This window comes from Macadamia integrifolia, chromosome 2, assembly GCF_013358625.1.
Source record: "Macadamia integrifolia cultivar HAES 741 chromosome 2, SCU_Mint_v3, whole genome shotgun sequence".
Classification (NCBI taxonomy): domain Eukaryota; kingdom Viridiplantae; phylum Streptophyta; class Magnoliopsida; order Proteales; family Proteaceae; genus Macadamia; species Macadamia integrifolia.
Window position 1 is genome coordinate 24,881,777 of NC_056558.1, and position 62,690 is coordinate 24,944,466.

General features: G+C 38.3%; 1 protein-coding gene across 2 annotated transcripts; it reads left to right on the plus strand.

The window, feature by feature from the left end:
- The first annotated feature begins 24,321 nt into the window (after positions 1 to 24,321).
- Positions 24,322 to 60,309, plus strand: LOC122069031 (centromere protein O). 2 transcript variants are annotated; one of them, XM_042632968.1, is made up of 13 exons: positions 24,322 to 24,589; positions 25,907 to 25,957; positions 27,462 to 27,510; positions 27,616 to 27,664; positions 28,550 to 28,620; positions 30,481 to 30,539; positions 30,759 to 30,857; positions 36,172 to 36,229; positions 39,754 to 39,890; positions 40,057 to 40,113; positions 47,121 to 47,218; positions 59,317 to 59,567; positions 59,883 to 60,309. In XM_042632968.1, the coding sequence occupies exons 1-13, from the start codon at positions 24,512 to 24,514 to the stop codon at positions 59,951 to 59,953; spliced, it is 1,128 nt and encodes a 375-aa protein (XP_042488902.1). In that variant the 5' UTR covers positions 24,322 to 24,511; the 3' UTR covers positions 59,954 to 60,309. The 2 variants fall into 2 exon arrangements, with proteins under 2 accessions (XP_042488902.1, XP_042488900.1); XM_042632966.1 differs by having other exon boundaries at positions 24,323 to 24,589; positions 59,314 to 59,567.
- Positions 60,310 to 62,690: the final 2,381 nt, after the last annotated feature.

The window sequence follows — 62,690 nt, forward strand, 5'->3', positions numbered from 1 at the left end:
CGAGGTTAGATAACTAGTCACTAGGTTAAATGAATTGGGTAGTGCGTGTGGGTATTAATATAGTGTAGAAAGTGGATATCGATTGATCTTAGAATGCCATAATGTGCATGGACCTCCCCGAGGGTGCTGGCACAACAATAAACATCCTCGCTGCATGATTTCACTTCGAGCACTCTTGCACAAAAAGTGGTTATCATATGATCTTAGAGTACTTAGTATGACGTGTGCAGACTTCTAGCGGGTGTTGGCACAAGCATAACGGGGAGTACCGTCGTTAGATGATTTCAATTCAAGCATGATACATAATGTAGTCAGTACAAACATTTACAAACATAGGTTTGCCAAACATGTTTTCATACAAGCGATTGTAAGAGGAGAATGTTCTTGCATTTATCTACAGCATCTAGTGTTGGAAGTTTGACATGTTTCCCCATTAGAGTCTCCACTATAAGGGTAACTACCATGGGATCCGACCCTCTCTTCTATGCACGTTCATGGGCCTCAGACTATCACATCTCCGCAAAGAGACACGTGGAGAGTTTTTTCCTTTAAGGATTCTGAATAGAAATTTTAATGGTTGAAAAATATTGGGGATTGGAAAACATCATGCTTGGAGTTGCCACGTAGGATTAGAGCCTCGAACCCGATTGGTGAGCCGATACATAGGAAAGGGCTCGAAAGTTGGTATGGTCCAAGTAAGGGTAAATGTCAAGTTGTAAATTTAGAAGGTGTTATGCACTCATTCTACTCAGTTGAACCGGTCTTTTTACTAAACGCTTAAGAACGGATATTCATCCCTATTAATCCCATACCTTATGCATGGGTCAGTTATTATTACTATGCTATGTACACTATCACATGTAAAAATTAAAAGTCTACATGGTGTTTACAAGGTTGGGAGATTATACTTGTGTTCGACCCATATTTCGGGTCGAGAGAGGTGAGACCCTTTTGATGTGGACTTCGGTTATGGTCCCCTGGCTCAATTGTAGGTGGATTCAACCTTTAGTTTTTCTTCTTTGGAGAACTCAACATTCTGATGACCTTTTGCAGCAACAGAGAATCTTTGAGATTTGGAGAGGATCTAAAAGTCTCAGGGACTTCCAGATAATGTGATGAATTTTTTTTTTAGGACTTATATATAATTAGGGAATCTTCAGATTTATTTTTGTAGAGTTTTGGTACACAATCAAGGTAATCTGTATTAAGAATAATCTTTTGGATTTTTTTAGAATTTTTTATTTTAGGGTTTTGGTACGCAGCTAGATGTAGTGAGACCATTAGGCATTTTGATGGAATTTTGGCTTGGGAGAGTTTAGGCTAGGAAAAGATAAATATAGGAGTTGGGAGAGAATTTCTCTAACCATTGAACACCCTTTGGAAAGGTTAGTGAGTGAAAACAAGAGTGGTAGGTAGAAAGAGGGGTTGATGTGTGTTGGGAATGGGAAAAGTGTCACTTTTCATAGGCATTCGGGCCCAACAAGGTGAAATATGGATAAAAAATCTTTTCTTGGTGGGCCCATCACTTGGGAATATACCTATTTGGCAGTCCCACAAAAAAAGGGCAAAAAAGACCTTTAGAAATTTGAATGTTTGGTGCTTTTCGGGGTTTGTTTGCCCTATTCAAGTTTTTCAACTTCCCAGCACGATTTTGGGAGATCCGGTGGTCCATTTTTTATGCACTATATATTGTCAGAATTGTCTTTCCAAGCAATATCCAATGGTTTGGTGTTGAGCTCCTTTTTTGCTCAGTTCGGGATTAACAATGAAGGACTCTTGCCTTATTACAAATTGGGGGATTCTGACAATCATTTTCTATGTCGTTCCCGCACCATTAGAGATTACTTAGAATCAATTCGTTAATATATGTCGTGTTAATATTAGTTTCCATGAGGTCGGGCATGATTTGAGTGTGTAAGGGTACCAGACTGGATTAGGATTTCGAGTCATATTAGGGGGTGTTTGGTTCGGTAAATCTTTGGGATGACATTCCTTAGAATGATAATTCTTAATTTTTTGAGTTGTTTGGTTCCACTAGGATGACCCTCAAAACTGAGCATCCCACTTCCCATGAATGACCATATTACAAAGGATGTGTTCCAAATTTGAGTTCACCTCAATATTTAAACTCAGATTTGAGCAACCTTTTTATCACCTAGTATAAAAGGAGAAAGCGGAAAGATGTTCTCTACGGAAGCCAATATCTCAACCCGTGAGAAACATGCACTAGCCTTAAGGCAACCAAACATTTTTTTAGAAAGAAACATAATTCAGAAGGATGACTATCAAAAGATTGACATTCATATCTGATACATACACCATTTGATTTACCGAACCAAACACCCCCTTAGGGTTTCAAACTGGACTAAGGTTTCAAGTTGGGTTAAGGGTTCAGACTAGGTTAAGGCCAAGTTCCAAGTTGTTTCGAAATATCAAGTCCTCCTCCTAAACAAAGCGTAGATCTCACCAACATCCTGTGAATCATCATTGTTGGTGGAAAGTGACAAAATTGGATGCCTACAATGATCAAGAAAAACGTTTATCAACTTCCCTGTATATTGCATTGGGAGACTTTCTTCCATAACTCCATTGATGCCTTAGGAAACTGTCAGATGAGTGCATACTCGCACAGATGTCTTCGATCATCCAAAATATTAGAGAAGAGTACTATGTTGTCCAAATAATCACGGACAACAAGTCTTCGTACAAAGCAACAAGGAGAATTTTGGAGCGTAGGTATCATCACCTATTCTAGGCATCATATACCACCCATTGCTTAGATTTGTTTCCACATAATCATAGTAAATTTTTAGAGATCAAAGAGTTGTAGTCGATGGGCCGTTGTATCACTACATATATAGAATCTTTAGTTTTTGTTAACCAGTTTTTGATTTTAGTGTTGGCAACGACTTGTTGGAACTTGACTTTATGAGGCTTTCCATTTGAGTGTGTATTGTTGGAGAACTAATTGGACAAGGAGGAAGCACTCTGACTGATCTTTATAGGTGAGACATTGTAAAGGTCCTTTGGTATCCATGGCAGGCAGAAGAAATCTATAGTTGAGTATACACAGTCAAATATGCTAGGTACTTGGTTATAGGAAAAGAGGTTGAAGAGTGTTTTGGTAATCATGAGACCCATCATGTTAGTATAGAAAGTGGTTAATACTAACCACTACACTACTAGGACATCTATTAATGATGCTATGTTCTGGACTAAGACTGCTTAAGGAACAAGATGCACAAGGTGGAGCGAGATCAAATGCATACATGCTTGACTCATGGCTGCGCATTACTGAAGGGGTTGAGATGACCCCACATGTTCGTGAATTGTGTACCTATCTAACTAGAGGGGATTTATACCTTTCGATCCCAGACGGTAAGTGATCCCGCTCCCCACACTTGAATTCTGGCATGCATAAAAAATTGTCGAATAGCCCTGAGCATGTCCGAGGGCAACCACCCATGTGAGACCAGCCATGGGACAGTAAGCTGTTATGACCACCAGAAACAAGCCATCGGAAGCAGCCTAGGCTTAGATCTGATGCTTGTTTCCTGTGGGTTGACAGGTTGTTGTTGGGGTTCCGATACCCGTGGTTCCCGCCACTCGCATCGTAAATGGTTCCAGATGATCCCAAATCATCCTCCACACCTTCCTTATGGAGTGAGCACTTTACGAACCTAAATAGTTGGGTCCTCGTGCCCCAAAATTCATTTTAACCCAATTGGTCCAAAAGGGGTCCAACCCAAATAGACCCTATGGTCCACTTAAGTTATAAATTGGGAAATGAGAATTCATTTCCTTATTTCCCTTATACTCAATGTAGGAGAGGAGAGAAAGAGGAGAAGAAGGAAGAAGAAGAGGAAGAAGGAGACGGTTGGAGGCCTACCTTGGTGTCGATTGCCACCTTGTTATCGGAATCGTTGCCGTAGGTAAGTACAACCTCCTATACCACTCTTTCTCTTCATTTTGACCTAAAAAAATCTAGGTATGGGTGGAATCTTAGTGTATAAACCATGTTAAGGTCGTAGAATGCGTGTCCTACCTCCCAGTGTTGTTGTCGAGCTCGAACCAAGCCCGGTGAGCTCCGATAACATGTATTACCAGAATACCAACTAGGGTTACGATCGTTCGATCGATGTATCTCCCAAACGGTTCAGTGGAACTGGAATTTTCTTGACTTAGAATGATGTTAGGAACGTCCCCTACAAACTCTATAGAACAAATCCTGGCGATCTGGCCCAAGCCAAAAAGCCCCAAAATGGATGGACTGTCCTGAATCACCACCAAAAATAGCCTACCGGATCCACTGGGTCTGCTTCTAGTGGCATATTTCTGGTGGACATATGAGCCTTATGTGCTCTTTAACTTCTCCACCGAAAACAGGACTGATATTTTCGGTGGAAATGCCCTATTTTCGGTGGGTATTTCCAGTGACAGTATTGTCACTTGGGGACAGTGTCTATACTCTTTGGGGGTGACCTGTGTGGGTCCCTCCCAATGTTCCCGATGCGTATTGATGTATGATTCCCTTTGTGTCTAGGATAGTGACGTGTACGTGCCCCGAAGCTAGAATTGAATTGATCATCGGTGGTCGTACTTAAACCCAAACACACTCGATCAAAAACCAGGTGAGGGATGGACTATGTTTATTTTTAATAAATTACTCACATGCTTAGAATTATATGTTTAATTGTAATTGCTCAAATACGATGATGATATGTTACATTTGTCATTTTATGATCATGATATGAACTGTATGGAGACATATGACGGGATGCAGTGTGGCCGAAGTGGTACCGATACTGTGATCACCGTGTATTTGGTTGTGTGTGTGAGATAGAATTTGGTGGTGCTGTGTTTATCGTATGTATGTTACATTTATGCATTGATTATGTACATTAGATTTAGTTGTAGTCACGGGTTACACTTTGTGGCCAAGGTCTCGCTGGTATCGTGTACCCGGGACTGCATTTGGAAATGGATGCGCTTCGTGGCCGATGATTGGTATCAGTGTCGCGTAGTCCATACTCAACTGTGATATGTATGCTAGATTAGGTAAACGGTCTCGGGTTTTACTTTGTGGCCAAGGTCTCACTAGTATCGTGTACCCGAGACTGTATTTGGAGATGGGTTACACTTTATGACCGAGGTCTTGCCAGTATCGTCTAATTTATACTAACTGTATCACTATGAAGGCATGTAGCATAATTGTGTTTAGGTATCACTCCCTATGCTACGACCCCTTGCCAACAAGGGTTGAGGTGTTGGATAACCTATTGTGGTATATTCAATGTGTCTTTCCAGAATGCCACACCCCTGGTACGATGCGATTGTTACCAGAGGTGGGAACCTGTTCTGTGTGGTCGATAATGTACCAGTGTTGTGATTTCTAGGAGGGGGTTATCAAGGATTTGTTGGGTAACCCATGGACGCATATGGGGATTGGCAGACTTCTATTCACGGTTAGGGTTTGTATCCTTGCATAGTCGATGGCGGTTCTGAGACGAAGGATACAGCCTAATGCGCTGTAGTAGCATTTACCAGACTTATTTTGTATTGTTAGGTGGATAATAAATAAATGAACTGCATCACGAGCATCATGGACTATGTGATTAATTTTCACAATCGTGCATTATAAATTATTACTGCTTTTGTCTTGCATGGATGTGCTTGACCCCACCCTTCACTGAGCGAGTTGGAAAGCTCACCTCATGTATACACACTTTTTAGATGATGATGTAGGTACGGTCGTGCTTGTGGCTGGTGACTCTTTTTCCTCTGGACCTGAGTACGGAGTGAGCAACTTGTGGATGTTGGAAGCGGAGGAGCATGGCCAGGACTGTGCTTGTGATTTTTGTGCATACGCGGTGCCATGAGGTGTTTAGCGTATTTTTATTATGTTGATATAGGTCTGTAAATGTTATGTTTTAAACTTGATATATGTGAGTCTTGAAGGATTGTAAACAGAATAACTTGGTTAATGATACTATGTTTATCATTAGATGTTTCCTCATTTTATTTATGATTCCGCTATTATAATCTGATTCCGCTGCTTATGTTGGTTTGTGATGTGAGATTGTGAAAATATCAAAGTACTACTATCAGAGATCCTGGTAAGTTTTTAACATAGGTACATGTCTTACTAACACCGCTGGTATTCCTAATGGTATGTTGGGTCTAGGGAGGCCACTCTATTGTCCATAAGATAATAGGTCATGTCGATGCAGTTGAGGCGGCCATCTATACTCCTCATCAGAGATGTGGTGGTGTTTAGGCGGGCCATAACATCATTGAGACTGTAAGGCCTCGCACCCTAGTGCCCCGAGAAGTAGAAGCAACCATGGAACCCATAGCCTGGGGATAAGGTGGTGGAGCCCCACCAACCCCAACAACTTCTCCTCCTACACCACCAACACCTCCACCAATATCACCGGCATCGCCGCTTACATTACTGACACCACCACCCTTTACCTCCATAGGCTGCTGACCCTCTCCTGGAATAGGATTCACCTCCCTTAGATCTATGGTCATCTTCCTCAAAAAATCTTGGTTGAAGTTTGTGAACTCTTCACCCAAGCGTGCCTCTCCCTCCAAGTCCACCCAAAAGCGGCGGAAGATGTTAGTAAGTATTCTTCTATAGCATAGGCTTCTCGCTCGGCAGTCCACTCCTTCCGACCGAAGTACTATGGGCCATATAAGGAGGTAAGGAAGACGTATCTGCACCCCCATGTACACGGAGTAGGTCACATAGGCTTACAGTGTGGATACCTCATCATAGTGTCCGTAAGTGGGGAGGACATTCAACTAAATCGTACAGCAGATGACCTTTGGAGTAGCAAAATAGTTGAATAAATGGTTCCATCCCTTGGCCTCCTTAGTCAGCATATTGTTTATCTCCTGAAAGGTATCGAGACTCTAGAATTCATATACTGGAGTCCGAGGTGGGCAGTACACTAGGTCACCGGCATTGTTGACCATCAGGATATTGGCCAACTACCCCATGTCAAAGGAGATCTCCACCCTTCACATAGGAGGTGATCTGCATCTCTTTAGTACCCGGGTTCACACATTGCAAGTTGGAGTAGAACAACCTGACCAATGTGGGGTAGTAGTACTTGCTAGGTTTTAAGATACGGTACCACCCAACCTTGTCAAATCGTTGACAGAGACAGAATGCACGGAAGTCATTGGTCCTCACATAGAATCCCAGGTCCACATTGCGGCAATCAAAAAGTTCGCAATGGTCTCACTCAGCCACAGAGCAGAACAATATGGGGTTGAACTGAGCGGCGACATCTTGCTCCTCTTGTTCAATGGCACGTCGGGTACGTACATGGCATCCAGACATCATTGCAATATGATTCCTAAGGATTTAGGATGAAAAAAAAAATAGATTCAATGGCTGAATGTAAAGCTCATAGAGAAGAAAACCACAAAACTAGATTACAGAGAAGAGGAACATACCTTTGGTGTGAATGCGGTGCCGATTGATCGCAAAATAGCGAGAGGAAGGTAGGGAATGGGTTGCAAAGTCCTCCTTGGCCATTTTCACACCTTTTCCACAAGTGAAAATAGGGTTTTGTACAATGAAACCCCAACCCGAGCCTATTTATAGCCGTTTTGGTGCCACCGGAAACACTGGGCATGCTTCCGGTGCCTGTTTCCGATGAAGTGAAAATTTCATATTGGCTCTCTGTTTTGCCCACTGGAAATAACACTGATATTTTCGGTGGATTAGACCATATTTTCGGTAATAAGTCTCCCTATTTCCAGTGGACTAATTTGGAAAATAAATTATTTTGTTTTCTTAAATCTAATTTTTATTTTGTTACTTTAATGGTGTGCCCCTTTGGTACACTTGCACGATCGGATCTTAATATGTGTGGACCCCACTTATGCATGCCCTAACCCTAATTTTGACTATCGAATACGTGTGGGACCCACTATGCATGTATGTGATCCAGTTACATGCAACCTAGTATATGCATGTGCACTAATCGGATTCCTCCACAGGAGTCATGTCATGCCAAAACACCGAATTCCGATCCCAATCATGCCTGTCGCCTCCTGCTTCCCCTACATGGAATCGGGGTAGACCCCACAATGCACCTCCTACTCCGCCTGTACTTACAACCCAGGATGTAGCATCTATCATGAATAATATGATGCGAGTTGAAGAAAGGCAAAACCATTTTATGGTCGGGATCGATAATAGAATCCAAGCAGCAATGGAAGCCCATAATGCACTGCACGCACCTCCTACTCCACCGGCACCTGTTCCAATACCTGCTGGATTGGCTACCCTTCAAACATCTGATGGGGCACAAGTGCATGGGCAGGTGCAAGACCCGATGCCAGATCAAGCCCAAGCCCATGTAGAGGGATGGACAGACTTAACGAAAATGATGGAGAAGTTTCAACGGCTTAGGCCCCCATGCTTATCCAATATGGGCCAAGACCCGTTGTATCCATCAAGATGGATTGGTGGAATGGAGAAGGTTTTTAGACTGAAGGACTACACTAATGAGCAGAAAATTTTGTGTGCAGGCTATTAGTTACAGAATGAAACAGATGATTGGTGGAGTGCCACTGAGCCTATTCTAAGGGCTAGGAGACTTCAAAGTGGCCATCTTTAAGAACTATTTTTCAAAAAGTTTTCGGGATAGGAGAGAGAGTGAGTTCTCTCAGTTGGTTCAAGATTCTCGGTTTGTGCTCGAGTATCAGCAACACTTCAAGGAGCTATTCCATTTTGCTCTTGAGCATCTCATAGGTGGTAGAGCTAAAGCAAAGAAGTTTGAGAAAGGGTTAAGGCCAAGTATTGTGTCAACCATTGTGGGGTTGAAACTACAGACCTATGCTGAGGTGGTCCAAGTGGCCAAATCTATTGAAGATCGGCATATAGACAACTTCACGGCCCAACAAGGGACTGGAAAGAAGCCAAAGGGATCTACTGATTCTAGGGGAGGAACCAAACCTTTTCAAGTGCCCTATGTCAACCCAACTTTAGTGCAATTTAGGAGGCCTGATGTTAGTCAGACTTCTCAGTCCTCCCAATCTAGTGTTGTATCTCAGTCTTCGAGATCGAGCATGAGATGCTTTCATTGTGATAAGTTAGGCGTGGACATACCCCCATCGAAGGCCAGGTGATGCACCTTACACTATGCTACCTAGGCCCCAGCAGACATATTCAACCCCTAGACTAGCGCACCCCCTACAGGGCCAGAGACCACAGGGCAGAGTGTTTGCTATGACTGCAGAAGATGCCGAGACTGCACCCGGTGTAGTGATAGGTACATTGTTGATATCATTATTGCCTGCACATGTGTTGTTTAACTCAGGAGCCTCACATTCATTCGTGTCACAGGTATTTACGAAGAAGATGAGCATTCCACCCAAGGAATTGACTCAATGTTTGACTGTGAGCACCCCTATAGGAAGTGTAGTGGGCTTGAACTATATTTATAAGCTTTGTCCAGTGACCATAGGTGATCATGAGTTGAATGCTCACTTGATCTAGTTGGATATGACCGACTTCGATGTGATTTTAGGAATGGACTAGTTATCCGCATACAGAGCCAATGTGCTATGTGCGGAGAAGACTATCATTTTTAGACCTCGTGATAATGATGTGTTTGTGTTCCAAGGGGATAAGCCCAAGAAACCTAAGAAAGTTATCATATCCACGCTCTAGATGAAGAAGCTACTGGATAAGGGATGTCAAGGTTACTTAGCATCTGTGATGGATACTAAAATAGAGATTAGGCTATTGACTGAGCTAGATGTGATGAGGGAATTTCTCAATGTATTCCTGGATGACTTGACAGGTTTGCCTCCGAACCAAGAGACAGAATTTTCTATAGACCTAGTCCCCGGCTCGACACCATTGTCAAAGGCCCCTTATTGCATGGCCCCCACAGGGTTGAAGGAATTATAGGTGCAATTTCAAGACCTTCTGAAGAAGGGATTCATTAGACCTGGTGTGTCTCCATAGGGAGCACCGATATTGTTCATCAAGAAGAAAGACGGAAGTATGAGATTGTGCATTGATTACTGGGAGCTTAATAAGCTAAACATCAAGAACCTATCCTTTGCCAAGGATAGATGATTTATTTGATCAGTTGTAGGGTGCCAAGGTGTTCTCCAAGATTGACCTTAGATCGGGCTACCACCAGCTCAGGATAAAAGATAGTGATGTCAGTAAGACAACCTTTAGATCAAGGTACGGACATTATGAATTCTTGGTAATGTCAATTGGGTTAACCAATGCACCTGCGACATTTATAGATTTGATGAACCAGGTATTCCATGATGTCCTAGATAAGTTTGTGATAATATTCATTGATGACATTTTGGTCTATTCCAATAGTGCAGAGGAATATGCCTTTCACTTGAGGTTAGTACTGCAACAGCTTAGGGAGAAGCAACTCTACGCCAAATTCAACAAGTGTGAATTTTAGCTATCACAAGTGGCATTCCTAGGCCACATTGTTTCATACAAGGGTATAGAGGTTGACCTAAGCATGGTGAAGGCAATTCTAGAATGGGAGACTCCCAAGAGTGTAGCAGACATACGTAGTTTTCTAGGATTGGTCGAATACTATAGGAGGTTTATCAAGAACTTCTCTCACCTTATTACTCCGGTGACCCAACTCACACAAAAGGGTGTAAAATTTAAGTGGTCTGAGGCTTGTGAGAAGAGCTTTAAGGAGCTAAGGCAAATGTTAGTATCAGCTCCAGTTTTGACTATTTTGATCGGTACAGGTGGTATGGTTGTGTATAGTGATGCCTCCAAGCTAGGATTGGATTGTGTATTGATACACCACGGGAAGGTCATTGCTTATGCATCCCATCAGTGGAAGGACTATGAGAAGAACTACCCCATCTATGATTTGGAGTTGGCAGCTGTGATTTTTGCACTGAAAAACACTACCCGTATGGTGAGAAGAGTGAGATCTTCAGTGACCATAAGAGCCTCAAGTACTTCTTCACCCAAAAAGAGCTTAACATGAGACAGAGACATTGGTTAGAGCTAATGAAGGATTATGATTGTATTATCCACTATCACCCAGGAAATGCCAATGTGGTAGCTGATGCACTTAGTCAAAAATCCCAGTCACTGACTCTTGCAACACTGACCACCAATGAGTATCTCCTAGAGGAGGCCAGGAAACTAGACTTGGAACTATTAGTAGGGGGTGTCACTATTGGCATTGGTGGTGCAACCTAGTTTGGTGGATAGGATCACTGCAGCTCAGGTTACTAATGCAGAGTTGCAGAAGCTGATAGCATAATGCCAGGGAGGAACCCATAAGGACCTGGATTTCTGTATAACTGAAAGAAAAATTCTCAAGTTCAAAGGGAGGTTGTGTGTGCCCAGTGATGATGATTTGAGAGACAGTTTTGAGAGAGGCACATAGCTCTCCATACTCCATTTACCCTGGCAGCACTAAAATGTACAAGGATCTCAAAGGCTCCTACTGGTAGAAAGGAATGAAGAATGATGTGGACACGCATGTGTCTAAATGCCTCACATGCCAGCAAGTCAAGGCTGATAGACAGAGGCCCCATGGGTTATTACAGTCCCTACCTATTCCAGAGTGGAAATGGGTGAATATTACCATAGACTTTGTCACAGGCCTACCCCATACATAGAATGGTATGGATGCCATTTGGGTGGCTGGGGACTGCTTGATCAAGGCAACTCACTTTATCCAAATCAAGATCACATTTTCTATAGACAAGTTGGCCAAGTTGTATGTCGATAATATCATCAGGTTGCATGGTGTGCCAGTTAGTATCATCTCTGATCGAGATCTCAGGTTCACTTCCAAGTTCTGTACATGTGTGCAAAAGGCTATGGGCACACAGTTGGCTTTTGGTGCTGCCTTTCACCCTTAGATAGATGGTTAATCGGAGAGGACCATTCAGACATTGGAGGACCTACTTCGAGCACGTGCCTTGGATATGAGTTATAGTTGGGATGAGCACATTTCCCTTATTGAGTTCTCCTACAATAACAATTATCAGGCTACCATCGGAATGTCCCCATTCGAGGCACAGTATGGCAGGAAGTGCCAAACTCCACTATATTGGGATGAGGTTGGTGAGTGGCATATTTTGGATCCAAACTTGATACAGGCTACTAGTGAGAAGGTGAATGTGGTCAGAGAAAGGATCAAGGTAGCTCAGTCCAGGCAAAAAAGCTACGCGGATGTTAGAAGGAAACATCTGGAGTTTGATGTTGGAGACAAAGTTTTCTTATGGATCTCCCCAGTTAAAGGGGTGATGTGGTTCGGCATGAAGGGAAAGCTTAGTCCAAGGTTTATGGGACCGTATGATGTACTAGAGAGGATCGGACTTGAAGCTTACCGGATAGCTTTACCGCCAGAGTTGGAAGGTACACATGATGTCTTCCATGTTCCTATGCTGAGAAAGTACATTCCCAACCCCACTCACATCTTGGCTTACATACCCTGTGAGTTGGATGAGGATTTTGCCTACGTGGAGTATCCGGAGAAGATTGTTGTTTGGAAGGACTATGTTATTCGCAACCGCACTGTTTCCTTCGTCAAAGTGAAATGGATGAACCACCCTGAATATGAAGCATCCTGGGAGCGAGAAGATAAAATGATGAAGCAGTATCCTGGATTATTTGATTTGCCAAGTATGTTCAATTTCAAGGAGAAAATTCTTGTAAAGTGGGGGGAATGTTACACCAGTGCCCTAATCCGGTCTAATTTGAACTATTGTGAAAGGCCTCGGATCGGAGATCAAAAGTACAACCAGGTTTTGGCTTGTGCTGCACATTGCCAAAGGGGTAGAGATGACCCCACATGTTCATGCATTGTGTGCCTATCTAACTGAAGGAGATTCATACCTTTCGATCCCAGATGGTAAGTGACTTGACTCCCCACACTTGAATTCTGGCACACATAAAAAATTATCGAATAGCCTTGAGCATGTCCAAGGGCAACCACCCATCCGAGACCAACCATGGGACAGTAAGCTGGTCAAGACAGCATAAGAAACAAGCCATCGGAAGCAGCCTAGGCCTAGATCCGGTGCTTATTTTCAGTGGGTGGATAGGCTGCTGTCAGGATTTCGATGCCCGTGGTTCTCGCCACTCGCATTGTAAATGGTTCTGGATGATCCCAAATCATCCTCCACACATTCCTCGTGGTGTGAGTACTTTACGAACCTAAATAGTCAGGTCCTCGGGCCCCAAAATTCATTTTAACCCGATTGGTCCAAACAACACCGGAAATAAGACTGATATTTCCATTGGAAATGCCCTATTTCTGGTGGGTGTTTCCGGTGACAGTACTGTCACTTGGGGACATTGTCTGTACCCTTTGGGGTTAACCTATGTGGGTCCCTCCCGATGTTCCCGACGCGTACTGATGTACTATTCCCTTTATGTCTAGGACAGTGATGCGCACGTGCCCCGAAGCCAAAATTGAATTGATCGATCGGTGGTCGTACTTAAACCCAAACACACTCAATCGTAAACCAGGTGAGGGATGGACTGTGTTTATTTTTGGAATGTTTATTATTTTTAAATTACTCACATGCTTAGAATTATAAGTTTAATTGTACTTGCTCAAATACGATGATGATATGTTACATTTGTCATTTTACGATCATGATATGAACTGTATGGAGATGTATGACCAGATCCGGTGTGGCCAAGGTGGTACCGATACCATGATTACCTTGTGTTTGGTTGTGTGTGTGAGGCGGAATTCAACGTGGTCGAGGTGGTACTGGTGCTATTATTACCATATGTATGTTGCATTCATGCATTAATTATGTACATTAGAGTTAGTTGTAGTTGCGGCCAAGGTCTCGTTAGTATCGTGTACCTCATGACTACTTTTGAAAATGGATGCGCTTCATGGCCGATGGTATCGGTGTCGCGTAGTCTATAATATCAACTGTGATATGTATGCTAGATTAGATATAGTCGCGAGTTACTTTTTGGATGATGATGTAGGTATGGTCATGCCTGTGGCTAGTGACTCTTTTTCCTCCGAACCTAAGTACAGAGTGTACAACTGGTGGATGCTGAAAGCGGAGGAGCATGGCCAGGACTGTGCTTGTGACTTTTGTGCATACACGGCGCCATGAGGTGTTTGGTGTATTTTGATTATGTTGTTACAGGTCTATGAATATTATGTTTTAAACTTGATATATGCAAGTCTTGAAGGATTGTAAACAGAATAACATAGTTAATGATATTATGTTTATTATTAGATATTTCCCCATTTTATTTATGATTCCGCTACTATACTTTGATTCCGCTGCTTATGTTGGTTTGAGATGTGCAATTGTAAAAATATTAAGGTACTGCTATCAGAGATCCTTATATGTTTGTAAGATAGGTACGTGTCTTACTCACACCGTCGGTATTCCTAATGGTAAGTTGGGTCTACTGGAATTGGGGTGTGACATATTGAATATAGGTCATTGCTGCCCTAAGTAAGGCAGCGATGTTTTGCATAGTAATATACATTTGATTCTAAACGTTCATACCACGTTCTGCCCCATGCCTTAGTACTCAAAATTGATTTTACATAAATTTTTATTATTTATTTCAATTTTTTATCGTTGCATTCTTTCTTTGCTTATATGTTTTTTACGCAATATCATTGGCTTTCATTATATAAGCTATTTTCTATAGGTTCCCATGATGATTTTCCTATATGTTTTGTCCTTATAAATTGTATCTTTTGTTTTCTTATTTTACAATGAAATTTTCTTATTTTTAAACTATTTTTATACTATTTCATTCGAATTTTATCGCAATAGGTATTGTATTCAATTTTCAACCGATGTTTTTCACTTATTTTGATCTAGATTTTCATAAAACTTCCTTCTTAAGAATTATAGATTTATATTTTTCTTCTTAATATGATTTTATAGAAATTTTTACGACTTTATTACTATTATTACTAGAGTTTATGGTGCGTCTAGTCGAGATTCTAACAAATTGCTTACCCCTTTTGAACCGATGTTTCTAATCTATGCAAGATCAGTTCATGTTACTTTCCTTTAATTTCCAAGATGGTTCATAGCTTCGACAACCATCATACATGGTACCGATTCTTATTTTGTTTATCATAGGATCATCTCCATTCCTAGTTTTCATGTTTCTTATTTTTCAGTGCATGTCTAGCCTTAGGGTATTTTGATAAATTAATTATACACGAATTTTCTTACATATTGTTTTGTTCTTTTTTTTTTATCATCACATTTTTTTGATGTCCAATAACTCATTCGTGTTTTGCATTACTCAAATTTCAAATTAAGGTTTTTTCCCTTACTGTTGGTATTTTTCATTTTTTAGGTTTTTTGAAGGTATAAGGGTATTTTTAACATTTCTTTCCTACATGATTCTCGAGAATTTTATCTCTGACAAAGTACATCTATATATTATATTCAATTCTCATGGCCCTAATGCCCATGTTTTGCATATTTTCTACGCATGTATGTTATCACATGTACACTAGGGGTATTTTCATCTTTTCTTTTGTACTTAAATTTTGAATACTTTACTTTCACTTTCTCTGATTTAATATCAATTATCATTTTGTGTCTCTACTATCTCAATATCCATGTCTATATGTCTTCAATGCTTCTTCATGCTTGTCTATCATGCACTTGTATATTCAATCGCAAATTCGTAATTCTTCGCATGTTTGCATCAGTTTGTTGTAACACTTATGATGCTATGTCTTTCTGTCATTATCATATTTCTAGTACATCACATCTTAATTTCTCGTTCTTTATACTTTTAATTTTTTACATCTTATGATATGATGCATGCATGCTATGAACGAAAGTTCTGTAATTTTCACCATGTGCATATGGTAGGCTAGGGTTTCACCATAATCATTTATATGATACTAGCATGACTGCTTTGCATTATGTATACTAACAATATATCACAAACTGAATAGAGTAATGTCGATTCCACCCCTTTTTTCTTTTTATTCTACCCTGCATATTGTTTTTAACATGTTAAATTCTAGGCTTTAAGGTTTTACCATGTGTATTCCATGTTATATCAACATATTTGCCTCACATTCAGAATATTAATTGTGCATAGCAACTCGATATAGATATGTGGATTTAATCCCTCTTTTCTATTTCATGTGGCCATGTTTCTTTCAATTGTGTGGGATAGTGATGTATGAAAGGTCAAACCTAGTTAACCAATTCAATAATTATCTATGTTTACCTAGGGTTGAAGTCTGACTTTTACTGGGTAGACTGAGGTGACCAAACCCTTCCTCGGACTGCTACCTGACACGAACCCTAACATGTAATTAGATAGTTCGGATGGAGCCATTTTAATTTTAATTTCAATTAGTGATGGGTCCTAGACCCTAATCAGGTGCAACTCCCCAGTCAATAGAGATCATTGGACCCATACTGCTCTTTCATAAGGAAAGGTCCATGAAACCTTGCTAGTCCGCATACTTCCATTTGCCTACTTGTTGTGCATTGAGTAATACATATTTTATATTGCATTACTTTTGCATATGTATATTATTAGTGGGAGATATACGGAGAGTCAGCCCAAAAAAAACTAAAGAATCTTGTAATAAAAAGACTGCTCAAGGGATACAACTTATTAGGATGCGAACAGAATTGCATCACATTCAACCTTATTCACACTAAGTCACAAAATCAATTGAATATGAAGTCTTTACACCTATTGATACTAGATTTCGTTCTTCATACAAGGGAGCGTATATATACATTACTAATTAAAAATACAAAAAAAATGCTAAAGCACCTTAATAGTTGAACCAATTTTACCGACAAAAAAATGCTTCTCTCTAATAAAAACCATCTTTTTGCTGGCAAATTGTACTATGGTCGCCAACCAAAATAGAAAAAAAAAAAGGGAGGAGAAAAATATAAGATGAATCCAGGAATGAATTTATGAAAGGACAATGTAGAAATATATATATATATATATATAAATAAAGAGAAGGATTTGGAGGATTACTTCTCAAAAAAAAGGGAAGATTCTAAAAAGTCAAATTCCCTACGGGAATGCCAGAGAAGTGCCAAAGTGCTACAAGATCTAGCCCAGTATTAGAGGGTCCAAATATGTATATCTATCTTTGCCTATTTAAATTACTCTACCTTGATATTGATATGTAGTTTTTTTACATGGATTATGGCATTCTTTCTTTAATCTAAGATATTTGTTATTAGACCCTTATAGTTTATAATATGTATGTGTGTGTGTGTGTGTGTGTGTCAAAGCAAACATTAAGAAACATAAAAAAAAAACCCTCGAAGAGATTAAAGCAAAGATGACACAAAATTTAGTGTGGTTCATACACCATTATGATGTGCTACATCTACAGTGAAGCTGAAGATGATTAACTATATGATGGAAGAAAGATTACAATAGAGATCTCTCAAGAACACATAAATTTGCTCACTTAGAAACCCAAACTAAAAAAAATCCTCAAATCACTTTTATTTCTCTTACGTCCACAATAAGATACTAAAAAAATGTATAATCCTCTAAATTGGTCAAATCCGATCTGGTTATGTCGTATCATGGTATATTTTATAATGCCCCCACCCCATTAACCTTGCACAATATTGTCCTATTTGGCTCATGAACCTCAAGGCTTTAAAACCGGTTGTGCTATGTTAAGGAGGCTAGAGGTTATTAACTAACTCAATAATCTTCCCCTATACGATGTGAACCTAAAGTTTGCACATCCTCACTGATCTCCCAAATCCCCTGGTACTAGCCGTATTCTTAGTGGAGACACCTCACCGATCTCCTAGATGGGTTTAGTACTTGTAACGACCCAAGATTACGGCAATACCAAACCCGCCTGGGAGATCGGTGAGGTGTCCATACTAAGAATGCGGCTAGTATTAGGGGTTTTAGGAGATCGATGAGAGTGTGTAAACTTTAGTCCCACATCGCCTAGGGAGAGATTCCTACACGAGTTAATAATCTCCAGTTTCCTTAACATAGCACAACGTGTTTTAAAGTTTTGAGACCCACGGACCAAAGAGGATAATATTGTGCAATGTTAATGGGGCTGGGACGTTACAAATGGTATCAGAGCGGACCTCGACAGCGTGTGGAGCCACAACAGAGATGCTGTGCCGAAAGGGGGGGAGTGTAACGACCTAAGAATATGGCAAGTACCAGATTCGCCTGGGAGATCGATGATGTGTCCCCCCAAGAATATGGCTAGTACCAAGGGGTTTGGGAGATCGGTGAGGGTGTGTAAACTTTAGTCTCACATCGCCTAGGGAGAGATTCCTAAACTAGTTAATAACCTTCAGTTTCCTTAATATGGCACCACGTTTTAAAGTCTTGAAGCCCACGGGCCAAAGAGGACAATATTGTGTAATGTTAAAGGGCCAGGGCGTTACAGTACTTGTTGTATTCTTAGGTGTCCCAACTTTCTCCTTTCGGCACTGCGTCCCCATTGTGGCCCCACATGTTGTCGAGATCTATTCTGATACCAATTATAACGCCCCCGCCCCATTAACCTTGCACAATATTGTCTTCTTTGGCCATGGGCCTTAAGGCTTTAAAACATGTTATGCCATGTTAAGGTGGCTATAGATTATTAACTAGCCCAATAATCTTCCTCTAGACGATATGGGACTAAAGTTTACACACCTTCATTGATCTTCCAAATCTCCTGGTACTTATCGTATTCTAAGTGGGGACACCTCACCAATCTCCCAGGTAGGTCTGGTACTTGTCGTATTTTTGGGTGTCACATATTTGCCCTTGCACCCCCCAAATTAAAAAAAAAAATCCCATTCATATTGCCATTACAAAAATTTCAAAGTGGGGTAATCTTCAAAACTGGTAAGATGTTTGAGACACGTATAAAAAATATATAATTCCTTAAAATCCCTGACATGCCATTATAATGTTAGTACTTCAAAATATACCTTTTCCTATGCCATTATAGTGTATGATTTCCCAAAATATCTCCGTGTTATATATATACATATATATATATATATTTGAGAGAATTTGCTTTCATGCAATTATAATGTCAATTTCTCCAAATATACATTTAGGCACGCCATAAAATTGCTAAAATATATTAAATAAGATTCTTTTTTTCAAAATAAATGCATGTGTATGCCCATGTAGAACTACAAGTTGGTTTGATCCTAATGAGGTTTTGTAGGTCGTTTGGGCAATTTTACATTCTAGTTTGATCATAATTATATAAATATATTATATTTACTCGATAATTACTCATCATGTTTTCCTTTTATTTACTACGTACAACATTCACATCATATATATCCCTCATACATGTCATAAATTTATCATCTACAATTTAAATACTTAAACTATACCAAATATATAGCTTTTCATACACACTTACTAATTAGTAAGCTTTATATTTCAAACAATATATACTGGTCAATGCTAGAAAATACTGACCTCTTGTCGAGTGAGATTGGGTGCCTAACACCTTTTCATCCCATAACTTAACTTACCCATAAACTAGGCAAAGCTTACTTATCCATTATCGACTCACACTTTACTTTCCACCATAGGAGGAGAAAGACAATAATGGATACTAAACCTTTATCTAGGTGGCAACTCCTTAAAGTTTAAACATAATCACTCTCACACCCGATAATTTTTCATTAATTTTCTAAACATTCCCCAAAGCAAGAATGAAAAGTAAGTGATGGGACAGAGGTGTTAAAAACTTAACCCTTTATACCTACAACACCAATATTTGCACAAGAGATTGAGTATACTCCACTAGATTTAACGCACATTTATGATTTTGATGATCCTATAGATTTATGGATGTGTGAAGGTGTATATATTGTGTATGATACTATTAAACCACTACTTGATGGTGGTACTTCGTGGTTGGATATGGAGTTTATAGGTGAACCAAAAGAGTATAAGCTTACACTGAATAAGCTCGATAAAGTTTATTAGCAGATCCACTAAGATTACTACTGTGGCATTGATGATGCTCCTATTTAATTGGTCTTAGACATTTGAATCGATGGTTCTTTATTTATATCAATGAAGTGGATGTGGTGGCCAACATGGTGGTAGTAGTGGTGGAGAGATGGTCGTCCAGTGATATTACACGCGAAGGATAATGGGTTAATTGTGGTGGGGTGGAAGAACTTACAAAGAGTGGTTGAAAAATAGACCTTCCGGGTATGAGTGGTGGACTCGTGGCACCTATTGGTGATAGATGTGACGCCCAAGAATACGGTAAGTAGATCCACCTGGGAGATCGGTGATGTGTCCCCACAAAAAATACGGCAAGTACCAAGGGGTTTGGGAGAACGGTGAGGGTGTGCAAACTTTAGTCACACATTGCCCTGGGAGAGATTACTGAGCTAGTTAATAACCTCTAATCTCCTTAACATGGCACAATGCGTTTTAAAGCCTTGAGGCCCATGAGCCAAAGAGGATAATATTGTGCAAGGTTAATGGGGTTGAGGCATTACAATAGACATATTAGTCATCCAAGTTGTGATAGTGGAAGCAGTTGTGGTCAACATGGGCATCAACAATCAACTTAAAGGATCCTTCTAAAGTTACTAATAGAGGAGGAAGATATTGAAGCTAATGAGATACCTACAGATCATTATGATCATGACGATGGAGATTTGCATGAGGTTGCAGTGGAGACCATTGCCTATACTTTAGAGGTACATACATGGTTTTCCTGGCCTACAAGAATGACATGTGATGTAGAGACCCAATGTATAAATGATGAAGTGCATAAATGGTATGTTTAACAATAAAGGTAGGGACATATTCCATATACTGGACAGTACTCTTAAGTATGAGACTAAGCCACCAGACCTTGCACAGAGCCAACGTTATGGGTTTTGTTTTAGCATCCACCTTTGGCTATCTATCCACCTCATCTTACTTATCCACCTAAGCCCCACTATTGACTATAGTTTGCTTACCCTCCATATGAATCGAGCCACCTTTCATATGTAGATAGTAGTCAAACCATTCATTAATTTTGGGAGTTCACTCTAGTAGATCTCCAACGGCAGTACCCACGCGGATGAGATGATGATGACATTGGCAGTAGACCTTATGATGGACCACAAAATCCAGTGTACTAGGGATAGTGTGGTATTTATGATTTTAAATTTATTTTCATTAATGTTTTATTTTATTTTATTTTATGGTGCACTTTTGTTAGGTTTCACACTAGGTGACAAAAAAAAAAAAAAATCATATTCTAATTGTTGTTGCAAGCAAAAAAGTGATGGTTGATTATGATAATGTGAGGCAATTGGTGCTCGTGTGATGGTAAACAATGGTTTGTAATGTCATTATTTTTCTATTTGTAAGATGAATTTGGTATTTGCGAGTTGAATGATTGATATTTTATCATATTTTTGTTGGCTTTAAGGTACCAATACTTGATCCTTGATTCTCAAGGTAGATGATCTAAAGATTTTCCATTGAGACAACCAAAGGTATTGGTAATATCATGTTGATTGCAACATTTGTTAACTTTTTTTTTTTGCTATTTCCATTACTTTTTCAAGTTCACCGTATGAGTACATAATATATTGTATGCAAGTAGATAACTTTAGGCACTACTTTTTATATATTTAAAATTTCAGTAACATCTTAAAGATTTTCTGCATTTTTATTGTATATTTTCTTGTATTTGTTTAAAAATTCAAAAAAAAATATTTTACTTTTTCTAATGCATTTGACTTATAAAACATCAAATTGCATGAGTTTTCATACATTCTATTAATCTAAAATAAAATATTTCCAGGATTTTTTCATTTTGATTGTAGTTTTCTTTATTTTTTGTAGAACAATTATATTATTTTTCATTTGTATTTGATTTATAAAACTCAGACTTTATGAAGGTTTTTCTACCCAAACTAAATTGTATGAGTTGTTAAATTATCTGCTGATTAATTTAGTTTTATATTTTAAAATATTTTAAAAAACGTTAATCATAATTATACTTTTTTATTTTATCCATTATTTTACTGAAAATTATAAGTTTTTACCTTATCCCCTATCATTTTGATGGGTTTATTTATTTATTCATTATATTTTATTAAATTTTGTGCCCATCCAAACGTACATGGGAATTGATCCCATAAAAAGTGCCATTTTCCTCATTTATCGATATTGGCTAAGACCGAGATTGATACCATATGTGATATAGATCACTGAAATCCATGGTTCCTACTGGTGCAACATTGGAGATTTCTTCGCACTCTGAAGTAAGAATTCTTCCTTTATAAAATTGAAATAATTTCCCAGATCTATTAGACTAAAACAACAATTACATATATATAAAAAAAAAGCAATATGAGGATGTTTCTTGTGAGGGGAATGTGGCCCTTGCGTGTGTGCAAGAGCTAATGGGAGAGCATGTATAAGCATCATGCAGGGGGTCATTATCGCATTTTATGGGGAGCTGGCGGTTATCTTGCCCCCATTTGTCTAGGTGCAACCCTTACACTCCCCCCCACATAAACCATTTTTTCAAACAATAATTACAAAACAAGCATTTTTACAAGAAAAACGAGTGTAGAACATAGTCAACTTCTTATTTTAATTTATTTTACTACCTAAGTAGGCAATTTTTCCTATAAATTTTGAGGCATCCGATTTGCCATGATATGGAAGAACTAGGTTTTTTGGGCAACGTCTTTGTTTAAAAAACTATAACTTAGAAACAATTTTTCTTTCACTGGATTTTTGGAGTAATTATGTACTAACATAAGTTGTATGGTAAAACTGAAAAAAATTGTTTCAGCTACTGCATAAAAATATAAAGATGTATGAAATATCATATTAACAGAAACAAGTTTTCTTTTGTCTTTTACCAAATTACATAAAAATAATTTGCCTTATAAGTTTCTACCATGCCTTATAAGTTGCATTGGAGGTTGTGGTGATGTTGGCGACGGCGGAGGCAGTGGTGTGAAGGTGCCGATGCTAGTGGTGGCTATGACATTAGTAGTGGTGAGACCTGTCAGATCGAGAAGCCTTTCGATTTGTTTCATTTTAATCTGTTAAAATCGTGGACATTATTTTTAACATTTTTGAGCACAACTTTTTGGTGTTTCTCATGAGTGCTATAATAGGTGTTTATGCTTATCTCCTTGCTCTCATTGGTGGTGGTTTCCTTAGAAACAAAAAATCCATCCAAAATTTAAGTTGTTCTTTTGGAGACTGGCTCTTGAGGGATTCCTACAAAAGACTTATTGCATAAATGGGTGGACCTAGATCCGGTTTGTGATCTATGTCTCTGTGATTAGGAAAACATTCAATTTTTTTTCCTCAACTGTGAATTCTCAAGAAGAATTTGGGCTGCGAGACCTTTGGGTTTGCGTACTGAATATTTGCATTTTTCATCTTTTTCAAACTTAATAATGTATATTTTCCACTTTTATAAGATGAGGTTGGATGAGCTGGATCACTTTTTCAATATTTTCATTATTATTTCATTTGGATGCATAGAAATATGGTGACATTTGGTTCTTCTAAGCCTAATCCTCATTTCATTATAAATCAAGTTCAATTTTGGCTTAACAATGGAACTCGGGTGAGGCCACTACAGACCCAACCTGTAGTTGACTCGAAGCAAATTTTTGAACCAATTCCTTTCCCCACCCAAAATATATTTATTCCCTTCTTTAAAATTGTACTAGTTGTTTCAAATGTGTCATCTAAGAATCAAAATATATTAAGATGGGCAACTGCCATTTTTTCACAAAATAAATGCTTATTTATTTTTGCCACTTATGTGATGATAGGAGAGGATATTGCAGCGGTAGAGCAGGGAATTCTTTGTGGGTTAGAAGTCGCGACCAAGCGAGGGTGGGATTTACAAGAAATTTGGAGTGATGTGCAGGGTGACGATAAACTTATGGATCCTAACAATTTCTTGATGTTGCCATGATCCACTTTTGCTCTACTTATGGAACTAGATGATTTTTTGTTCAAACTTAACTTTTTTGTAAAAGATGTACAGGTCTACTCCATTTGCATAGTTAGGAATGTTGCCCAGAAGGCTTTAACCAAGGTTTAACCAAGAGGACCTTGATTCATAACAGTAATATTTTGACCAGTGATGTAGATAATATGTAATTTTTGTTTTTTTATTCCAATAAAAAAAAAAAAAGGGGAGGGGGGAAATGTATTTCTCTAGCTTCGTTCGTTAAAAAAAAAAGAAAAAAATAAAAATAAAAAAGGGGATTTGTTCCGTTTCTACCCAAAAAATACAATAAATACCATAATCGTTTATCGTTTTTTTGGAACGTTACCATACAAAACCTAACCTGTCCGTGCACGGAGATTTTGCCCCGTCGAGATTTTAGTCATTTAGATAACTTTTAAATTCGTCAATCTGTCTCCGTGGCGGAGTTAATGATTTTCAGGGTTTCAGGTTCCAGACTATGCTAGGGTTTCCTCTGTAAATATTGTCTTTCTCGGCAGAGAGATATGGACAGCGACATGGATGAGTCTTCCATGAAGAAGATCTCCAGAAAAAGACCAGTTCCTGGAGAATCTGTCCGCAAGGTTCGTTAATCCCTTCTCCTGTAAAAGCTTCACAATTCCAACAAAGCACAAATCCTAACTTCTCTATTCGTGAGACTTGAATGAAATCTCACGGTTTGAGTTGTATAATGCTCATGGAATGAAATTTCCTTTGTGGCCAAAGAATTAACATCTACTACTTGTTTTGTTGACAAATTTGAATTTTGAATTGCGAACAAAGATACTCGAATTCACATGACCTCTTGTTCATCGATGTTGAGAAATGAGATTGTCCCCGACGAACTGAAATAGATTTTACTATGAGAGTTGATTTTTAGTGTTGAATATCATTAAGTAAGAGCTTACATTTTTTTCTCTGCCATTCAGAAACCCTAAATTTCTAATTTGTACTCATTCTACCTATGTCTAATAAAAGGGAGAGGCATATAATTTATTTGAATGAGCTTTCTATATGAGATATTGATAATTTCAAGGGATGGCTCTCTCGTTAATATGTAAGCAATGCATGCTGGCTCGTTTCATGTAATTAGTCGTTCTTGTGGATGATTTTACGGTAACATCGCCTGTGGCATTAAACTTTCCTGCGTATGAGTGCCACGGGGATAGCATAGCAGTGGCAGAACTTTCTTCAAGTGGCTTTACAGTCTTCCAAATGTTTGGCTAATGGTTGGTTCTCAGTTTATGTCTGTTATTTATATGGCGTTTTAGATGGCATACATTGCGGAAGCACACCTCCGTTGGTTTTTTTTTTTTGTTGGGGGCGGGGGGGACAGAGATAGAGAGAGATTCACCTTTGATTGTTAGAATCTTGATTTGAGTTCAATGCATTTAATCTGAGTCACTTTGTCTGTTGATTCTGATTTACCTGCTTTGAGATAAGAACTCAACACTGAAGAATCAGAAAGCTATGCGGGATTGTGGGTTTTAAAGATTTAAATGTTGCTTGTTAATTTGTCACTTTTCTCTATTTTTCTTCCCACTCCTTGATCCGCTTACCTCGTTAGGAGGTTCTTGATCAGTAATCCCTGTTACTTGGTTCAATTAAGCTAATATATTTGTCCAGAAACATTAGAATTTCTAAAAGGCCAAACACTTTACTTGTGCTTTCATGCATCCTAGCCTATGCATAAGATTTCAGAGCAGATTGCTTGTATTCATTGCTTCATCTGAATATGAATAGTCTTAAATGTTGACACTTTGATGCTGTGGATTTAATCTGGCCGTCTCCTTTTGTTGTTGTTGTTGTTGTTTTTGTCATTGTTGTCTTCTGTTTCCAGTTTCTTTTTCCTAGAATGTCAGTTTCTCTTTGCTAAAATTGTAATGTATGTGATCCTACAGCAAGTGGAACTATTCAAGGGACGTCCATTTTCAGTAAAAGGAGGAGAAGTTGTAAGGGATTCTATACCCTCTTGAATTCTATTTGATAGATAAACTTGACTTATTTCATCTTAATTTTCTTTTTATAACAATAACAACAACAACAGCAACAACAACAAACTCATCCTTAACCCGACTTAATAGGGTCGGCTACATGGATCCTTGCAAAAACAAAAAAGTAAAAGTGAGAGAAGAGAAAAAAATGCACAACACCAGAAGTTAGGAAAATCCCAGCTAAATGGGGTCGGCTACATGGATCTTTACCCTGCAAACAGACCTAGACTATACATGTCATTCCTCACTATTTCTCCTATGGTCATTTTAGTCCTACCATTAGCTCTTTTAGCTCATTTAATTTGAATCAGATCACCCTCATTATTGAAGCATCCTTAGACTGCCCTTGAACATGGCTATACCAGCTCAAATGACTTTCTCAGAGCTTATCATTGATTGGGGCAACTCCCAAATCAGCTCTAGTATGTTCATTTCTTACTTTATCCTTTCGAGTTTTGCCACACATCCATCGTAACATCCTTATCTCTATTATACATAACTTATCTATATGACACTTCTTAATTGCCTAACATTCTGCCCCATACATTATAACCGGTCGTACAATAGTCCTATAGAATTTTCATTTAAGCTTTAAAGGAATACGTTCGTCATATAACACTCTGGTTGCACCTCTCCATTTCATCCATCCCACTTTAAATTAAGGGAATTTTTTTCCCATGCAGCTAATCTACCATTCACCCTCTCACAATGAGTTTTTGTATTAATTATTCTCTCCTATGTTGACCATGTGGGCCCCATGTAGATGAAACTGTTTCCTACACTGCCATTGGTGTGCCTCTTCCATAAATAAACGATGCTGATTTGCTGACTACCATATCAAATGGTGCATTTAACCTAAGAGATTTCATAGCAGGAGGATTTGAACCATTGAGTTGGAATCCCTGTATAGGAGTTACTAGAGCCGAAAAATGGTTCCATCTGGAGGTTTTACCCATAACGAATATTTATTTTTTAAAACCCTTTGCGTCAGTAGGTGGGTCTTGCAAAGAATCCCTTTGTTTGGTGGTTGTCTTGTACCGTCCAGTCTGGTTGATTTGTCTATGGAGAAGATCCCCCATGTGCGTCTCAATTCTCAAGGTGGAAGGATGAAGTTTCAGAAAGAGTTAAAATCTCAAATAGTCCATATTTATAAGTTGAGCTGCCAGAGTTTTCATTCAGAATTATTTTCATGAAACGTAATTGCTTTCAATTGTTTGTCACATCCTATACTGATAATGGCATGTAAACGTTTATTATTTGGAAGTAAAAAAGTTGGTGGACTTCTGTTCTGTTCTCTCTCTCTCTCTCCCCTTGGTGCTCACCATAGTTTGGTAGTACTTTCTTCGTTTCATTCTCATGATAAAATCTGTATGAAAGAAGCAACGTAAGTTTTAATTTTAATCTTTTATGTTGGACTCCACTCCCGCTGATGATCGTAACTTTGCTTCTTGTTGTGCTGTAGAACTTTATACAAGAGGAAGATATACGGTTGGAGAGTACACGGGCTAGATGTACATTGCCTCTGATTATTCTTTTGGTCTCTAATTTAAATGAAATTGTATTTTTCATTGAGGTTCTTTTTGAGACTTAAGAACTACCTTGTTTTTTCCTACCAGTGGCAAATGTCCTCAAAAGGCATGAAGAACTGAAGGAGCGTCTTTCTAGGTAGCCCTTTTCTGTGAAATTGCTAACACTCAAATTTGAATTAGTGGCTTTACAAGAAAATATTGTTTACCATTTGAAATTATTAATTACTTGTTTTGGGAATTCTGGTTACCCTAAGAGTGGTTCATCTTAATTCAGTACCAGCTATTGCCAATAAGCTTTCGATTGGCTAATAGATTTGTTATGTGCTTATTTGCAAACATGAAGAGGAAAGTTGAGTTTACATGTTTATCCATTGCTCTGTCTACGGTGGTTTGGAGTTACTTTTTGCACCATTTAAGTTTTCTGTAGCCAAATCCTAGAGATTCTTTGGGTCTTTGGTTTCATGGCCATCCATTTCTTTAGAGTAGGTGGATATTGGACTGTCTTCCCCGATCTGTTGGGGTCTTTGGATGGAGACATCGAAAAGAACTTGATAATAATTCCCATGAGGGACCACTGTTCATGTTAGATATGGGCCTTTGCTGTTGGACTTTCCTTAATACTTGAAGAATTTGAGTTTGGTTGTGGATTCCCCAAGCCAACACAGGCATTTGACAATTATCTAGAACCAAAAATTGTACTGGCATGATTGTGGAAAGTAGTGTCCACTATCTACGAACAAGGAAATAGCCTTTCCCACATGAATGTTCATCTTTATGTGTAGATGCAAAAAACATAAGTACATATAAGCAATCGATTGCAAATTTCACCAAAGAATCAATCTTTAACCATTCAGAGTTAGAATTCAGTATTTGAGTTTATTTTGGTATGTGTTGAAAACAACATACGTATGAGGGTCAGTTTCAGTGTGTGTTGGGTACACAATAGAAGAATAGATAGGGGCTCTTTGAATGAAGAAGTTTTACATGGCTTCTGACATGGAACTATTAATCATTTCCGCAGGGATTCTGACAAGATGATATTTGAGCGTTTACAGAAAGAATTTGAAGCTGCACGAGCTGCCCAAACTGAAGGTACCTTCAATGCTTACCTTGGTGCTTGGAATCTGTTGTGTGTGTAAATAGTGCTTCAAAGATATATATATATATATATATATATTTTGCACTTTTTTGCTTATTGTTTCATTACTGTTTTGATGCTTTTAGGCCTGATTTGGTATGATTTCTATATCAATTTCATGGGGTGATGGAAATTATTTGTTTTGTTTTTTGCACCTTATTTCTGTAAAATAGAACTTCTGAAATAGCTGAGGAGCTGTTTCAATTTTGAAATTGAAATTGATTTCACTCTTGCTCTTTAATGAGCACACGTTTAATTTGATGGTGCAAGGCAGTTATTTCATGTTAAAAATAAAACATCACCCGTCTTCTCCTCCTAATAGTCACACCCCCACCCCCACCTTCCTGGCCACCAGCCCCTCCACCCTTTCCCAAAGAAATATGGAGAATATATTCTCAGAAATTAAACTATCAAATGGATCACTTATTCTTGAAACATTTTTGATTCTTGCGAGACCAAAGCAATATCTATTTCTTGACAAAAAATATATTTGTTAACTATTTCATGAAATCAAGCCGAAATTGAAATAGAAATCATACCAAATCTGGCCTTACCTCACTGATGTTCCCTTTTTTTTTTTGTTTATTGGCTTGCTAATTCCTCAGTGGTGTCAACTTAATGAATCTGCCATGTTTAGTTCTTTCTCATTTCTCTTTCTTGCTTTAGTAACTCCTTTTTTGTTACAAGGCATATCCTTCCCAAGTCATGGTAGGTTTAACTAGTAACTCTAACCATGAGAGATCAGTCACAGGTGACACAAATATTCAACAAATCCTTGGAGGTCAACTAGACATCAGTTGGTACTATCTGCATGTAACATTTGAAGATCATGTGGTTCTCGTCCCACCCCCCTCTTTTTTCCCCTGACCGCAACAAATATATGATAAACTAAAAAATCGTTACGAGAGTTCTGCATTTTGAGTGGACCTGGAACAGTGTGAGGAGAAAAGAAACAGCAAAATAGCGAGTAGAAACAAGGGGAGAGAAAGACCCTTAAAGGATTAGAACTATAAATCCTATTGGATAAGATTAAATGTGGGTTTGATGAAAGAATTGATGTCACAACAATAGTTGTTTGAAGTGGTGGGGGATCATATGCCAAGTTGCCAACTTTATGGTGAGGTGGATGTTTTTAGGTCTGGTTAATGGGTTTATTACTACTTCACCCAATAAAAAAAGAAGGGTTTAGTACTAGACAAAGCGAAGTTTTGTCAGTCCACTTGAATTCGTACAACTGGATAATATTGGGGTTATTAATTTATGTTAATTTCGGAATGCGGCTTCTACCTAACTTAAGGGTTGAAATGAAAAAGCGAAACACTAATGTTAATTTTTGCCAAAATAAAAAAGAATAATTTACAATTGTGAAGTTTCTCCTGTTAAAAAAAATAAAAAAATAAAAAAAAAAGTCTGGGAAAATGGTTTCTGTGGGTGGAGTTACAGGGCAAAATGACTGCTGTGCCCCACATGAAATGCGATAATGACCCCCTGCCTGATGCTTCTGCACACTCTCCCATTGGTTCCTGAGCACGTGTAGGGGCCACACTCCCCCACAGGAAACACTTCCCCTAAAAATTTCTACCTTATGGGAAAAGGAACAAAAAATCTTAACAGAGGTTCATAGTAGCTGCAAGGGTACTTTCTGCAGATGCATTTATCAGATTAAGGTTCCACTGCTCCAGCTTTGTTTTATGCAACGGTAGATGTCTGTTATCTTTGTTCTTTTGGATTTTTATGTGGGTGCCTTTATTTATTTATTTTTTGGTATCTTTTGACCAAGTCATTGCATTCCTAAATACGGACTTATTTCACAGAGATCTGCTTGGATGGTGAACAATGGAATGATGGGCTCTTAGCCACAATTAGGGAGCGGGTATAGCGCTTTTCATTACCTTATATTTAATTTATTTATACCTTTCGTTAATTTTTTCCACCCAAACTTCAATGAATGTGATGGTTGATATAACAAGTTCGGGTGATTCTATTTTTTTTCTGAGTTGTAGCAATTAATTTTTTCTTCAGAAAATTATATATTTTTTATTATATTTTGATTGCACATTCATGTTATGTGGTAGTAAATCTGGTGTATCAGGTTCACATGGAGGCAGACAGAAAGGCTATGCCAGGGGAAACAAGCATGTTGTTAGATCCTCACTTTCATGGGAAAACTACTTATAGAGTTGGAACTAAGGTATTGACTTGTCTATGTGGTAGTGTTTTTTTTTTTTTTAATTCTTTTGGGTTTGTGCCTTTTTGTATATCTCAAAATTCTTAGATGCCGTAAGTGAATCAATGTGTACCATATAATCTGCCTTTAAATAGAGAAAATTTCTCTAGAATATAATCTGAATAAATATCTGGGGAGTGTTTACGCTTATAGATGGTTATCTAATTTCATTTGACTCGCCATTCACCTTGTTTCCTGACTGTATATCTCATTCCAGTAGAAGTGGGGGTCAGCAAATGACATAGGCGATGATCTAGCAAAGCAAGGAGTAGTGGACTTGAATAAAACTCAATTGTGATTTGGAATCCTGACATGTTTCAGAAACTCAAATTTGGTTAGGAGTCAAATATACTTAGCTTTGGACTTCAGCAATACGACTCCTGCCATGTGTCTGAACTTTGAAACTCAAACTTTATTAGGACTCAAAACACTTAGCTTTGGACTTAAGCAATACCCAATTGTGGTTTGGACTCCTAACATGTTTCTGAAACTCAAAAATTTATTAGGACTCAAAAGCTGAGCTTCCAGTTAATTTAGGACTCAAAAATAGAAATTCACTGAAAATAATAAAATCAGATTTGCTATAAATAGTACGTTGTTGAACTTCTTTTAATTTTAATACCAGTATTATGGTTTCTGTGAATGATTAATTTCCAGTAAGAGTTAAATTCGTGCTTAATAAAAATACTGAAATATAAGTTTAAACAGGGTTCTGGCTCTGCCTCTAGGGCTCTATAATATCTGATTTGGAAGTTGGTGAGAGTTTCCTATTTTGGTATCTTTTGTCAAATTTTTTGGATATGGGTCTTGTATCAGTGGGAAGACGTGGTGGGACACAGTAATTAACTTTGAAGAGGAGGGATGAATCTGGTATTTCATCAAAGGCAGGGTAATAATAGACACCACTTAAAGAGATGGGGCCTTTTAGTAATTATTATGAAATCAGGCGTTATATGCAAATTACCCAAATTCTTCCTTATTTCACAGACCAGCGGCACACGTAACCCGATTCAAGGTGCGAAATAACCCAAAATGAATCCAATCAACTTGAAATCCAAGGGTTAGGATTCTCACTGTTTAACCTGATTCAAGGTGAGAAATCTAACCCCAAGGCCTTACCTGCTGGAGTGGCTGTTGTTGTGAGAACTGACTGACAGCGCCTCATCTTACTTCTTCCGCCAGATCAAGTTTCAGAATATTTGTTCTACCTCTGCAGTTGGGTTTTGGGTCTGCAATTGGTTGCTTTCAAGAGGACCTTGGGTTAGGATTAAACTGCTAAGGTTTCAGCTCCATCGAATTCCTCTCTTAAGGAGTTCTTCCACTCGTAACCAGCTCTAGTCTCCACTGATTTCAGGATGTCTATAGTGTCTTCCTTGCTGGTTTGGTCTAGAGAGGTTGAAGACAACCTCTCCTCTTCCCCTTCCGTTTTTACTATATAATTTCTTTTAAGTTTATTGCCTTTTTGCCCTCCCTTCTACCTTTAGTCTCTTTCATCCTTATTTTTGTGTTACTTTCTAGTTTACCCCCACTCAATAATTCGAAACTCCTTTATTTCCTTTCTCCTTTACTTATAAAGTAAACCCTTGGGAAATCTGGTTAATTATCAGATTGCCACTCCCCCTATTCAACCGTTGTTATATTTACCAGAACTTCCATTTTTCTCTACTTCGGCTAATATACATTTAGGCGGGCCAATAGTGAACCCAAATAGGGTTTTCAACCCTGAGTTCGCATTAGTTACCCTAGGGGAAACAGCAATGAAAAAGGAAAAATTACAAGATTCTTACCAAACCGATACTAATACCATAAGGCTTAATTTCTATAACATCATGAATGAAGTTGTTTGCAGCCTTTATATATAGTGTTATAGACTACCTTCCCTAAAATGATACCAAACTTAAACTCTAAGAAAGAATCTTAAAATAACTATCAATATGATTCTCTTTACTAATAAAGGCACCTTATACATACAATATAGCAACTCCATGAGTTCTCAACCCCTTTTTTAATCAAGTAAGATTGCTAATAATAGAAATATACTTAAAGTAGAACTTTGAATATAATTAGTCTAAAATAGAATCCCATCATAGATCAGCAGCCCATCATTAAAGTGATATCATTCTTTCGATACATACAACGTGGTATTGCAACATTGTAGTCTTGTTGGTTAGGTAACTCGATACCCTATCAAACAACACAAGTATCATGCATATTAGAGAAGTATGTAACGTCCAAAAGTATTCCTGAAGAATAGGGATGGAAATAATCAAATTTCCCATAATATGATACTCCCAAGCACCAAGACATCAATTTCCCATGGTTGGAAAAAACTCGTTGAAGCCCTTCTTCAGCACCAGCTGTTGTGTACTCTGATCCAATGAAGATTCCAAGCTTGCCACGAACAATCGGATTAGCGAGGGTAGTTCTTTCACAAAGCAAGGTCAAGGAAGCACAAACTCTACCAGCTGATCTTCAATGGAATTTTATGTTTGCAACTCTTGTCTCTTTAGGAATTTCAAACATGGATGCATCTCCATTTTTAGAGTGTTGCTCTTCAATTGAAGGAACTGGATCTTCGACAGGGTCAGTCGGTTTTTGAATAATTCTTTCTTCAGAGCTTCCTCTGGCTTGCCATCTGGAACTTCTTCTTCCTTTTCACAAATTGAATCTAGTGCTGATGGAGGAAATGAATTTTCATATGCTGGTTCCTTTTAATAGAATATTTTTCTCTTCCTCTTTCTCTATGTCTAAGGGCTTAGAAGGAAAAATATATGATGTAAGACTAACTACCAAAGGGTAATCAGTCCCAATAGGATAAATCACAAGCTCCAACAAAGAATCAGAACAGGTTCAGGTTCAACAGATAGGACAGATCTGAAATTAGACTCAAAACTAGGTCAAAGAAGCCTCAACTAAGAACTCATAATCAAGGCTCAGGAGAGCCTGTAAGCCTTGATGTAGATCGAGCTTGTGAGAGAAGGGGCCTGCTGGTTCCTTTGAACCAGGTCCAATGTTGGACCATCCAGCCCCCACCTAGGGCCCATTGAGCCAGCCCAAACCAGAGAAAATACTGTTCACGTGAACAGTAACCCCTACAGATTTGATCTTGTGAAGATCTTCTAGAAGCAGCTACCTGTCTCTCATTATTGAAGAAAGAAGCCTCAAAGGGAGGAGTCCAGCAACCATCAAATTGGGCAAGGAGATAGGATTTGTTTTAATTGCTTTAATTGAGTCCTACTCCAACAAGGATTTGTTTTAATTGCTTTATTTGGGTCCTACTCCATGTTGGAGTCTTAGGTTCATTTTGGAAAGTCTCATTTAGAGTTAAGACTATGTTTTTAAGTTGTTTTTGTTGGACAAAATAATTAATAGTTAGTAGCTTAAGTCCTAAGTTAAGTAGGATTTCTATTATGTGTTGTCCTAAATTAAGTAGGCTTTCTATTTTAAATTGGAGTCATAAACTTCTATAAAAGAGGCATTGCTGTAGCTTTGAGACACAAGTTGCATAGATGAAAATTGAGTGTGAACTCTTGGCTGAGAGTGCTGTTATTTGGGAGGGTGAGGTGTCTAAAATAGAGGGGTGAGATATACCCAACCCAACCACTTCTCTCCTTCCAACCCTCCATTCGATTTTCACAAGACCAAATCTGCAGGGGTTACTGTTCACGTGAAAAGTATTTTCCCTGGTTTGGGCTGGCTGGTCCAACTGATGCAGTTGCACGATGGACTTAGGAAAGAAATATCTTTTGATTTGATTTTCTATTGTTTTAGATATAATTTCTTTTTAAATTAGCTAGCTTCTAATTTTAGAATAGTTTCGATTTTCAAGTAGTTTCCATTAATTGTTTGATTTTTCCCTTATATTAGTCATGTAATAGAGAAGAACTTAGTTAGATTTGCAATTTTGATTTGAAATTGGATGTTTACTTGGCTAAAGCTTTGGCTGCCGTGACTCTCTCTTTTCTTATTTTGTTCTTCTTCTTCTCCTCTTCCCTGCGATCTCCTTTTCTCCTTTCTTCTCTTTCTATTTTCTTCTTCTACTTTTCTCTTCCTTTTCTGGTTTGTATTCTTTTCTCTGTTTCTGGGCGGTGGTTGCAGTCCCAAACAAAGGGATCGATCTCCCTCATTCTTGATCTGCTTGGACTGAGATTTTGGTGGAGGGTTCTCCTTCCCTAGGCGACCCTAGCCCTAGAATCTCGTCTCCAGAGGGTCATTCTATCAAGAGGTTTGAGACCAAGTTCAGATCTGGTTCCCTATTACCGCCAGATCTGAGTTGCAGGGACAATACAGCTCCTCTTACTTCTTGTTTGAAGTGTTTATTTGTCGGAGTCAAGAGACCTTAAGGCTGGCAGCCTTCGTTTCGAAGTTCAGGTCAAACCAAGCTCTATCAAAGGAGTCCGATCGATCGGAGTTTTTTTTTCTGTTCCGCTGGTTTCTAGTTCTCACGATAAGAAGAAGAAGAAACAGGTTTTATTTTTTTTTTCTTTTCTTTTGTTTTAAAAGGGTTTATTCCTTGTTATTACATGAAAGCCCCTGTCTTGAAATTGTGTTCTATTATTCCCCCCCTCACTTTAGCAATTACACATTACCCCTCCTCTTCTACTTTTATATTTCAGTTTGACCCTACTATTTATTTTCCTCTCTTTTAAGCTCTTAAAATTGTTTCTGAAATTACAAGAATACCCCTCAACCATTACATTGAGCTTCTTAGTCATTCTGATGGGGCCTAAGTGATCCAATCCCTGATTTTGGGAATCCGGATCCGCATCACCAACATTGGACCTGGTTCAAAGGAACCAGCAGGCCCCTTCTCTTACAAGCTCGATCTACATCACGGTTACATAGGGAATTTTTTGGTGGAATTTCTACTGATTATGGCTCTTGTTGTTTTGTCAAATGTGACCCTTAATCTGATTCAGCATGCATGGCTTCGTCCCTGTGGAGGCTCCATTAAGCTGAATGTGGATAGTAGCTCCTTATGAGATCTGGGTCCTGTGAGTGCATCTGGGAACCATGAGGGAATTTTGAGGTAGTTATTAGCTGGCTTCATATTCAGACTTGTGGGCTTTGGAAACACTTGCTCGATTAAGGCACGAATTCTCTGTTATATGCGCAAGTTTTTCATTAATGTTGGCTAACTTCGGCCACCTTCTATTGTTGTTGTTGTTGCTGGTACTATTTCCTTGTACTGCTACCTTCTTATTTAGTAATGAAATTTTATTTGTTGCATATCAGGGGAAAAAATTGTTACTTATGGCTGTTAACCTTGTTTGGGCAGCTAATCTGTTGTTTGGAGGGTGCAAGGATTGGCATACAGTACGAGACATATTTTGCTGGTAATTTTAAAAAATTTCAGTTGTGGTTAGCTAGAGCTAGAAATGGTTTATCAGTTAGTTTATTATATGACCAAGTTTATAAAAGCAATTTTATATATATTACTCTTTTTTTTGGGGGGGGGGGGGGTTGAGGGGAGGGTATCGAAAACAAGTTTAGATGACTGTTTTATATAATTGCATGTATATGAAAATATGATTTATGGAATCTAGGGCTAAGGGTGTCAATTTAGAGCTGAAACCGAAAACTGAAATCAAGATTGGCTATTTAACCTAACCGAACTGAAAAAATGGTTCAATTTTGGTTCAAATATATAGAATATTTTCTCGGTTCGGTTCAGTTTTGGTTCCAAGGCTGAAACTGTTTGTTTGAACTGAACCAAGCCAAATAAAATCTGATTTCCTTTATAATGTTTTAAAACAATGTGATGATAAATTTTGTTCTTTTTTAACGTTTGGAAAAGTTTGGTGGATTATAGCCCTAATAAACAAGGTTTTTTTTGTTGGTGAAGATGTTAAAAGTTAGTTCAAACACCAAAGCTAGGGCTCAAACCGGATCAAAACAAACAGTGAACCGAATAGAAAATGAACCAAAACTGAACCGTGCCGGTTCAATTCTAGTTTGGAAAAGAGGTTCCTATTCGGTTGGTTTCCACATGTTGTATCTTGAACCAAACCAAAACCGATCTGAAAACCGAAACTGAAGCAATTGGCACACTTATCTAGGGCATCTCATTCCTAACAGTCTGAGACCGGTGTTTCCCAAAAGAGAAGGAAAGATCAAACTAGTAAGTACTAAATTGCTTCATTTCTACTCAATTTTTCCCATTGGGACGGAACCATAGTTTGAGTCTTTAAGAATTCGGTTTAGTTCTTGGTCAAAACAGAAATATTTTGGATTTCAGTTGAATTTTGACTGAACTCTGGTATATTTTGGATGCACATTTCAGTTGACCATTTAGGTGGTCAAATGGCTATATTTTTAGCCTACACTTCAGGGAAACCCTAATTAAGCATCTCTAAATAGCACATGACATTCAATAAAGCAATGAAATATGTATGAAGAAATTCCCTTTTTTTGGGTGAATAAATAATTCAATATCAAAAAGGAGAAGAAAAGGGGGAGGGAATATACAAGGTCCCTAAGGGCAAAAAACAAAAATAGAGGATGCAACCCTAGAGGGCAGGGGAAGGTGGAAGCAAAATGGACAAAGGCAGTCCCCAGGAGACAACAATAAGCTTGTTCCTTATGGAATCAACAACAGAATATGAGTGATCAAAGAAAGTTTGGAGGAGACATCAAAGTAGATGTCATTCCAAATCTTATCAAAGGATTTGGAGTTGGAAGTCCATCTACGAAGATTGCGCTCCATCCAAATGTGGTTGATGGCAGCTCTAAAGGTGAGCTTCCTAGCAATGTCATAGATAGATTTACATGCGAAAGTCATATCTATCCAAATACACTCTCTCAGAAGGGGGAGGGGCCTTCTTCTAGTTGGCCAGCATTTGATGAGGACACGCTTCCAGATGGAGGAAGAGAAAGGGCACTCAAAGAAAATCCATTTAGTAGATCACAATTTATATTGAGTGTTATCTAGACACTTAACCCCTAGGCCTATGTCACTACAAATACACCTCTTGATACCCCTATGCCTATATGTCAGTATTACAGAGTTTTGGGTAGTCTCAAAGCCTTTATAGGATTGTTGCTGCAGTTGCTGGAACAGTTCCTCCGATTGTATCACAAAAGACGGTCATGGCCTACCTGATGAAATGCTTGAAGTCTAACGCAACAGCTTGATAAGTGTCATTGTCAACATACTCTAGGTAACCCAACCTAGGATATAAATCACCAGGCCAGGAAGATGATGCAAATGTGGACCCACCATAGCTGCTTGGTGGACTGGGCTGATGTAATTGCTACTTGCTAGGGGGATGGGTATGAAAAATCCTCTCCACAAAAGATGACCCATTCTGTGACTGACCATCATATGAAGTGGGGAATGAAGAACTGGTCATACCCACCATAACCACCAGAATCGGCACAGGAGCCATCTAGGGCAAATGAGGGTGTCTGCCCATACCCACCATATCCATTACTCTCCTCTAGACTCAGGCCTCAGTGTGCTAGACAAGCTCGTTGGATGATGTCCTCCCACACAAGAGACATCTAGCCGCAATGAAGTGATATGTTGCTATATACATCTGCGTCTCCTCTGATATGTCCTAAATCCCTGGATGATGTCCTCATCACCTATTACCTGCAGTATTCATTTTTTTAAACCTTTCTGCGCCAATGAACCTCGTTGCTGGTGTTAATAAGTAGGCATTCACATTGGCCTTGATGGAAGATGTGACATATTTCTTCAAAATAAGCCTCATAGTTGTGCACAGTAAACATATATATTGTTCCGATGATGATCTTCTCTTGTGATATTTTGTTCTATTTTTATTACAAGTAACGATGAGATTTTTTATTAAATAAAAGAGAGGAGTGCAATGCCAAAATAATCATATCCACCTGAGTCTCCCCATACTCTCTAGCAAGATGATCCATCATGCCATTAGCTGATCTTGGCTTCCATTTGAACGATCAGTTGAATTGAGATGCAAAAACTTTATTTGTTTTCATGATGTTGAAAAACCTCCATGATTGATCCTCGGATGAAGTGATCCAAGGAATAACAGTTATCAAAAGCCCTCCACCTAAACAAACATTAGTAAAACCCTCTCTCATTGCAAAGTCAAAGTCATGGAAAATGATAGCAGTTACTGCTCTTGTAGAATTCCCGTCTCACTGGACCTGAGTATATTCTTTCTATTGATCCGAAGTTGACCTGGTAACTCCTCCAACCACTGAAGGTCCAGGGTCTCACAAGGAACACTCATTAAAGTTAAGCTTTACCATCCCAATGGCTTGGAGCATCCATCTCACTTCCTGCCTGACCTTTCCTCAAGAAACATGATGTTTTCCTTATTTTGAGCAGTCTTCTTACTCAAGAAAAACAAGTTCCATGTTGAAGAAAGAGGAACTCACGGTATTTTTAATAGTGCCATTATGTCTTCCGAGGGTGGACCTCAGTGCAACGGTAAGGTTACTCCATTGCGACCTAGTGGTCGTGGGTTTGAGTCGGGAAACAGCCTCTCCGCGAAGCGGTGGTAAGGCTGCATACTTTATGACTCTTCCCAGACCCCGCAGTGGTGGAGCCTCGGTGCTGGGTATGCACTTTTTTTTTTTTTTTTTTTTTTTTTTATTGTCTTCTAAAATACTCTGTGCTCTGCTTCTGCTTGGTCCACTCCTTTTACCCTGAAGGCTAACCATTTATTTACACCACGAAACAATTGTTATGTGATTTTTTTTGGTTTCTGAGATTGTGGTTAATGGCCCAGTGTCTTTCAACTGGTTAATCCCCAACACTGTGGAATAACTGTATAAATTGACCAATGATTTATCCCTTCTTCAGATGGGTTCAAGGATACTGTGGAATTACTGTATAGCTTGATTAATTAGTTTTCTATTTTTGCAGGAGAGCCTTGTGAGTTATACCATTGTGTGCTTGAAAGCAAGTCTTTTCTTGAAAAGATGACTGTCATTGAGCACACAGTACCTTTCTTCCTACCAATACGAGAAGCAGAAAATGATCTTCTCTCTTCCAATGCGATGGTAAGGTTGGTTGCTCACATTTGTTGTAGTACTGCTTCCTGTCCCTGCCCCCCCCCCCCCTCTCTTGCGGGGAAAAGAAAACCCTGTTTCCATAAGCTTCTTAATATAGATATTTGTTACATTCCTTTAAATCTTATTCAGCTGATCCTGAATGAGTTGCTTTCAGAAATTCATTGATTACGTTGGAGAACTTTTGCAGGCTTATGTGGACAGGCGGGAACAGGTATACTGTTATTAATAACGCTTTTAAAAGTTGGATTAGTTTTGTATATATATATATATATATCTCTTTCAGGAAAATTGCTGAAGTTTATGATTGTCGATCTGAATGTCAGTGAATAGAATTACGAGGATATGTAAAGTATGTGGGGCATTTTATTTGCCATCCTTATCTAGGATATCCTTCATAGAAACTCAATGATTTAGAGCATTTGGCAAATCTTCAATGATACGTTTAGATAGTACACGAAGCAAGGTCTTGTGGGAGCATCCTGCAATCATTGTTTGTGAATACCAATTACATCTTTGTGGATTGTCTTCTTGTATCTTTGCCAAGACAATGGCTATTGGGTTCGTTTTTAGTGTAATGAAGTAGTTGATCATGCTAAACCAGAATAATGAGAAATACCATTCCAATTCGGTATAAATATCATCATTTAGTCTTCTATTATATTATACTTTTTTGAACTTGTCCTTGGAAGCACATACCACAATTTTTTTGGGGTCTGTCTCAAGCAAGGTTCAAGATTTTGCTTTCGACCTTGGGAAATATATCTATCCATCTATATCTATAATCTATATATATATATATACTAGTTATGACGCACATGCAGATGCACGTGTGTGTGTGTGTGTTTATCTATATTGCACGTAGTCATCTATCTAAATGTTCTCATTGATTTGTGAGTAATCTTAGTATTAATGCATTAAAGGAGGAAGAGAAGGCTGAATATGATGTGATTGAGGTGGTGAAGGACTTGAAGACCCTGTAAAAGGATTATGCCCCTAGATGGTGCCATGATGGAACTGAATTCATGTCTTAACTCTTTATAGTTGACAAACTTTTGATTGATTCTGGTGATGAGAAGTTATGATTATTTGCTCGCAGTGGTATACAATGAGAAAATTCTTACCAGAAAAAAAAAAAGGCATACAGTGAGAAAATTTAAAAAATAAATAATAAATTGAAGTGCATTCGCTATGATTGCTTGATTAGTATATATGATCAGATGGGATTCTTCATTCTCAGAAAATCTTAAAATAATTGATAGAAAACTCATTCTGGAATTCAAGTATAGGGCATTGGCTCACTGTGATAGCTGGATGTTGAAAGAGCTTCTTGAATGGTTTCATTCTTTGACATTCAAGCATATGGGCATTTGCTCTCTGTTTATGGCTCACTGGGATCTCTGGATGTCGAAAGAGCTTCCCGAATGGTTCCTACCTAAAGGTGTTCTAGTAAGGTCTCTAGAAACTTGACCTAGAGTGCTAAACAAAAAAAAAAAAAAAAAAGGATTTATAGGATTACATGGTGACAGTTTAGTGTAGGAGGGCAGGTTCTCTAGTGTTTTATGAGGTGTAGCTGAGTAGTGTGCTATTTTTCTTTACTTCATGACAGATTGTTCTCCTAGAATTGGAAAGGTTTTTTTTTGGCTTGTAGAGCTAACTGATTTGGTTGTTTAGGAATTTAAAAGTATGGTGAATGCTTGTATATGGGGATGATAACAAATATAATTTAGTGTTTAGGGATAGAATGATCTTTACTATAGAGAGAAAAAGAGAACATGAAAGAAACTTAGAATCCACCTAAAGTGTGAAAAAATCGATTATTACTCCATGGATCTACATAGCTAAAAGAGATTGATCTACGACACAAAATTCATTAAATTGTGTAGGACATGTTATTATAGTTCCTTAATGTATAACTTACTTGCTACAAAGACTTGGGTAACACCAGTCCTGTTACAGCTCGCACAACCTAGTAAGACTGATCATTCAGTCTCTCTTAAGACACTATTGACTGAATCCCACATTTAGCAAGAACCTGGTTGGTTTAGCATTGTGAACTCAGTGGGTTTCTTGTGGGTATTGAATCCCCATCGACACTGATTAAAATTGAACCCAAAAGGCCAAAACCATTAAAATGTGATAAATGGTTTCTCATCATGGCTTTGCAGCACAATAATTCAGAAAGAAGACCAACCATGTCCCTATGGCTGCCAGAATACCCATTTATATAACCTTAAAAGACACTCAAAAACCAATTTTTCTTGAGGAAATCCAAATTAGTAAATCTTCCTTATAAAGAATTCCCAAATCCAATAGGAATTCAAAAAATATAATAAACCACTGAAGCTTACGAAAGAGAAGGTTTCCAAATATGAGAACAATCTAAAAACACGTCGGTTTGGAATTCAAGCCATCATTACAATGTTGGCTGGAATCATCCATTAAAATGAATAGGATTTTTTTTTTTTGCTCGGAATAAGATATATTACAACAACAATGATGAAGATAACCACAGTGGAACTCATTATGATGATGCTTGGTGAGGTGTTCCATGGTGGCTACTTAGCAATGAAAAGACCATATTTGAAGAACCAAGCAACAATCACTCCCATAAACTTTAAAGATTTACATGGTAATCCAAATGAAACCGTACAATATATTTGAGCATATATATATATATATATAGTTCCATATGATTGAATGATACAAACAATCTTCTTTATTACCTCTATTTTATGAACAAGATTAACAATTCTCAACCTTTAGATTCTTGAGGGTACCTATCTTCATAAGGGACACAGAAACCCAACTAATTTTTCAGCACCCTGAATAAGAATATAAAGAAGGGCAATAAAATCTGGTCTTGAACAAAGTTATCTGAACTGAGAGCAGTGATACCTATTTCATGATCTGATCCCAAGGTAACAGAAGCTTCCCAGGTAGATGATAATGGAACCACAGGAAGATGCAATAACATGGATGGAAAGCCTGCCTGATCTGAATGACCTCATATTTAGTGAACTGAAAATAGAAAGGTGTTAAGATCAAATCTCAAATATTGAGTTATTATTATTTTTTTCTTATGCTTACTAAGCGATGACAAAAAATTAACATAAATAACTGTTACCAACTACCAAGTCAAAGAAAACTAAAATTTGAATGAATGGGTAGACAAGCTACAGCAGTAACACTCATATTTATACTCATCAGATGCTTATGGCTTTATCTTCCATAGCAACTAATATGAAACAAAAAATAAAGTCTTGATGTACTAAAAAAAATTATTTAATTGAAAACAACCCAAAATTCAGAAGAAAACTTACATGTAATTAAGAAACATATTTTATACCAGTGATATAGCTAGTTTTCTGGTTCTTCTCTCCACTTTGGTTTGAATTCTAGATTGCTCTTCTTCTATTTCTTGGGTTTCCTGAAAGAGAAGGGAAAGAAAAGAGAGACAATGGGATCAGAGAAAGGGAGGGATGATCTGCAGTCTGCAAGAAAAGAAAAGAAAAAGAATATAAGAGGAGAGAGGCTTAGTAACTAATTAGGTACTATTGTGCAGGCGGGTTTGCAAAGGAAGAAGGGAGAGGGATGGAAGTCTGCAAGATGACGTATTTTCTTTTACACTGTTGTTAGAAAAAGAAAAGGTTTGGGTAAGGAGGGACTGAAGGTTTGGTTGGAAGAGATGACCTGTTTTCTTCCTCATTCAGAAAAAGAAAGTGGGAGGGAGAGGAAGAGTTTGAGAAGAAAAAGAAAAATGGAGGGGAGGAGTTTAAGAAGAAAAAATAATTGGAAGGGAGAGACAGACAAAGGCTATAGAAGTTAAAGGTAAGTAGGAGGGAGAGAAAGAGTTTGAGATGGAAGGAAGAGATGGATTATATGAAACACGTTTTCATTATTGAAAATTGAAGCTGATATGGTGATCTGGTTTTGAACAGTTTTAGTTACCATAGGAAAACTGTTTTGGATAGATTTCAGTTACAATATATGGAAATCTGGTTGGTCCCAGCTCTAGTGTGAATGTGTGATTACTGATCTGTCTGACCAATAAGGCCAACTGAAATAACTGTTTGGATTGGGATTGGAAATAATCGAAAAACTCAATACATTCAATATAAGTTTTTTTCTAAATTCTCTCTTTGGAACTCAGTCTTTGATTCTATTATTATTGGTGGGAAGAGTTTGAGAGAAAGGAGGAAAGTGAAAAAAGTGGGGGGAGTTTGAGTGAAAGAAGGAAAGTAGAGAAAATTATTTGAATATAAAAATAGAGATAATTAAAAGGATAGCATTAATTAAAGATAAATAAAAGGGTACCAATAATTATAAAATAAGAGGAAGAGAGAAGGATAAAAAGAAAGGATAAAGTAGTCAATTAAATGATTTGCCACTTCGTGCTTTTATATAATAGAAGATGCCATTAGTTTGCAGAGATTCATTCACCAATGGGGTTCACCAATTGATGGTACTTTACAAGCTACAATAATGTTGTGAACTTTCACGCTGAAATTAAAAAAATGGGTGCAGCTCGTTGGATTAGCAATGGGTGCAGGTGCTTGTTTGAAATTAGAAAGAAGATGGAGAGCAACTTAATCAGTGTAGCAAGCAAGCATAAAGGAATCAATGAATTATGATGGCAATGAAAAAGTTGGATCAAAGATACCCAGCTCGTGCATGCCAAAGTCCAAAATCATATCATGCCATATCATAGATGAAAGAAGAACCCGCCTTTAACCCAACTTGCTAGCTAGCTAGGAGAGTAAAGTATTGGGTGATTGATCCCTTGCCTGCCGTCTTCATTCATACTTGGCAACATCACTGTCGAGAGTCGAGACAGATTCTAAAGAGGCAGCACACATCAATTAAAAGACAAAACCTGGTATTCATCAATTTTGGAGACCGGCAATTGGAAGGTTATTGAGGGAGATTGTGCGTGGGAGAGTTTGGGAGAGAGAAGGAATTCATGTTCCTAAAGTCTTTCTTCTCAACTCTATCTTTGACTCTATTATTGGAAAGAGGGCGGAGTTTGAGAGAAAGAAGGAGATTAGAGAAAATTATTGGAATATAATAAATAGAAGGGTACCAATAATATTAAATTTATAAAAGAATATATAAATAAAAGGAAGGGGTACAGTAGTCAAGTGAAAGATTTGCCACTTCGGGCTTTTATATAGTATGATATGTATATAAAATTTTGGCTGGCCTTAAAACTTTGAAAACTTGTTTTCATTTAAACCCTCTTATCTAAACAATTTGTAATCATAACACCATATTTTTTCACGGTGTCCAGGTGAACCAAGGCATTTGAGGGGTTTAATAAATAAGGCGACACCAACAAGGTGACTAGGTGATTTGATAGAGTGAGATATGTTGGCCACTGACCATAAAAGAGCTTACAAAACTGTATTAAGTGTATTTCCGTTATATAATACAAATATGCACTTATATGTGGGCCCTCTGCAGCATTCAATTGGATGCGTCCTATGTAAATAATGTCTCTATCATACATGTTTATTTAAATTTCGTTTCTGCTTGGAGGTATAACTTACATTTCAACACTTTAACTGGACTTCCTTGTCCATGGTTAGTGATATATTTTTTTTCATAATTTGGTTGCTTCATCTGAAATAAGTATTTAATCCTTAGTCCTTTAAATAGTAGCAAGCAACGGTGGAAATTTTGAGTTTTTGCTAATTAGTTAGCATTTCTTGTTGTGTGTATTGAATGGAACAATAAGTTCATTTAGCTTAAGTTAAGATAGAACCTCTACAAGGACTTAAAGTGAGCCCGGCGAAACGAGCCTAATTTGATCAGTTTTAGTTAGGACAAAATTAATTCGTTTGATCACTCAAGGAAGAATACATTTTGAGATTAGATTGCATAATAGACCTCCTGTAGTTTGAAGCATTTTGTTGGACTAGGTAATATGGTGTTCAAGGAAATTTTAAGTATGATTAGGATTAGGGGTGGCAATCTTGACATGACCTTCTGTTCTGACACCAATGTAATCTATAAGAACCTTGTCTGAATTTTTTGCTTTTCGGTTCTGGTTGATTTAATGTTTATACCTAGGAGTTCATTTTTGTGTTGAATTTATTCATGTAATCATTTATCACATTTAAAAAAAATTTATTTAGGATTTCTCCCTCCAGTTTTATCACTTTTTTGTGTTATTCAATATTGTTTCAAGGCATTTCATGTCATTTCGGGTTTTGTTGTGCTTGGGGTGTCAAAACTTGGGTGAACTAATAGCCCAAACTAAAGCAACCTGTTTGAACCCAGAACCAACCATCTGATTTATTGTTCTGGTTTTGGTTTTGGGCGTAAAAAAAATCCAAAATTTGGTTCGGTCTCTGTTTGACCAAGAAAAATCCAAAATTTGGTTCGGTCTCTGTTTGACCAATTAAACCGATGACCAAATGGAACCAACTGATTATGATTGAATTGTACTGAGACTGATAAGCCTCAGCAGGTTACCCCATTGATAACCAGGTTTGAAACCCTCCACCATCTGTCCCTCTCATTTATAGACCTCTCCTTTCCTTGTCTTCTTAAATTTTTAATGTGGGACTAAAAGAAAGAGCATTCCTTGGACCCTTTTTCCTCCCTTGGAGCAAAAGGTTAGTTTTGTAGTTCATATTAGAAACTTATGTGAGGGATTGGACTTGGAAAATATGATGCCTATAATAAGGCTAGGCAGCCCAGCCCACGTACAATGTTATTGGTTTCAGTCTTGGGCCTGAATGGTCCAATAGACCAAGACTGATAAAAACCGATAAAACCAAAACTGATTTGGTCTTGGGTACCAGGACTGATAAGCTCATCGGTCCAGTTTTTGGGCTTGTGCCAAATAGGTGGACCCATTAGGTCAGCCCAATGGAAATTGAGTGGACAGGACAATTTGACACCCCTAGTTGTGCTTACCTGAATATGACCCATTTATTAAATAGGTGATGTCATTTTCATATCAAGTCGTTTGAACCAAAAAAAAGTGATCATGTTCAGGTCAAGCTATCTTGCGTTAGATTCGTTTCTTTAGTTTTCACAGCCTTACCCCAATCCCTGGCTAGATTGATTTCCCTGCCTTCTCCGAACACAGTTCAATGATTTTACTGAGGCTTTACTTGCACTTATTTCCCAGTTTCATATATTCGTTCAGCTACCTAAATATGCTTTGACCCACTATATATTGTTCTTAATTCTTGTTCCATTTTCCTGTAGGTTCGCCTTATTAAGGAGTTGTATGGAAATCAGATCAGGGACCTTTATCATAGCCTTTCTTATCATATAATCGAATTTTTGCTGGATGATAATGATTGGTAAGTGCTCACCCTCTCTCTCGATTTTCATTTATCTGGTATTTTGTCTAGTTTATTAATTTCTTACATTTGGGATTCTACAAGGAAACGTTGGGATTATGATTTGTACTGGTCTTCTCATATTTATTAGCCCATAACTCGCCTAACTTCATTTCATTTCAACGTATCATAGGTTATTGTGGAAGCTTTGTCATATCTATCTGTATCGTTTAATGCTTATGTTGGAGGACATCTTATTGATACTGTCACAAAGGAACTTCTCTACATGGTAGAGAAAGACAAATGGCAGTAGTTCTGTAAGGTAGATTATAGAAAAATTATAATTAGGATCAGTAAAGGGGATGTAGTTGGGACATCCAGTAGTTAAAATGCTTAATTGAAGCACTTGGATTAGGGATTTGAATATTTAATGTAGGATTAGTAAACTAGGAGTTATTTTCATTGGAAGTTGTGTATTGGGAAAATTTGTAACCGATGGTTTTAGATGAGGGTATTATTGTAATTTTAAGTTGGAGGAAGCTTCTATTTCCATAGTGGATAAGTATCAAGTCATTTAAGATACAAAGAAGTTGTTTCCCACCGACACAAGTAACTTTCCGTCCGAACCTTAGGTAACTTTGCAACACATGCACACACACACACACACACGTGTCTATATACATATCCTGTTGATGGAAACCTTTTGAGAGAAGGTTTCCGATTACTAATCATGAATATAGGTTAAAAAAAAGAAGGAATTATTCGAAACTTATTCCTACAATTAGATTGTCACCAAAATTCTTTCACAAAACAGTCCATCCTTTTCCTGGTTATTGTTTTTGTAATGAAAAGTATAAGGTTTTGTCACCTCTCCAACTATATGTCTTGGGTAGGAACAGATTACTGTAACTCGTACCTGCCTACAGACCAGTGAATGTTTTTCACAAATTTTATGAACAAAAGACCTTACTTTCATATTTGTCATTTCTTAACCTTAATTTTGAATCTAATCCTTGGAAGAAAATAAGTCTTTTGAAATTTTGAACTATATCTGCGTCCTAGTACTATACCTAGCGTAGAAATGGAGAATGTATGCTGTTCCAACTCACAAAGAATTCATTGAATTACCATACTACTCTTGAAACACCCAGAGGGTATCACTTAACTTATAGGCATGTTTCTAAATCTCGGTTTTGACCACTTTCATACGAAACCTAAGGTCGATATTGGATCGTACCAGGTTTCGGTGGTTTCGACCTGGTTCGACTAAAGCTGGTTGTACCAACCACGTAAAACCCTCCATCCCCATCGAAACCTGTCTTATTTCAACAGGTTTCAACCGAAAGCACCTAGTTTCGCATGTTTTGACTCCTACAAAGTGGATTTGCCAAGAACTTTGATTTTTGGCCCAAATCACTTCAATGATCAGCAGTTGTTTGCATTCTCACTGTTTTACACATTGGATTGGAATATTGGAGCTTGAAAGTGACGCCGAATACTGGAGCTTGAAAGTGATGCCTTATTTGCCCAAATTTATTAGACACTGTATGGTTCGCGACAGCCCAAGGAACAAGCTTACTATTGTTTCCTGGGGTCTTTCTACCACTATCTCCCCCCCACTGATGTATCTTCTTTTAGCCCCTGTTGTTGCTAGGATTTCCCTTTTGGCCTGCTGATAGCCCTTTTGTTGGCGTAGCCTCCCCCCTCTTTTCCCCCCTTGTATATTCTTTTCTTCTTGGTAATGAATTTATTTTATTCATCCAAAATTTTTTTTTGGTAGAGTATACTATTAGACATTGATGTAGATCGAGCCTGCAAAAGAAGGGGGCTGCTGGGTCCATCAAAGCAGACCAGCCAGCCCCAATGTTAGTCCATCAAGCCAACCAAAACCAGGAATTACTGTTCATGTGAACAGTACCCGTGAATAGTAATTTGTTCCCCTTTTTGTTTCTTTTTTATGTTAACAAGTAGTCGAAGTCAGATTTAGTCTTCTAGAATAATCCTTTATTTTTTTTTTTATGTTAGTTTTTTAGAGTACAAGTCAATAGTTAGTTACTAAAAGTCATTACTTTCTATTTTATATTAGTTTCATTTTTTAGTTTGTTTCTAAATTGTAAGGCTGTGCCTCACCTATTTAAAGAGACATTTGTAATCAATTTGACGAGATTGAATGAATTTTGTATAAGATGGCGATATGCTGTTTTTCTGTGGGATACAGTTGGGTGAGAGGCCCTAGGTGAGATGCCTAAACTTGAGGGGTGAGATGCCCAAACTTGAGGGGTGAGATGCCCAAAGCCTATGCTTCTTCTTCCTCCTCAACCCTCCATTGATTTTTCTTTCTTCTTTCATATTTTCTGTTTTAGCCTTTGTGAGAGAATGTTTGAGAGTTATATGAAGATTTGAAGTTCAGCCTACATAGTTCAAGCATAGCCAAGGAGATCAGAATCGATTGCAGCCATTCTCAGGGTTTTGGAAACTTGGGTTGAAGTCCAGATCTCCCAAACTAGCCAGCAGTTCAAGCTCATCTTTTGAAGGATTCCTAGATAGGTTACAAGGGATCTTTATTCCAATTTTGAGGATCATCCGATGCTAGGAAACCTAGTTTCTGAAGAGTGGTCAAAAGTTTCCTAATTCATGTCGACGACATAACTCTCAATTTAACTATTGGAATTGTTTCATCTTTTGAGGGTTTGTTTAGCACCACAAGAGGAGTATTTGATCAAAGTTTGAGCTTCATCAGAGTCTCCTACAGCCAACCGCAGGCTTCCTCCTATTTCAGCCAGATACGTATTTTGTTCGAAATCTGATTTCATATTTGAAATTGTGAGATCCTAACTAGGTAGTTCCTACCTAGCCTTACATCAGGCATCTTAGTTGTGTTTCAATTGTTTATATGTTACTATGTTAGATAGAATTGCCCAATCTACGACTTCACGGAGTTAAATTATTTTTTAGGTTATGGAATTATTTATTGAATTTTATGTTTTAAACAATGATTTTCCTGCGATAACATTTTTTATTTTATTTTAAATAGGGGTAATATCTGATGGATGGATTTCAAATTAATATACGTTAGACACTGTTGGCCAATCTACGGCTTGACGGAGTTGTAATTTTTTTTTTTAAATTTTAGATTTTAAAATTAATTGCTGAAATTGAAAAATTGAAAAAAATAAAAGATTCAGTTTTGGTTTGAAAAATCAAGAAAAATGATGAAAGTACATGCATTATGTTTTCAATCGAAATTGATTTCTTTAATTAATTATTAAAAAAATGTTTAAAATTTTTTTAATTTGGAATAAGACCAAGAGTATGCATGTCATTCTTCACCACTTCTTTTATGGTCATTTTAGGCCCGCCCCTAGCTCTTTTGGCTCCTTCAATCTGAATCCGCTCACTCCTTATTGGGGTGTCCTCAGATCTCCTTTGGACATGGCCATACAACCTCAAACGCCTTTCACATAGCTTCTTGTTGATTGGAGCAACTCCCAAAACTGCTCTAATATGCTCATTTCTTACTTTATGCTTCCTAGTTTTACTGCACATCTCACACTAGTCACCGCAATGATGAGGTTGCAAAACTGAGGAGGGTAAGGGTTGAGAGCAAAACTACCTTTAGAATAGAGTAGGAGAGATTGTTTCAAATGGCTAGGGCGATTGGATCATCTAGACAAGCTTTAACAGAGCTATAGCCACAACCACAGGGGGAGGAGGAAACTGAGACTTGGAGGAGAGCCCACGATTACATTTAAGAGGAGCTATAGAGTGTGAGGCCTAGCCCTGGCCCTACCTCCACCCCTACTCCATGACCTAGCCATTGAGATCCTTCAGCAGGATCCTATCGTCTTTATTTGATTGGATCGGATATAGAAGAAGCTAAAACAGATGTGGTCTGATGTGAAAGGGCTATTGGGGGTTCCTTTCTTTAAGTTGGCTTTCTGTCACAACATTCCAGCCCATTCAACTATAGGGCCACATTATTAGAAAATGTTGGATAAAAATATGTGATGTTCAATGTTTACTTGTCCCATCACAAGTAGTTGCAGGAGTATATTGAGGGGATGAAGCTCATGTGGGAGAACTATGGAGTGACAGTGATGTGTGATGGTTGGATTGGGCCCAATAGATAGTACGTCGTTTTAATGGTCTTTTGTGATTGTAGGACTATCTTTTTGAAGTTTGTGGATGCATCCAAGGTGCACAAGGATGCAAAATATATATACAAGCTGTTGAAGAAGGTAAAGGATGTGGAGGTGGAGAATGTGGTATAAGTTGTCATTGACAATGGGAGCAACTTCAAGAAGGCTGGGGAAAAAGTGATGAACAATCTCAGGTACTGATTTTTTTCGACTCCATATGTGGCCCACTACATCGTTCTTATGTTGAAAGCCATACAAAATCTTAGGCTTTTGAGAGGTTGTAGAGAGGGCAAGACTAGTGACCACTTTTGTATGCAGTAATGGATTTGCCCTGTAGGTTTTGAGGAGCAAGTGTGGTGGGGATTCTATGAGGCTAGGGCTGACACACTTTGCCACAAACTACATCGCTCTGAAGAGATTTGAGACGAATAAGGTTGGACTTAGGTCTATGTTTGCTTCAGAGGATTGGTTTCAATGGTAAGAGTTTGCTTCTTGTGGAGGTCGGGCAGCCCGGACGACCATTTCTAGTGATATGTTTTGGGATGACTTGAAGAAGGTCATTATGATCGTAATGCAGAAGTAGATTACAAGAAACTATCACAGCAATTTATAACCCCAAACAATACAAATAGGAGCAAGAAACAAAGAAATAATACCATCAAATAAACCCCTAAGGATACAATACCAATGCAAGAGCAAAACCAGCCCAAAACCCAACCCGATAGGAGAGAGAAAGACCTGCTATAGACCTGGAGAGAGAGAGAGGTGGGGCTAGGTCTGTAGGAGTCCGATTGAGCTGAACTCTTGGGCGTAGATAGTTCCTAGGGAGGGCACAAAAACCCCCAAAGTTGAGAGGATTTTGACGGTTGGTTGTGAAGTTACAAGCTTTCTTGATTTTCTGACCTAGGAGAAATAATTGCAAGCTTCAGGAGAGAATCAATTCTGGTTTGTAACTTGGACAGATATGAACTTCTAAATACTCATAATAGTCGTATATTTCAACATCAGTAACTTTAGGATAAACTAGAAAGCTTTAAATAAGAAAAAACAAAGGGAAAAGTGGGGGAGGAGCGGCTGTCTCGGCCTGGGCTTCTCACCCACAGCTATCCCGGCTGTTCTAAGCAATTGACTGCAGTTATTCTTTATTCAAATCTGTAATTATAAGTACATAGGCTCCTCTATTTATAGAGGGCAGAATAACAATCAAACTACTACTAGGAGCTAGTTTTCCAATAGGACTAGACACTCCTACTACAATTGGGAGCTAGTTTCCCAATAGGACTAGACACTCCTACTACAATTAGGAATTCAAAATAGGACTAGGACTTGACTTTATGACTCCAACATGGAGTAGGACTAACTACTAGTCCATATAGGACTTTACAACTGACCAATGGCCTAATGTGACTTTATTGAATTAATAGCAACTAACTAAACTAATGAATTAAATCCCGTTTTTCTACCTTCTACCCATATTTTAGGCCCTTTAAAGTGGCTCATTTCAAAGAAAACCCATGGGATCAAAGGCCAAACACATATATAACACAACCCAAGGCTTATTTACAATAAAATAAGCCCAAGTGACTTATCTACATCAGATCGTAGAGATATTGGTTAGCATATTGAGGATGGTGGACTCATAGAAGAAGCCCACCTTACCACACTTGTTGGAAACTATTGATATGGTGAAGATGTAGGTTGAGGTAGTGTACAGATGGGGTAACTAAAAGTTCCTTGACATAATCAAGTAGGGGTTCAATTTCAAGCGTGCGCCGACAGACCCGACGACATTGGGTTGTTCTCGGGCAAGGGTGCTACGCGATAGGCACCCAACCAATCGATAGCCTGACTCAACCTGACACGTTTAAATTCGATTTGGAGTTCGCGTAGTGCTCGTTTAAAGCATTTTTACCCAGCATAAGACTTTTAAAGGCCGTTTAGAGATAAATATCTCATTAGCCCATTTCCGGCCTGATTGAAGACTAGTACCTAACCGACCATTTAGAAATGGGACCATGCCTAGCCTATAAGGACCATACTTAAAACGGGTTGGTCATGGTGCGAGGTCCAAAAGTGGGAAAGCCCGCTTAATCCCGCTTGGCCTGACCTATTGACAACCCTATAATCAAGGATTGGTGGGAGAGGCAGCTCATGCATCCACTGCATAAGGCTGGTAAGTTTACTTTATTCACCTTAATTCAACATACTTGTCATTTAGTTGTTTATTCACTAGTTTGCATCGTTTTCAGCATACTGTCTCAATCTTAAGCACTAAACAAGCACACATTTGGGGTGAGGCAAGATCTGATAGATGTAATTCAAAAAGTGGTGGAGAGGCTGAACTAGAGGCAAATGCTCAATCTGTTTTGGAATAGAACTTTTATTTGGGTGAATAATAAATGCATTAAAAGAAGGGGGAGGGAGAATATAACCCCAAAGGGTAATTTTTTATTTATTTTTTGGGTACAACCAAAGGGGAGTTTACAAACCCCACAAGGGCACCAAACCCCATTAAGGACTACAACCAATGTCCACATGGGCCAAAAGGCTCCAATTATGGCACTAAAATGCCCATTACAACTGAAAGCCCACATGGGGAAAAGACAAGAAGGAAGCCCATTACAAGCAAGGGCAACCAAGTAAATTCTAGTTAGGGTTCCACCAACCCTAACAAATTGTCTCTTCACTTTCATTTTCACAGTCTCCCCAAAAGAGCACCACCATCAAGAGGGAAGCCATGGCGGCAGGGTATTGGCCTTACGGAGGGCCACGACCAAGCTGGCAGCTGGCCTAGTGGAGGTGACAGCCACGACGGAGGGCACTAGCCTTACGGAGCGGAGGGCATCGGTGATGCGGCTGCTGGCCGAGCATAGATGGCATCCGGACATGCTACTGGACATGCAACTGGTAGCAAATCGGTGTTAGCCAAGTGAGCCAGGCACTTTAGGTGGCTGGCGACCAAGAGGCGGCGGTGCAAGATGGCAACTGGAGAGAGAGAGCAGGTGAATGGGACTAGAGGTGTCGAGGCTGTAGGCAAAGTGGGAAACCAAACGAGCCTAGACAGGCGTATCAGGGATGGTGATCGACGGCTGTCGGTGAAGTCGCAACTCTAGCCGATGATGCTCTAACCAAAGATGGAGTCGAGAAAGGGAGGTGAGGAGGAAGAAGAGAGAGGGAGAGGGACAGAATGAAGAAGAAGAGAAAGAGCGAGTAGGAGGAGAGAGATGGTGAGGTAGAGGATGAGAGAGGAAGACAGGAGGGTGGGGGGGCAGGCTGCTCCAGAGCGACAACTGTTGTTGGATGGCCTTCGCTTCCTTCGCTTAGGGTTTAGAGGAGAGCTTAAATTATGTTTATTAATTTGTGACTAGGGAATAGAACTTATGTAATTATAAATTGGGTATTAATGCTAAAATTGGTATCAGACTTTGAAATGGATATAGACAAAAGACTTCAGGGGTGGCACTGGTAGTTTTGGCTAGGTACTGGCCGTTTCGGGTTGGGATGACACTATTGTTGGTTGGTCCAGTCATCATGGTTTATCCATTCATATTTAAGTATGCATCATTGTTTTACCATCACCTAATAATACTCTTTAATGCTCTTATGCAATTGAATGGTGGGTGCTATATGGAAGAGTCACCCGATCTAACCAAGGTAACAGTTAAAATGCTCTCTCTGACATGTTCCACCACTGTGTATGAGTGCTATTGGAGTACATAAGTATGTTCCACCTCATACACTGGAAGTGGGGGATTGATTGGGTGCCAAGTGGCTGGAGGATTTTGGTCTATGTGCATTAAAGTATGAGATTGAAAGAGCACATACGCTTGGCATGGACAATGATACAACCCCAATCGAGTTGAGCGAAATCTTCTCGTTGGAAGAAGAAGATGATCCCCTTTATGAGTGGGTCAAGGACTTAGGTGAACTTGTGTTATATGAGGCTGAGGGTCAGCCCAACAACCAGATTGCTTCACAGATGGGTGTTGATGTCGAGGAATATGTGGCGTAAAAGGGAAGAGTTCACTCATAGATCCGATGTCCATTTAAGCTTCAACCGGCAAAGATGAGTGGTCTTGTCCCTTGGATAGCACTCGCACACCTTCCCCAAGTCAAGACCATCATGATGATGATGATGATGATGGTGGTGGTTATGATGCTAGTGATAGATTATTAACCTTACGCCAGGAGGACCAAATGATGCAGGATCTGTAGACAACACTAGAGCCTGTTAGATTCATAGGGGAGACTCAGTTGATCATGCCACGCAAGATGATGATCACGGTGCATGTAACAGGTGAGGTGCATTTGAGGTTCATGCAAGCAATTCAGACATGAGGAGGAGGCAGCTGGGATGGGCATGGATGTATCGAGCTTGTCTGGCACGCTGGAAGCCATGATTTTGAGTAGACGGTATTATTTTTTTCTACATTCATGTCTATTGGGATTTTCATTGGTAGGATAGTATATTCCTAATGTTTTAAGAATAAATCTTTCTTTTTCTGTCTCTGGCACTGAAGAGGAGGAAAGTCTTTAGCTTTCTATGATGGTAGAGTATATTTTACGATTTCGCTGAGAATGAAACTTTATATCAATATCTCCATTTCGGTATTGAAGAATTTGTTCAGGTTTGGACTGTACTGTTACTGATGAGTTGGAGGAGTCTCTACTGTTCCATGATTCGGGAAATCATACTTCATCTCAATTACACGTTTTAAGAATATTACTACGTCATTTCTTTGATTCGTCATAAATAGGATAGTAAATTTGTGGCTCAAGTTACTCGAGGACAATCTAGCACAAAGTTATCATGGTGGCAAGGCAACCAAGATGTTTGAGGTACTGCCTAACTGCCTTGGCAATTAGGCGTCTGCAAGGGATTGCCTTGGCGAACAAAGCGTTCTAGTGTTCTTTTTTTTATATAACCATTTAATTTGGCACAAATAATATATTAAAAATTATATAATTCTACTTATATGCTAAATAAATATTAAAGAATCATACTAATGCAAGATATTCATTTGAAAAACAAATCAACAAGTGAATTAACTAAAAAATCATTGGGCCACATCGAATCGTCAAAAATCAACATTAAGCTACATCAAGTCAATAAAAAAATAACATTAAATCACATCAAGTCATATCAAGTCATAAAAAATCAACATTTAGAGGAATGTTCTTGTTCTCTAATAAGTTTTGACTAGTCAAATGATTTTCCTACAATTTCACAATGCACAAAATCTAATGGCATGCTCTGTTTTCTCAAGTTGATGAAACCTTTTGATTTAAATTGTGGAGTAAAAAAAGCTTATGCTTATTGCTTGAATAGAGAAAACAAACAAGAGGGACATGCAACATGGACCCTTTTTTGAAGTAGTTGTAGATGCGGAGGCACAATGGATGTGCTTTATGTGTATGGCACAAGGTGCGCAATTCAGGGATTTGCTTTATGATATTGATACCACCATATATAGCCTCAACTCTTACTCATGTCCCAAGTACTTGGTGTTGGCTACATAAATCCTATTCTACCATTGCAGTAAATGAAACAAGGGAAAAAATGAATAAGAATTATAGGAACCAATAAATGCTAATGCACCTAAGAGTTCTAAAGTTACCTAGCTTTATGCTAACATTAAGTATTTAATACTGAAGTATTCTAAGAAAATGATTGCAAACAATAGAGTAAGAAGCTCACCTTATGTGGTAAATTTATAGGTGATGGTAAACTACAAAGGCTGATTACATATCTAGGTTGCTTATCTAGTTTTCAGTGCGGAGTTGTGTGTTTATTACATAGTTTTCAATGCGGATTTGTGTGTTTGAGTTGTTACTTTTGTGCTTAGTGGGGCTGTCAAGAATTCATTATCTCATTCCTCCTTTCATAAAAGTAGGTTGGATGATGGATTGTCTTGGTGGTGGACATAATGCATGTAGGATGCTTTGGCTTGACCGATCTATATGGTACGTTAGGTAGACAACCGGTACCTTACTATAGTCTGTCGTTATAAGTCTCTGGCTGATTTGTAGTGGTGCGTTAGGTTGATAGCCGGCACTTGTTATAATTAGCCATAACCCATCAATCTTTTTTGTATGGATCTTTGCGCTCCTCCTTGCTTGGAATCTCCATGTAGCCAACCTTATCAAGTTGAAATAAGGTTTTGGATGTTGTTTTTGTTTTTGTATTAAGTATAACACAAAACCAGCTTTCCAACAATTCTAAGATTACTTAAATCTGGTTGTAATGATAAAATTATGTTCTGGTCAAACTTGTTTTAAAGTGTGCGAATGTTGTTAAAATCGCTTGAATAAAAATAATTTTATAGACATCAAAACAAAATATTATTTTATCGGAATTTTGGTTTTTAACAATGTTTTACCATTTATGAAATTTTCAGAATTAAGAAAACCTTAGCATTTGAAAGTTGAAAATTGCCCCTATAATAAAAAATTTAGTTTTTGTTCTTGGACTGGGGGATTGACTTTTTATGATTTTTGGAATTTGATTTTTAAACTATTTTTATTGGATGCAAATAGGGGGTATTTGCTTATTTATGAATAAGATCGTAAGTAACTTAAATGACATTCGGCATAAATAAGTGCTAATACAGAAGGCGATATGCAGTGTAGTAAGGTGACAAACGCCTAGGTCCCATGCAAACCGCCTGGACGCTAGTCGCTGTCTTAATAACTATGAATATAGGTGTTGCCTTGATAACTATGAATTCTGGCATCATATTAAATTCCGGTCATTTATGTGAGAACCATGGCAATCATGACAAATGAAAGAACTATTTAGTCAGTGGACTTGAACTATTTTTGAATCCAAGTAAGTCCAAAAGTTTGGTGGAATTGAAATATCTTTAAATCCGGACTTGAGAAGAATTAAAATCTGAACTTAAAAGCAGCTTGTAAGTCCATTGTAGTTTATAAATAAGTCCTCCAACCAAAGAGGAGGGCCAGGAGGCATCACTTATATCTCATATTATAACACGTGCATGTTTGTGAGCTTCCTGTCATTTCTGTGTCTTGTTAGTTGAGTGTTTCTGAGTTTGTGAATTCTCTCTAAGTTCCTCATAATACCCCCAAGTTTTGATATATGATAGTTCATGTTATTGGAGTAGTAATTATCTTATATATGTTCTTTCATTCAAGTTAAAAAGTATTGGAAAAATATACCTTGCGTGTTCTATTATCCTAGTTATATTTCTGATGTTTTTAACTGCTGATTATATAATAGAATGAATGAAAATTTCTCTACACTGGAGCTATTTTTGTGTGGATCACAATTTTCTTGAAGGTGGACTCCTAAGTGATTAATTTCTCCTTCTCCTCCGTATTCTCTTTTTGCTCCACACAATGTGGATTGCAAGTGAGTTGTTTCATCTTCTCCTTCTCCATCTTTTCTTTTTTGCTTTTACTTTCCATTCCCATTTCCCATTTCCCATTTCTGTTATGGAAGTTCTTTTAAGCCCTGTGGTAACCAGATTTTTTCACTATTTCTCTACACTATACTCTCACCCACACACTGCCCTAACCATCTTCTGTCAACTCACATCTTCGTCCTTTCAACCATCAAACCTAGCCGTAATTTTATGTAAACGTTAATTTTCCCTTTGCTGTTTTTACCTTCCATAGCTAAAACAGCTAGTTCCTTGCTTCTGGTATAAAATTTATGCTTTTCTACAAATATACTTCATGAATGTGAAATTACATCAAAGGTCTTCAGCCTGGTGGTAGTTGCTCTACTCGAATGGATTCATGTTAAAAGAAATGTTGTATTTGCCAGGCCACCCATGCCTAACACTGAAGATTGACTTGTTGCCACACTTTGTATGTGTATGTACTTGTTATGAGACTCCTGGTTCATTTTATTTCTTCGTGCAGAAAAAGAAGGATAGTTATCTATACCATAAGTGGTGATGTTCTTGTAACACTCTACTTGTTTATCCTAAAAGCATTTGTGTCCTTGTGCAGCAGGGTGACAGTCAGTGTTAGATATGCAGACCTTGTCTCTGTACTCCCAACTCGGGTCAGAGTCTTAGCGTGGCCTGTTCATCCATCTAAAAAGATTTCAACAGTAGCAACAATGACATCAATACCAGCACAACAATTACCACCTACACAAACAACAATGAACAGGAAAGGAATTGGAATGCTTGGGTCTCAGTCAGGCCCAGCTCGGTTGTCTTATGCTGAGGACGCATTGCGAACTATGAGCTTACCAGAAGGTCCTAACTTTTTTGAATTCAAAACCTTTAAGTTATATATCTAGAGTAGAATGCCAACAATATTCAGGTGGGGAGAAGGATCTGATAGATCTCCCTTGCTGTAAGACCTGATTAAATTATCGTGAACATTTGACCATCAGATTCTTTTTGGTCCATCACAGAATGACAATGAGAAAAGATTCGGTAGACCATGTGATCTGCTACTTGGATGATATAAATTGTCCTGAAAACCATTGCATGTGTCAAGTTAAAAATAATTTTATTTATCTTTGTTATAAATGTTTTGGTAACTCATTTTCTGGTTCCTTCTTGTAGCGTATGCTGAGATTGTGTTGAACCTGCCCCAAGCCGTTCAACAAATATTTCCGCCTACTGTGTCCACATAGAGTTGGCATTTATGTGGAGGAGTTGAATCTTATACAAGGCTACCAATGAATCTTATACAAGGCTACCAATGGAAGGAGGACTGGAGTGACATCAGCTCCCATAAGTTAAATCTTTCATGGTAACCAGCTTCAAAATTTTACTTCCAATGAGAACATCCACCCAGAAAGTTCTGATGGGTATGTTGCTTTTATCTTCATCCCTGTGGACTAGTTGTAAAATTTCTGTAAAGCCCTAAAGAGTAGAACAGGGGAATTGAAGAATATTTTTTAGGTTCATTTTTCAAAGCCCTGAGTGCCAGTTAACGGTATGGGATGTAATTCTATGAACACATCAGGGAAAAGGGTTATGTTTCTCACATCGCAGCTCTGTCTTGATTCGTTTTTTTCCCTCGCATTCTACGGAATGTTGTTGGGAATCAAAATTTGAATGTTGCAGAGGTGTGTTTGCAGCCAAGAACAGTTGCTAAACACATCAGGCCGCTGTCACCGAGACAACTTGGCACTAGAAAATTGGGTGTTAATAATAGGTAAACTGCTTTTTCATTAGACCAATAACCATTTAGTACAGATCTTATAATTATGCCCTGCTTTTCCATTACATTTTTTTCATTAGATCAAAATCCATTTTATCTACTGCTCATGCTTGTTGAAGGTTGAATCTTTCGTTTTTTATTTATTTTTTATTGGGGTTAAGAGTTGAAGGTTGGAACACGATGAGCAGTCTGAGGTGTGCAATCCTGACATGGGCCCACTTCCAACTTTATGTATACCAATCCAAATTGGGGTGGTGACTTGTCTTGGGAGTGGCGGTGACTTCCATCTTTATGCATACCAGTGAGGCCATATAGGGCCAGGCTTTTGATACGTTGGCCCTAAGGGTGGATTATGGCAAGAAGCTGTTGAAAAGTATGCGGACCTCCTAAGAAAATAAACCTTTTTAACTTATGAATACAACCTTGAATTAGTAAAAGGTAAGCAGACAAATGAGTAATCGGTTTGTCCAAACCCAAATTAATTGGAAAAACATTGTTTTTGGGAAGAAAAGCTCGTTAACATCTCAGCCCAATTATCTGCCATGGGGTAGTCCTATTGAAATAAAAACTTTGAGGGGATGCTCTGTTCATCATTTATTAGATTGGAAAGTTCTAGGATAAGTCCATTTCTTCTTCATGTACGCCTGTTTTGATGAAAAAAAAAGAAAAAAAAGAAAAGGGTGTTCCATGGTAGTGATCCTAGCCCTGCTTTTGTAGGACCAATGAGCAATAATGAGGTGTGTTGATTTGAACCCACAACAAACTGACTCAAGTGATGATGGGGTAAGGGCTTTCTTCCACTAGGCTACCAGCCCCGGTAGCTCTTAAACTCATATGGAGTTTGAAAATGTGTTATTATTATTACTTCGGTAGTAATTTGATTTTGACGGATGAAGTGAACTAGTTTAAACGTGGTTGTCTTTATAGGGTGATGGAATCCAAGGGAGGATTTATACATCAACTTTATCTCCTAGTTTTGCTTTGTTTGGGGGGTGTTGGGTAATCCCATTTTTCACTTTAAATTGGTTCAATTTAAAATATGTGGAATTTCTTATTTTTTGTGGAGGATTAGATCCATGGCTGATAGATATTGCACAACATTATTTAGCTATTGTGTTGAGAGGTCCTATCCAGTGTGGAAACTCCTCAACATATTTGTCATAGGTAGTATTAGGGTGATCCCAACTTGACATTAATTAAAAGTGTTGAAGCTTTTTCTTTCAATAGCCGGCCAAATGATTACAGGATCATCGGTCTGGAATCTGGATCGGGCTTCTTTGTAGCTCAGGGTTGTGCTACACGATCTGTAGCACAGCACCAACTCTTGACACCTGGACATTTTTAATCAAGTGGTCTAAATTTCTGAGAGCGTAGAGAATGCAATAGACATACAATACATCCGATTATCATACCAAACCGGATCGTTTTCATCATTCATCACCACGGCAACCTCTCCCTCAGTATCAGGTACCAATGGACTTACATCTCAGATCCATGAATTTCAAAAGTTGTTGAAACACACAAATATTGCACTTTGGGTTTTTTAGTTTATTTGGCTTTTCCGAATTTCGATTTGCCCTTGTGGTTTTTTATATCTGGGTTTCCAGGTTCTCCACCTTTTTTTCTCATCGGATCCTCTTTTTATAATCTTTTTCCTCTAGATAGATTGGGAAGATGCCCATAGCAGTCCTAATATTTCTGCCCTTCTCTTTTGCTTCCTCCCTTGTTGCTTTTTTGGTTGAACTTTCTCCCGTTGCTGCTCAAATATCTTCTTGAATCTAGTTTTTCTTTAATTTTTTTTCATCCCAAAATTCCTCCTTCTAGTTTGAGTTACTGTATATATGACAAGCATTCTTGGGTTTATCATTGACCAGAAAAAGCTTAATTATTTTTTAGTTTGATATTTAAGATTTTTATCGAATTTGGGAAGTGGTTCTTTTCTAAATTCTTCAGGTTATGCTTATGTAAATTAAAAGGTATTGGGATTCCCTGTAAATGCCTATTGATTTAATTCCTCTCGTCTCCTTTTAAAATCTCCACCTCTCTGCATTTCATCTTGAGGTTCACCGTCCCATGCTTTCTGTTCTTTCTATGTATCAAACAACTTTGGCGAAATTCATGATTTCCCCTTTTGAAAGAACGAGAGGTTGAAGGAGAAAGTTGCCCATCAATTTCAGATAATTTTCCTTTTTTTTTTTTTTTTT

Excerpts from the sequence above, each read along its gene's own strand:
- LOC122069031 (XM_042632966.1), top strand. The coding sequence starts at position 24,512 with ATGGACAGCGACATGGATGAGTCTTCCATGAAGAAGATCTCCAGAAAA. Across the intron at positions 40,114-47,120 it reads ATGTGGACAGGCGGGAACAG|GTTCGCCTTATTAAGGAGTT; the intron begins GTATACTGTTAT and ends ATTTTCCTGTAG. Across the intron at positions 59,568-59,882 it reads AACTATGAGCTTACCAGAAG|CGTATGCTGAGATTGTGTTG; the intron begins GTCCTAACTTTT and ends TCCTTCTTGTAG.